A 64,946-nucleotide genomic window follows, 5' to 3' on the forward strand; every position below is an offset into this window, starting at 1 on the left:
ATAAATGGGCCTTCCTTTGAGAGAGTTTTGTTTACGCTTTAAAGGACTGTGGATAGGAGGATGAAGGCCTTTTGGTGATTTTAAAGGCAATAACAGGGACAAGAATGACTGACTTTTGTTTTCTTTATATTAGACAAGTTGAATGCTATAAATAGGCCTTCCTTTGAGAGAGTTTTGTTTACACTATCAAAGGACTGTGAATGGGAAGTTAAAGCCCTTCTCTGGTGATTTTGATGGCAATAAGAGTAAAGAGGACTGACTGACTTTTTGGGATAGGTTATATTAGACAAGTTGAATGCTAGAATGCTATAAATAGGCCTTCCTTAGAGAGAGTTTTTGTTTACGCTATCAAAGGACTGTGAATGGGAAGTTAAAGCCCTTCTCTGGTGATTTTGATGGCAATAAGAGTAGAGGACTGACTGACTTTTTGGGATAGGTTATATTAGACAAGGTGAATGCTATAAATGGGCCTTCCTTGGAGTGAGTTTTTGTTTAGGGTTTCCAAGTACTGTGGATGGGAAGATGAAAGCCTTTTCTGGGGATTTTTAAAGCAATAAGAGGGACAAGACTAACTGTTTTTGGGTTTTGTTATACTGGACGAGGTGAATGCTATAAATGGGCCTTCCTTGGAGTGAGTTTTGTTTAGGGTTTCCAAGTACTGAGGATGGGAAGATGAAGGCTTTTTCTGGTAATTTTTAAAGAAATAAGAGGGACGAGACTAACTGTTTTTGGATTTGGTTATATAGGACAAGATTATATAAGACATTTTTTTTTACGTTGTCAAAGTACTGTGGATGGGGAGATGAAGGCTTTTTCTGGTTATTTTGAAGGGACTAAGAGGGACAAGACTGCCTTTCTGACAAACTAAATTTGGTTTTGTTGCATGAACCAGGATTTCAGGGCCATAAAAGGACCATATTTTGAGAACTGCCATGCCCAGACTGCTACGCTTCTAAGGGCGCTGTAGAAGTGGACGGACGCCGTGGAGAAAAAAGAAGAGAAGAGGAGAGAGATAAAGAGACCTGTGACTGCCTGACTAACCGGCTGCCGTGGCTTAGTTATATGGACGGGGTGAAGCCTATGAATGGGACGGGTTTTGAGGGCGCCTACCCACGCCGTTACGCTTCCATAAGGTATTAGAGGGAAAGATGGAAGCCTGGTTTGATGATTTTATGATTATTGGCGTGGATGGGAGATGTGGCGGGGAGGGAGGGAGGAAGGGAGAAGGCGGCGGGTTGAGAGGACACAGCTCGACGAATCGGTCAGTGGCGGTGAATATAAGTAGACCAAGACCAAAATAAGACCCTAGACATACATCGAGACCAGACTTAAGATCAGACTGCCCAATGGTTCCCTTATAAGCGTTTTGTCTATATACTGCATGGTGGAATACTCAGTGTGTGTGTGTGTGTGTGTGTGTGTGTGTGTGTGTGTGTGTGTGTGTGTGTGTGTGTGTGTGTGTGTGTTATTTTTCTTTCCTATTCACTCTTCTTTTCTATTCTCTAGCCTTTCTCTCTCTTCTATTCTTCCTTCTACTCTTCTTTCTATTCTTCCATTCTCCAGCCTTTCCCTGTCTTTCTTTCTGTCTGTCATCTTTTCCTCCCCACTCCAAAATTAATGCCGGGGTCGCATCCAATCAAGGGAGGGCGGCTGAGAGGGAGGGACAGAGGCTGCTTAATGGGCTTACACGGGGATGAATGAGAGGGAGGATGAGGGGGAGGCGAAGGGTAAGGACGAGGAGGGGGAGGCGGGTCAGGATGGGTTGCAAGGGTGGGCGGGGGAGCGGCGTGTGAGGGAAGTAGGATTAGCTTAATGCAGAAGGCGTGACTCCGCGGCATCCTTGGTAGGGAGAAGTGGATGGGATGAAAGGAAGGATGGAATGAAGAGAAGGATGAAGGATTTTTTTGGGGGGGTGTAAAGGCCCCTATTACAAGTTCCCCCTTCATAGGTCCTCCCCTCGAGACCAGTTTCAACGATATCAGTGTGGTTGGAATGAAGGAAAGGATGTTTTTTCAAGGTATATGGGCCCATATTACAAGGTCTCCCTTCCTAGGTTCTTCCTCTGAGACCAATTTCAACGATGTCAGTGTGCCAGAAACAGTTCCCTACAAGCTTTCTCTGAACCATTTAACTAATCTATAACTATATCATACTGTTGTGCTGGAAGCTTCCCCCGGCGACCATAGGCCTCTAGAAGGCTCCCGGAGAAACGAGCAAAGGGGCGGGGAGGAAGGCGAGCCGTCCGCGCCCCACGGGGCGCGGCCAGGCGCCAGGCGGGAAGTGTTGCCAACTCGCATATATTTTTGCTACATGTTCTTGTATGATCTGAAATATACTGTAATATTCTAGACTGTACTGTTCTGGATATATATAGGAGAAGAGGGCGAGAGAGAGTCAGTCCCAGTGATAGTAAGCTAGTGGTAAGTGAAGAGTCAGAGTGAAGTGTACTACTAAGGAAGAATATTAAACTACAGAAGTTGTGCAAAGTGTTTACATATCTCCCTCCCACGGAGTCTCCTGACGGCGACACGGTACCCAAGTAACACGTCCGGCATAACACTGGTGTCAGGAGTGTAGGCATTTGTTTTTCGCCATGGAGACTCGTTCCCAAGCTGCCCAGAGGGACGACATGTTGACTGAACTTTTGGAAGCCTTCAGACTACAGGGGGAGAAACAAGAAAGAGCACAGCAACAACAAGAAAGAGCACTCCAAGAACTCAAGGAACAACAAGAAAGAGCACACCAAGAACTCAAAGAACAACAAGAAAGAGCACAGCAACAACAAGAAAGAGCACAGCAACAACAAGAAGGAACACTCCAAGAACTCAAAGAACAACAAGAAAGAACACTCCAAGAACTCAAAGAACAACAAGAAAGAGCACAGCAACAACAAGAAGGAACACTCCAAGAACTCAAAGAACAGCTAGAAGATCGCTTCACAGGATTACAGCTACAGCTAAAAGCAGTACAAGATGGAAGTGAATCAGTGCGAAGAGAAATGACTGATGTGACCACGAACTTGGGACAACGCCTGATAGAAGTGGAGGAAGAACACACAAATCTTCAACAAGAGATGGAGGTGGTACGGGAGACGACACACAAAGAAATACTAGAAGTAAGTGACAGAGTGAAGGCCCTTGAAGACTGCTTGGCTGGAAACGGACAGCCAGTGCCTGCAGGGGCTAGTTGTACCCAAGATGCTCCTTCTACGCAAGTCCGGGGTAGTTTGAGCCCTGTTTCGCCTGAGTTTACCCCCGCAAGAAGTTCCGCCAGCCCCATGGGTCTGCTGGGTTCGCCTGTTAGAAAGAAGCCTCAGGAGTTTGATGGAAAGGTCTCCTGGGAGGCTTACCGCGCTCAGTTTGAGCTGTTGGCAGCTCGGAACGGATGGGATGACCAAGAGTGCGCGGTACAGCTGGCCACTAGCCTCAAAGGGGCGGCGCTGGAGGTCCTTGCTCAGCTCGACAATGCGACAAAGGGCAGCTACAGCGGGCTGGCACAGGCGCTGGAGCAACGATATGGGACCAAGCACCAGAACGAGCTCTTCAGGGTTAGGTTCAGAACCCGCAACAGGAGGCGCGGCGAGTCTCTTCAGGAACTCGCTCAGGACCTTGAGAGCATGGCGCACAAGGCATACCCAGGTGCCACCCCTGACCTGCTGACGGTTTTGCTGCGTGATCAATTCATCGATGCCCTGGACAGCCCTCAGCTGAAGATACAAGTGAACCAAGCTAAGCCAACATCAATGCAGGAAGCTCTGGCACGTGCCATGGAGTTTGAGTCCTTTGTTAGGTCTAGCTTGTCAAGCTTCAGGGACGACTCGACTTCTGGCTTTAGGGCACGAAAGGGCGCTGTCAGCGACACAGACAGGTTCCAAGGAAAGTGCTGGTACTGCGAGAAGGTTGGGCACAAGGAGAACGAATGCTATAAGAGGAAGAAGGAATATGAAGGTGCCGCTAAGAAGAAGCCCAGGGAAGGACCCAAGTGCTGGACCTGTGGAGAAAAGGGGCACTGGAAGAATGAGTGTCGGAAAAATGTGCCCCCAACGAGGGACCACCACTCGGGAAACTAAGAAGGACTGGTTCACGGGGGCAACGACCAGTCTGTCCTGTACATGCCCCGAAGATATCAGTGTGCAGGAGAACCACCATGACAAGCTGCCAAGTGGAGGGCAAGGTTGACGGAGTGTTGTGGCCTGTGGTCGTCGACACAGGCTCGGAACGCACATTGGTGCGGCCTGACGTGGTGAGTCATCGTCGGCTTCCTAAGACGCCGCATCGACTGTGCGGAGTCACAGGACACTACGCAGAGCTCAGAGGCCCAGTGGACGTGAAGTTTGAGCTCGGAGGAAAGGAAGAGCTCATCTCTGTGTACGTGGCCGACATGGATGACCCCTGCATCCTAGGTATGGATTATCTTGTCTCCCACAGGTGCGAGCTGGACTTCCGCGCTAAGCAGCTGACTGTAAGAGGAAGGAGGGTGCCACTGACGACTGTGAACAAGGAAGACCTGCCAGTGACGGTCAAGCGCACCACCATTATTCCTCCGAGGTCGGAGATGCTGTTACCCTGTCAAATTACGGGTGCCCCCCCGGCTAGCCTGTGTGTGGTAGAGTGGAAGTCGATGCCCGGTAGAAAACGGGGTGATTGTAGGCAGTACTTTGGTAGACCCTGCTGCAGCGGAAGTGCCTGTCGTCGTGGCCAATGTCTCCTTCAGCCCAAAGAAAATAAAACAAGGGACCATGGTGGGGTTGTGCCAAGAGATCGACCAGAAACCAAGAACCTGTGTCTGCAGGAGAACCCTGACGAAGCCCCAGGAGGAGCTGCCTGACTACCTGTGCGACCTGTTTGACAGGAGCTCCAAGTGTCTAGAGGAACCCCAAGTGGAACAGCTCAGGAGCTTCTCGTGAGAAATGCAGATGTGTTTTCCACAGGAGACCTGGACTTGGGGTGTACGGACCTGGTAGAGCACCACATCGACACAGGTAGCCACCGCCCAGTGAAGCAAGCTCCTCGAAGGATGGCACCAGCCCGTCGCAAGGAGATGGATGAGGTAATGGATGATCTCCGGCAACAAGGGTTAATCGAGCGGTCCAGCAGCCCGTGGGCGTCTGCTGTAGTGCTCGTCAGGAAAGGACGGTTCCCTCAGGTGCTGCGTGGACTACCGAGCCCTCAACGATCTCACCATCAAGGATTCATACCCACTCCCACGGATCGACGACACGCTCGACGCCTTGGTGGGCTCCAAGTGGTTTTCAACACTGGATATGAAGTCTGGGTATCACCAAGTCAAAATGGCGGAACAGGACAAAGAGAAAACAGCCTTCTCCTACGGTCAAGGCCTGTGGCAGTTTAAGGTCATGCCCTTTGGCCTGTGCAACGCGCCGGCCACGTTTGAGCGGCTGATGGAGAGGGTGCTGGAGGGACTTCACTGGAAGACGGCACTCATCTACCTCGACGACGTGATTGTCTTTGGCCAGACCTTCGAGCAGGAGATGGAAAGGCTATCAGAGGTTTTCGCCCGGTTTAGAGCTGCACACCTGAAGCTCAGCCCGAAGAAATGCTGTCTGTTCCAAAAGGAGGTCCAATACTTGGGACACATCGTGAGCGAGGCTGGAGTACGCACTGATCCTGAGAAGGTGGCTGCGGTAAGGGACTGGCCGACACCCACCAACGTGAAGGAGCTGCGGAGCTTCCTCGGTTGTGCTCATACTACCGCAGGTTTGTGAAAGGCTTCGCTACGATTGCTGCACCACTGCACCTCCTGACGAAGAAGGGGCGCAAGTTTGAGTGGACAGCGGAAACTCAGGTTGCCTTTGAGAAGCTCAAGGAGGCCCTCATCAGCTCGCCCGTACTCACCTACCCAGACCCCTCTAAGCCTTTTATACTGGATTGTGATGCCAGTGATGAGGGGATTGGTGGAGTGCTGTCCCAGGCATGTGCCGACATGGAACGGGTTGTGGCCTACTTCAGCAAGAAGCTCACCCCAGCCGAGAAAAACTATTGCGTGACCCGGAAAGAACTCCTGGCAGTAGTCAAGAGCCTTGACTTTTTCCATGCTTACCTGTACGGTGCAACTTTCACCATCCGCACGGATCACGCTGCATTGCGGTGGCTGAAGTCACTGAAAAACCCTGAGGGCCAGCTTGCTCGCTGGATAGGTAAACTAGAGCAGCATCACTACACTATTGTGCACCGATCTGGACTAACACACGGTAACGCGGACAGCTTGAGCCGGCGCCCATGCCTACCGGAGTGTCAACATTGCCTCCAGAGGGAAAGCGTCCAGAATATGTGCCGCCGCACTACAGTGGAACAGACAGCGGAGGTGCCATGGGAAGACTTGGGAAAACTGCAGCGGGAGGACCGAGATCTGAGACCAATTATGGAGTGGCTGAGTCAGTCGTCAACGCGACCTGGGTGGGAAGTAATCTCGAGAGAAAGCCCTACCACCAAGAATTACTGGACTCAGTGGGACACTCTTCGGATAGACGACGGGGTGTTGCAGCGACGCTGGGTCTCTCATGATGGTCTTGACCACTACTGGTCCACGGTGTTACCTGTGAAGTCCCGGGAAGGCGTCTTGAAAGAAATGCACGACAACATCACCAGCGGACACCTTGGGGTAAAGAAGACACTGAGTCGCCTGCGCCAAAGGTTCTACTGGGTTGGCATGAGGAAGGACGTGGAAGAATGGTGTCACGCGTGTGAGGTGTGCTGTGCAAAGAAGGGCCCCAAGAAGCGTCACCGTGCCCCACTGCAACTATACCAGGTTGGAGCCCCCATGGAACGGGTGGCAGTGGATATAGCAGGACCCTTGCCTCTGACGACGAACGGAAATAGGTACATCTGTGTCACAATGGATTACTTCACCAAGTGGCCGGAAGCCTACGCCATCCCTGACCAGGAAGCCACTACCATCGCCAAGGTTTTGGTGGAGTTCTTCTGTCGCTTCGGTGTGCCTAACGAGCTCCATTCCGACCAGGGAAGGAATTTTGAGTCAACAGTCCTTGCTGAGTGCTGCAAGCTTCTGGGTATCAAGAAGACCCGGACCACCCCTCTGCACCCACAGTCAGATGGAATGGTGGAGAGGTTTAATTGGACGTTAGGCCAGGAGTTGGCCAAGCAGTGCAACAATGATCAGTCTTCATGGGATCAGAAGCTGCCTGCGCTTCTCATGGCCTACAGGTCTGCCGCCCACGAGACTACGGGTATTCACCGGCAAAGCTGATGTTTGGACGTGAGCTGCGATTGCCGGTGGACCTACTGACAGGAAGGCCTCCTGGGGAAAGCCTTCCAAGGGACGCCTCCAGTTTTGCCCGTCAACTAGAGGAACGGCTGGAAGAGGTGCACCATCAAGTCCGAGGTGCCTTGAAGTTCTCCGGGGAGGCCATGAAGCGCGGTTACAATATGAGGGCAAGCCACGTTGACTTCAAGGAAGGAGACCGAGTCTGGCTTTACAACCCGCAGAGGAAGAAAGGACAGTCTCCGAAGTTACAGAGCCCCTGGGAAGGCCCTTACACTGTGCTAGAACGCCTCTCCGACGTAACTTACCGAATCCGGAGAACGGAAAAGACCAAGCCGAAAGTTGTCCACGTCAACCGCCTATGGAGGTACCACGGTCCGGGAAACTACACCTGGAACAACTACAGACACCCACCAGCCGACGAAAACGCAAGGGACGTCCAGGACCGAGAGGAGGTCGACGACGACGTAGGCCTCCTGGCCCTTTCAGCCGAGGGAGATAACCTCCCGGCTTCGGCAGATGTTCCAGGGACACCCCAAGAAGCGGACGACGACGAGGCGCACCAAGAGACAGACGCGCAGGAGGCAACGAACAGAAGACAGAGACAACGCAGGCGTCCACAGCGATACGACGATTATTATGTTTTTGATTAATTCTCTTATGTTTGTACATAGTTAAGTGTGTGATCGGGACGATCACAATTATGAGGGGGGGATAGTGTTGTGCTGGAAGCTTCCCCCGGCGACCATAGGCCTCTAGAAGGCTCCCGGAGAAACGAGCAAAGGGGCGGGGAGGAAGGCGAGCCGTCCGCGCCCCACGGGGCGCGGCCAGGCGCCAGGCGGGAAGTGTTGCCAACTCGCATATATTTTTGCTACATGTTCTTGTATGATCTGAAATATACTGTAATATTCTAGACTGTACTGTTCTGGATATATATAGGAGAAGAGGGCGAGAGAGAGTCAGTCCCAGTGATAGTAAGCTAGTGGTAAGTGAAGAGTCAGAGTGAAGTGTACTACTAAGGAAGAATATTAAACTACAGAAGTTGTGCAAAGTGTTTACATATCTCCCTCCCACGGAGTCTCCTGACGGCGACACGGTACCCAAGTAACACGTCCGGCATAACAATACATTTACTTTCTTGACGACAATCTGAGCATCTTGGCGTACGTTTCCCTCGCCACACGCACACGCACACCCACCCACACGCATTCTATGTATTACAATGAGCATGATCCTCTGCCTACGGATAAGCATCTAGGAAAAGGAGCTACAAATGATGATCAAGATAATTCGACACCTTATTTCGTCTCGGGCCTGAGCGTTCCTTTCGTAATCCCGAGTTGGCGGCGTACTGCTGCCAGGCCAGAGCCGGCGTGTGAAATATGGTCTAAGCGGACGTGAAATTAAAAATAAAACCTAACTTGGATTTATAAAAAGACGACGTGCACGGGGAACGAGGCGGATGCAAGGCTGCCTCATGCCACAAAGAAGGAAAATTTGGAAAGAAAAGACTTCCATGAATACAAGATGAGCACAACAGACAGGTTGCTCGGCCACGTTTTCAGGGGAACACAAAATCAGAGGAGCTGTTATAACACAGTGAAAAATCTCGAAATATGTGGCGCGCATTTCGAGAACACAGATACTGAAAAGACCACGAGGCATACTGCGTCTTACCGGCGACCGGGTGCTGAACCGTGTGATTACTCTAGCGCAAATACCCCAAGATAAAAATAATTGCACCCCAGGTATGTGGAGTTCAAAGAGAGCGGTAAACCATTTGCGAGCTGCTGTTCAGTTACGAGTAGATAATACCCGACATCTCTTTGTAAAGGAGAGGCTGAAATACGCCGATAGAGACATCACAGCATTTGGTATATAAACAATAAAATCCTACAACATGCAGCTACTATAAATGTATACCATAAATTAAGCTACATTTTGCTAAGAAGATAATTAATATGTTTGATGTACCTATTAATGCGTATAAGTGTCTAATAAAGACCTTGTAGTGAAAGAGGTTTGGTATAATGATATGGTCGGAACTGATGTCAAGGGAATGGCCCAGGAGGAGAGGGATCGTAATATGGGCTCAGGTCTCTTCGAGCAAAAACCTGCGCCCGTACAATTATTAATGCTCACCCTACAATTTGCCTTTCGCTTTAGCCATGAGCCCAACCACAGTCATCACATAGTTGTCATTAGTCATTTTCCCTCGTATCGCCTTTTTTCGAGTCTTCAGTCATCTTCCTTTAAAACTCCGACCACTAACGCGGACTGTACTCCTTAAGATTAACAAATGTAAAATAGTTTGTTCATGAAAAAAAATATCTATTGTGAAGGAACGCGGATCCAAAGGCCTTTTTATTTATTTTTGATTTTTAGGCACCCTTGTGAAGGCGGGATGTTGTTGGGGCAGTCGGCGCAGCGTTTTCTCAAGCAATGTGTTCATCAAAAATCCCCTCTATCATAATGAGCAAATTTCCCTGTCTTCCAGTCCCTTACCATTCACACTACTTTCCCATTGAAAAGCTATACAGTGAAAATCTGATGTTTTTTTTTTTAACGACCTCCATTCTGAAGGAACTGTGTTGTGCAAGACAGCTTCTGTCTTGCATAAAACAGGCCATTAGCCCCGACCTCGCTAGTGGCTGTGCTCACCAACCAACTTCACATATATTAATGTTATCATTTGTACGACCTCACCGTAGTGTCGCAGAAACGTAGTGTTTTGATTTTCTTCTCCCCTCCTTCTGTTCTTACATGCCTTCCTCAGGTTATGGTTAAAAAAAACATTCCATAAAGGAAATTATAAGTTCGGGGAAGTCTCGAGTCTCGCGGGTAGTTCCTTGATAAGTTAAAGCTGTACAGGGGCCTTGTCCGCCCTCGTATGGAGTATGCATCTCATGTGTGGGGGGGCTCCACTCACACAGCTCTTCTGGACAGAGTGGAGGCTAAGGCTCTTCGTCTCATCAGCTCTCCTCCTCATACTGATAGTCTTCTACCTCTTAAATTCCGCCGCAATGTTGCCTCTCTTTCTATCTTCTATCGATATTTCCACGCTGACTGCTCTTCTGAACTTGCTAACTGCATGCCTCCCCCCCTCCCGCGGCCCCGCTGCACCCGACTTTCTACTCATGCTCATCCCTATACTGTCCAAACCCCTTATGCAAGAGTTAACCAGCATCTTCACTCTTTCATCCCTCACGCTGGTAAACTCTGGAACAATCTTCCTTCATCTGTATTTCCTCCTGCCTACGACTTGAACTCTTTCAAGAGGAGGGTATCAGGACACGTCTCCTCCCGCATTTGATCTTCCTTTCGGCCACCTCTTTTGTATCTTTTTAGGAGCAGCGAGCAGCGGGCTTTTTTTATTATTGTTTTCTTTTTTTGTGTGTGCCCTTGAGCTGCCTATTTGTTGTAAAAAAAAAAAAATGATAATCAACATGATCCTCCGCCTTGGAGAAAGCCCGCAGCGTTCCTTTCGTAATCCCGAGTTGGCGGCACATTGCTGCCGAGCCAGAGCCGGCGTGTGAAATATGGCCTAAACGGACGTGAAATTAAAAAGAAAACCTTACTTGGACTAATAAACGGATAACAAAGCACAACGAAGGGAAGTGTAAAAGATCACTTCCATGCATACGAGATATGAAGAACTGGCGGCTCGGGCGCATTTTGGATCACTTAAGTTACCCATCCTTCAATGCCTTACTCCCCCCTAACTTAGCACCTTGAAAAGCTATATAGTGAATACACGATTTACTATTTCTTAACGACCTCCATTCTCAAGGAACTGTGTTGTGAAAGGCACCTTCTGTCTCTCACAAAACAGGCCATTAGCCCCGGCCTCGCCAGTGGCTGTGCTCACCAACCAACTTCAGATTTTTTTTTTCGTTTCTACGACTTAAACGTGGTGTCCTATTTGAGTAGTGCATGTTTTGATGTTTTGCTTCGCCTCCTCCTCCTCCTCCTCCTTCTCCTCCTCCTCCTTCTCCACGCATTTTTAATAAATATTCAAATTTTCATTATAAAAAAAAGCCATTTCCGAGTGGTTCCGACCCACCTTGATAATATGACTCTGAACGATAACTAACATAGCATTATAGTCTAGGCGGACGTGAAATTAAGGCGATAACATTACATGGATTCATAGAACGAGCGACTGATATAATATGATGTCAAGCTCTAAACGGACTTAAAATAAAAACCTCCGGCTCACATTCACTCTACCTTATTTTTCCCTCTTCCATTCTTTTCGTTTTTTCCGTCCCCTTTCTCCATTCTACTATTTCATTCCCTTCTCACCTCTTCCCTTCCACCCTCCCTCTGCTGCTTATACTCCCTCTTTTCCCTCTCCCTTATATCTTCCCTACTTTGATATATAGAACCGACCTATGAAATACGAGCGTGATGTAAGCGGACGTAACATTCAGAAAACCTAACTTGGATCAACCACGATATATAACCTAACAACGTACAAGTCAAAATTAACCCCCCCCCCCCCCCCATGCATAAAGAGCAGAACTAGCCGCTCGGACACAGAGAGAGAGAGAGAGAGAGAGAGAGAGAGAGAGAGAGAGAGAGAGAGAGAGAGAGAGAGAGAGAGAGGAAGCATGTTAATAGCCATATAGTAGAGCTTTATTATAAAAACCATTACTATTGCCATTACTATTACTGCTATTGTATTTTCTAGGAGGGAATATGACATGTGAGCAATTGTGTTTACTTTTATAGACATGCAGCTGGATTATATAAGTGATAGTAGTAGTAGTAGTAGAAGTAGGAGTGGGAGAAGAGTAATATAGTAGTAGTGGTAGTGGTAATAGTAGTAACAGTAGTAGTAGTAGTAGTAGTAGTAGTAGTAGTAGTAGTAGTAGTAGTAGTAGTAGTAGTAGTAGTAGAAGTAGGAGTGGGAGAAGAGTAATATAGTAGTAGTGGTAGTGGTAGTAGTAGTAGTAGTAGTAGTAGTAGTAGTAGTAGTAGTAGTAGTAGTAGTAGTAGTAGTAGTAGTAGTAGTAGTAGTAGTAGTAGTAGTAGTAGTAGTAGTAGTAGTAGTAGTAGTAGTAATAGCAGAATCATCAAAATCACTTCCATCATCATCATCAAGTAACAATAATCGTGTGAGCGTGAGTGTGTGTGTGTGTGTGTGTGTGTGTGTGTGTGTGTGTGTGTGTGTGTGTGTGTGTGTGTGTGTGTGTGTGTCTCTGTGTGAGTGCATAATCCGCGATGCACACCTGCTTTTGTTGATTTATATATAATGTGTGTGTGTGTGTGTGTGTGTGTGTGTGTGTGTGTGTGTGTGTGTGTGTGTGTGTGTGTGTGTGTACAGAAAAATAACTTCATATATAAAATGTTTCTCTTCTATGCTGATTAACTCTCCTCCTCCTCCTCCTCCTCCTCTCGCCACAGCCTCCCGCCAGGTGATGTGACAGGTGAGTGGCGGCCGTCAAACACACACACACACACACACACACACACACAAGTCGCGCATAACAGAACACAGCATTTCGGCGAATATATATTTTATTTTACTTTATCTTATTTATTTGTGTATCTGCGTGTTTGAGAGAGAGAGAGAGAGAGAGAGAGAGAGAGAGAGAGAGAGAGAGTGGAAAGAGTGGAAAGCCAACATTATAAAAGGAGGAATTAAGTGGTAAAACAAGCTATTGGCAAAGGTGACGGAGGAGGAGGAGGAGGAGGAGGAAGGCACTGTTACCACCACCCTCACTAGCTGTCATTTTCCCGCTGTGCTTCTCTCTCTCTCTCTCTCTCTCTCTCTCTCTCTCTCTCTCTCGATGGTCAGGCATTTTAGGGGCTGCGAAGGCTGAGGTGACACGCCGTAAAATTTAAGGTCCCGTGGCTACTCCGGCTGCTGATGCTGATGATGATGATTATAAGATGCCCCGCCCTTTTATCTCCCCTGTTATCCCTTCCTCTCTTCACACTGCTCTCCTTTATTTATCTTTCTTTTCTCCCCAATCTTTCTTTCCTTCTTCCCTTCCTCTTTCTCATCTCTTTCTCTCTCCCTCCTTTCCCTTCTGTCTGCCCTGCTCTCCCTCTCCATTCTTATTTTCTTACTTCCCTTCCTCTTTTTCCCATCTCTCTCTCTCTCCCTACTTTCCTTTCTGTCTGCCCTGCTTCTCACTCTCCATTCTTTTTTTCTTCTTTCCCTTCCTCTTTTTCCCATCTCTCTCCCTCTTTTCTGTCTGCCCTTCTTCTTACTCTCTATTCTTCTTTTCTTCCTTCCCTTCCTCTTTTTCACATCTCTCTCCCTCCTTTTCTTTCTGTCTGCACTGCTTACTCTCTATTCTTCTTTTCTTTATTGTTTTCCTTTCCCTCTTCCCTTCTTCCTTTTCTTTGTTCCTTCCTTACTTTTCATCTTCTAGTTGTCCTTCCTTCCAGTCTTCTCTCCCTCCACACAGCCCTCCTTTCCTTCATCTCTTCCTCCCTTCCTTACTTCTCATTCTTCCTCTCATGTTTTCCCCAACGATCTTTGATTTTAGCTTATCGGAGGACCAGTTGGTTCGCTACCCAGACTTCTGTTCTGAAGACATCGGTTCGATTCCCGGCACTCAGTGATGTACATTTCGAAATATTTTATTGCGATCATTTTGTAATAAATAATGATAATATTATAATTATCTTTATTATGAGAGATATTGTTGTTATTGTTACTCCTTCACATTGCAATAGTCACCATTACTATCAGGCATGGCAGCGGCGGGGCTCATGGGAAGGCTTGGGCCGCGCATTGCGGCAAAATTACCATAACTGGGGCCTTCATGAAAATGCCCAAATATTTAAGCGTCATGTTTTTTTGTAAATTCACCACAGTTTTGGTCATTTCTCAAAATGACCGGGCATATTGCAAAATAAATAGCTCCTCAAAATGACTGTAACATAAACATTAATGGCATAAAATCATATTTTTCAGGATTTTAATGTTTTTTCTGGCATTTGTGATTAGATAATATGCTCACTGCGTGTGTGTGTGTGTGTGTGTGTGTGTGTGTGTGTGTGTGTGTGTGTGTGTGTGTGTGTGTGAAAAATAGAGAAAGAGATCAAGCACTCAAGCCTCACCTAATGGCCACACAGCGCGTGTGTTTCCTGTGAAGGCTCACGTAGGCACGTTCTATACTCTTCTCAGGCTGCCGTAGTTAAGTATTTTACTATTAATGATTACGTCAGAATTAGACATTAGTATTCCTCTTCCTTGCACAATGCATACAAGATGAACATTTGTAACTCATGATGGCGTCCCATATTTTAGTCCCGCGTATGGGTATTTCCTTCTTTTTTCTTGCATATTTACTGTTTATTACTGATTTTATGCCTCAGCCAACGTTTTCCCGCACTCCACCGCAGTGGCAGCCACACGGAAGCTTGAGGCGACAACGTGTCGTGATTTGTGTCAAGGCAGCGTTCTGTGTGACATCAGGTTTATATTGATTTTATCAGTCTGTGAGAAATTAGCAGAGTAGCGTAATCGGTAGCGCGCTGGTGCCTCCAGAGGCCGTGGATCGAAGCCACGCTCTGCTTCTTTTACGAATGTTCTTATTTTCGAGAAACTGTAACAACGCAGTGAGAAATATCGAAATGTACACCACTGGGCGGCGGAAATCGAAAAAAAAAGCCAAACGATCTTTGATTTTAGCTTATCGGAGGACCAGTTGGTTCGCTACCCAGACTTCTGTTCTGAAGACATCGGTTCGATTCCCGGCACTCAGTGATGTACATTTCGAAATATTTTTATTGCGATCATTTTGTAATAAATAATGATAATATTATAATTATCTTTATTGTTATGAGAGATATTGTTGTTATTGTTACTCCTTCACATTGCAATAGTCACCATTACTATCAGGCATGGCAGCGGCGGGGCTCATGGGGAAGGCTTGGGCCGCGCATTGCGGCAAAATTACCATAACTGGGGCCTTCATGAAAATGCCCAAATATTTAAGCGTCATGTTTTTTTGTAAATTCACCACAGTTTTGGTCATTTCTCAAAATGACCGGGCATATTGCAAAATAAATAGCTCCTCAAAATGACTAACATAAACATTAAAGGCATAAAAATCATATTTTTTCAGGATTTTTAATGTTTTTTTCTGGCATTTGTGATTAGAGAATATGCTCACTGCGTGTGTGTGTGTGTGTGTGTGCGTGTGTGTGTGTGTGTGTGTGTGTGTGTGTGTACAAGAGTGTAAGAGAGCAAGCACGCAAGGGGCTCCTAATGGCCACTCAGCGCGTGTGTTTCCCGTGAAGGCTCACGTAGGCACGTTCTCTACTCTTCTCAGGCTGCCGTAGTGAAGTAATTTACTATGAATGATTACGTCAGAATTAGACATTAGTATTCCTCTTCCTTGCACAATGCATACAAGATGAACATTTGTAACTCATGATGGCGTCCCATATTTTAGTCCCGCGTATGGGTATTTCCTTCTTTTTTCTTGCATATTTACTGTTTATTACTGATTTTATGCCTCAGCCAACGTTTTCCCGCACTCCACCGCAGTGGCAGCCACACGGAAGCTTGAGGCGACAACGTGTCGTGATTTGTGTCAAGGCAGCGTTCTGTGTGACATCAGGTTTATATTGATTTTATCAGTCTTTTAGAAATTAGCAGAGTAGCGTAATCGGTAGCGCGCTGGTGCCCTCCAGAGGCCGTGGATCGAAGCCACGCTCTGCTTCTTTTACGAATGTTCTTATTTTCGAGAAACTGTAACAACGCAGTGAGAAATATCGAAATGTACACCACTGGGCGGCGGAAATCGAAAAAAAAAGCCAAACGAGCTTTGATTTTAGCTTATCGGAGGACCAGTTGGTTCGCTACCCAGACTTCTGTTCTGAAGACATCGGTTCGATTCCCGGCACTCAGTGATGTACATTTCGAAATATTTTTATTGCGATCATTTTGTAATAAATAATGATAATATTATAATTATCTTTATTGTTATGAGAGATATTGTTGTTATTGTTACTCCTTCACATTGCAATAGTCACCATTACTATCAGGCATGGCAGCGGCGGGGCTCATGGGGAAGGCTTGGGCGCATTGCGGCAAAATTACCATAACTGGGGCCTTCATGAAAATGCCCAAATATTTAAGCGTCATGTTTTTTTGTAAATTCACCACAGTTTTGGTCATTTCTCAAAATGACCGGGCATTTTGCAAAATAAATAGCTCCTCAAAATGACTGTAACATAAACATTAATGGCATAAAAATCATATTTTTTCAGGATTTTTTATGTTTTTTTCTGGCATTTGTGATTAGAGAATATGCTCACTGCGTGTGTGTGTGTGTGTGCGTGTGTGTGTGTGTGTGTGTGTGTGTGTGTGTGTGTGTGTGTGTGTGTACAAGAGAGCAAGCACGCAAGGGGCTCCTAATGGCCACTCAGCGCGTGTGTTTCCCGTGAAGGCTCACGTAGGCACGTTCTCTACTCTTCTCAGGCTGCCGTAGTGAAGTAATTTACTATGAATGATTACGTCGGAATTAGACATTAGTATTCCTCTTCCTTGCATAATGCATACAAGATGAACATTTGTAACTCATGATGGCGTCCCATATTTTCGTCCCGCGAATGGGTATTTCCTTCTTTTTTCTTGCATATATACTGTTTATTACTGATTTTATGCCTCAGCCAACGTTTTCCCGCACTCCACCGCAGTGGCAGCCACACGGAAGCTTGAGGCGACAACGTGTCGTGATTTGTGTCAAGGCAGCGTTCTGTGTGACATCAGGTTTATATTGATTTTATCAGTCTTTTAGAAATTAGCAGAGTAGCGTAATCGGTAGCGCGCTGGTGCCCTCCAGAGGCCGTGGATCGAAGCCACGCTCTGCTTCTTTTACGAATGTTCTTATTTTGGAGAAACTGTAACAACGCAGTGAGCAATATCGAAATGTACACCACTGAGCGGCGGAAATCGAAAAAAAAGGCCCAACGATCTTTGATTTTAGCTTATCGGAGGACCAGTTGGTTCGCTACCCAGACTTCTGTTCTGAAGACATCGGTTCGATTCCCGGCACTCAGTGATGTACATTTCGAAATATTTTTATTGCGATCATTTTGTAATAAATAATGATAATATTATAATTATCTTTATTGTTATGAGAGATATTGTTGTTATTGTTACTCCTTCACATTGCAATAGTCACCATTACTATCAGGCATGGCAGCGGCGGGGCTCATGGGGAAGGCTTGGGCCGCGCATTGCGGCAAAATTACCATAACTGGGGCCTTCATGAAAATGCCCAAATATTTAAGCGTCATGTTTTTTTGTAAATTCACCACAGTTTTGGTCATTTCCCAAAATGACCGGGCATTTTGCAAAATAAATAGCTCCTCAAAATAACTGTAACATAAACATTAATGGCATAAAAATCATATTTTTTCAGGATTTTTCATGTTTTTTTCTGGCATTTGTGATTAGAGAATATGCTCACTGCGTGTGTGTGTGTGTGTGTGCGTGTGTGTGTGTGCGTGTGTGTGTGTGTGTACAAGAGTGTAAGAGAGCAAGCACGCAAGGGGCTCCTAATGGCCACTCAGCGCGTGTGTTTCCCGTGAAGGCTCACGTAGGCACGTTCTCTACTCTTCTCAGGCTGCCGTAGTGAAGTAATTTACTATGAATGATTACGTCAGAATTAGACATTAGTATTCCTCTTCCTTGCACAATGCATACAAGATGAACATTTGTAACTCATGATGGCGTCCCATATTTTAGTCCCGCGTATGGGTATTTCCTTCTTTTTTCTTGCATATTTACTGTTTATTACTGATTTTATGCCTCAGCCAACGTTTTCCCGCACTCCACCGCAGTGGCAGCCACACGGAAGCTTGAGGCGACAACGTGTCGTGATTTGTGTCAAGGCAGCGTTCTGTGTGACATCAGGTTTATATTGATTTTATCAGTCTTTTAGAAATTAGCAGAGTAGCGTAATCGGTAGCGCGCTGGTGCCCTCCAGAGGCCGTGGATCGAAGCCACGCTCTGCTTCTTTTACGAATGTTCTTATTTTGGAGAAACTGTAACAACGCAGTGAGCAATATCGAAATGTACACCACCGAGCGGCGGAAATCGAAAAAAAAGGCCCAACGATCTTTGATTTTAGCTTATCGGAGGACCAGTTGGTTCGCTACCCAGACTTCTGTTCTGAAGACATCGGTTCGATTCCCGGCACTCAGTGATGTACATTTCGAAATATTTTTATTGCGATCATTTTGTAATAAATAATGATATTATAATTATCTTTATTGTTATGAGAGATATTGTTGTTATTGTTACTCCTTCACATTGCAATAGTCACCATTACTATCAGGCATGGCAGCGGCGGGGCTCATGGGGAAGGCTTGGGCCGCGCATTGCGGCAAAATTACCATAACTGGGGCCTTCATGAAAATGCCCAAATATTTAAGCGTCATGTTTTTTTGTAAATTCACCACAGTTTTGGTCATTTCTCAAAATGACCGGGCATTTTGCAAAATAAATAGCTCCTCAAAATGACTGTAACATAAACATAAATGGCATAGAAATTATATTTTTCAGGATTTTTTAATGTTTTTTTCTGGCTTTTGTGATTAGAGAATATGCCCACTGCGTGTGTGTTTGTGCGTGTCTGTGTGTGTGTGCGTGTGTGTGTGTGTGTGTGTGTGTGTGTGTGTGTGTGTGTGTGTGTGTGTGTGTGTGTGTGTGTGTGTGTGTGTGTGTGTGTGTGTGTGTGTGTGTGTGTGTGTGTGTGTGTGTGTGTGTGTGTGTGTGTGTGTGTGTGTGTGTGTCTCTCTCTCTCTCTCTCTCTCTCTCTCTCTCTCTCTCTCTCTCTCTCTCTCTCTCTCTCTCTCTCTCTCTCTCGTATTGACAGAAAAACGATAAATTTTCAAAAGCTGTTTGGGTACAAACTCGTGACGAGAGAGAGAGAGAGAGAGAGAGAGAGAGCGGTCATCCCTTCTGTTGTTATGTTCATCCTTCTCTCTCTCTCTCTCTCTCTCTCTCTCTCTCTCTCTCTCTCTCTCTCTCTCTCTCTCTCTCTGTGTAACCTTGAAACACTTCCTTAAATTCCTTTACATAAGCCTCCTCCTTCTCCTCCTCTAAATGTCCTTGTGCAAAGTCATGCACATTGGCGCCAGAAAGAGTAACCATGCATACATCATGAATGGGAAACCTCTGCAGGCGATGCAGGCATAATTATATCAAAGCCAACAGCCCAGCACTATGCTCGGGTTCATAGCGAGGAAGTTCGAGTGTAAAACCCCAGACGTGATGCTGACCTTGTATAATTCCATTTTAGGATCGCACCTCGAGTATGCAGTACAGTTCTGTCTCCTAATTACAGAGAGGACATTGTTTTACTGGAAAGGATTCAACGACGCGCCACGAAGATGATTCCAACCTTAAGGGTTCAACCGTATGAGGAAGTATTTAAGCGACTCAATCTCTTTACATTGGAGAAAAGACGCCTACGAGGGAATAAGATTCAAGTCTTCAAGTACCTAAGAAAAGTCAATAACGTCGATTACTCCAAATTCTTTGAACTGCAAACCATCTCAAGAACTACAAGTAACGGTTTACCCATTCAGTCGAGTCGATGTAACACAGACATTTGAAGGAGTTTCTTTTCAAACCGAGTCATCCGCCACTGGAACAATCTTCCCTCAGAAGTGTAAATGCGAAAGTCATCAACTTCAAAAATCGAGTCGACCGTCATTTCGTTGCGTCAGGAGTAAAAAGAATATCGAGGTGCTTCCATCTGCTCCCGAGGTCCAGAGTGGCTGCCGAGCAGATTGATTCACAAAAGCGGGCAACCTCATAATGAGCCAATACATATATGGCCAATAGTTTTCTGTTGCCGGCATTTCCATGTTTCCTCCTCCTTCCCTTCTCTTAAAAGTACATGATGTCATAGGGGAATCCTCTATTTTTTCCTCCTCCTCCTCCTACTCTTTTTTTTCCATATTCCTCCTCCTCCTCTTCCTCTTCTTCGCTTCATTTTCGTCGTTCTTCCCTCCTCTCCCTTCTCCTCCTATTTTTTCTTTCCTCTTCTTCCTCTTCCTCTTATTTTCCTTCCTAACTTTCCTTCTCTTCCTCCTCTTCCTTCTTCTCCATCTATTCTTCTTTCTCTACATATTTATGTATTTTCCCTCTTTCTCCTCTTCTTCCTCTTCCTCTTTCTCTCATTTTCCTTCTTAACTCTCCCCTATTCTTCTTCCTCTTCCATCTCCAATTTCCTTCTCCTTCTATTCTTCTTTCTCTCCTCAAATATTTAACTTCCCTCTCTCTTCTTCCTCTTCCATATATTTTCCTTCCTAACTTTCCCCCTTCCCCTCTTCTTCTTCCTCCTACATACATTTCCTTCTCCTCTTCATTCTTCCTCCTCCTCCTCGTCTTCCTCTTCCTCTCCTACCCTTTCAATGCATCCAGTTAAAACACTCCTCCTCTTCCTCCTCCTCATCATCTATCTTCCTCTTTCTGAAGGTAAGATTAACACCGACAGTAACACAATCAACTTGTTATGTAGTAGTAGTAGTAGTAGTAGTAGTAGTAGTAGTAGTAGTAGTAGTAGTAGTGGTAGTGGTAGTAGTAGTAGTAGTAGTAGTAGTAGTAGTAGTAGTGGTGGTGGTGGTGGTGGTGCTGGTGGTGGTAGTAGTAGTAGTAGTAGTAGTAGTAGTAGTAGTAGTAGTGGTGGTGGTGGTAGTAGTAGTAGTAGTAGTAGTAGTAGTAGTGGTGGTGGTGGTGGTAGTAGTAGTAGTAGTAGTAGTAGTAGTAGTAGTAGTGGTGGTGGTAGTAGTAGTAGTAGTAGTAGTAGTAGTAGTAGTAGTAGTAGTAGTAGTAGTAGTAGTAGTAGTAGTAGTAGTAGTAGTAGTAGTAGTAGTAGTAGTAGTAGTAGTAGTAGTAGTGGTGGTGGTGGACAATTCATAAGTAATTTTATAGCAAACTAACGTACATGGAGGTATTAATTAAGGGAAGGAAGGAAGGAAGGAGGGAAGGAAGGAAGGAAGGTAGGAGAGAACGAAAGAAGAGAGAAAGAAAGAGGAAGGAAGAGGAGAAATATGATACAAATAACAAGATATCATATAGAGAATGAATGAAAGAGGGAAGGAGGGAAGAAGGGATGGGGAAGAATGGAGGAGGAGGAGGAGGAGGAGGAGTAACCGCCTAGAGGGGGAAGAGGAGGTACATCCCCAACACACTCCCTCTTCTTCCTTCCTCCTCTCTCTATCTCTGAAAGAAAACAAGGAAGTAAAGGAAGAAAGAATGAAATAGAAGAAAATATAATATATAGAATGAAAAGAAGGAGAATGAAAAGAGAAGGTAATGAGAGAGAGAGAGAGAGAGAGAGAGAGAGAGAGAGAGAGAGAGAGAGAGAGAGAGAGAGAGAGAGTCAGCTGTCCCCCCCTTCTCCCCTTCTCAGTCAGCTGAAAAGGACACACCATCATCATCTAATTATAATAATAATAATAATAATAATAATAATAATAATAATAATAATAATAATAGAAAAAAGTAAAAGAAAAGGACAAGAATAGCAAGAAGAAAAAAGTAGGTCGAAAAGTAAAAAGAGGGAGAGGAAGAGAAAAAAAGAGGAAGAAATAGAAAAAGAATAAAAAGAGGAAGTAGAGGAATTGAGAAAAATAATAATAATAATAATAATAATAACACTCACCTAACCCATGATGTAGATGTAGTTCTTTTTTTTCTTCTTCCTGTTCTTGCAACATATACCTATATAATTAAATTCGTGACAAAATATTAACGATATAACCGCACGCGCACACACATGCACAGACACTTTCACTATCACCATTATCTATTATTATTATTTTCATCATCATCATTATTATTGTTATAATTATTATTTTCTAAGATGTTTCTAACTTATTTGCACATTATTTTACCTCATTTTTCCTTATTTTAATTTTCTAAGCATTTCGAAACAAATTTTCACATTTTGCCTTAATATAATTTATTATAATTTTCTAAGGATTTCCTAACATACTTTCACATTATTTTACCTTTTTACTTTTTTCTAATTTTCTAGGCATTTTCTTACTTTCACATTATTTTTAACTAATGTTTCCTTAATTTAATTTATTATAATTTTCTAAGGATTTCCTAACACTTTCACATTATTTTACCTTATTTTATTTTTTTCGAATTTTCTAGGCATTTTCTTACTTTCACATTATTTTTAACTAATGTTTCCTTATTATTAATATCCAAGCTTTTTCTCATTATTTGAGTATCACTTTATATTTTGGACCTTATTTTTCCTTTCCATTATTTCTAAGCATTTTCTAACCAATTTTCACATGACTTTACCTTACTATTATTTTCTAGGCTATTTCTCACTAATTTTCACACGAATCTTACTTCATTATTTTCTAAGCATTTCCACACGCTCTTCCCCTTGTCTTTTCCTTGCTATCATTTTCTATTTTTTTTTCGTTAATTTTCCTTTTCAACACACGACTTCCCCGCTGTCTTGCCCTCCACCCTCCGCTTTTCTCTTTTTTCAACCTTATTTTAGCATTCCCACGCGTTAAGATTGGCACTGTATGATCTATGCCACCTCCTCTTTCTTTGCATGGCACTGCGGCACTTTGAGGAAACGCAATTTACTTTAAAAATGAGAAAAAATATATATATGGTGCTGAAGAGGGGTGTCAGACATGACACCCCGCCATTTTCACTTTTCCCTTATTTTTTATCTTATTTCAGCCTTCCAGGGGGTTAGAAATGGCACAGTATAACCACTGGCACCACTTCTTCCTTTCTATGGCACCACAACATTCCGGGAACACGTAATTCGCCTAAAAATGTACAAATACAAGGTTGAAATTTACCCACGGTGGCACTTTCCCTCCCCTCCACTTCTCACCCAATTTTCCGCATGATATAAGCTTTTCCAGGGATGGGATTGACACTGTGTAATCTCTGGCACCTCTTCTTTCTTCCCTGGCACTGTGGTTCGCTGGCACCGCGTAATTTGTCGGAAAACGATAAAAAGGATTTAATATCACGGGTCACAGGAGCACCATCAGGGACGCCGCGCGGGAACTGATGGGGACTGAGCCGCCGATGGTTTTGTACGCCGAGTCCACGGGATTACTATAAATAAAGTTATAATTATTTTTTAATTATTATTGATGTTATTACTATGATTCATGGAGGGAAAATAAGGAAAAAGATGTTATTAGGCCTTAAGAAATAGGTGATGTGCGAATACGTATTTGACAAGGCTTTCATGGGCGTTGTGGGCGTTACCAGGGGTAGTTTTATGACCTTGGTGGTAGTTTGACCTTTCCACTTTACTGTGAACTTTAAAAAATGGTCAATAGATACCGATTGACCTCTTTTCTGGCCTTTGAGAATAGTTAATGTGAGGGGCGGAGGCGTCTGAGGAAACATATCTGACAAGGCTTTCGTGGGCGTTGTGGGCGTTTCCAGGGGTAGTTAATGAGTCTGGTTGTAGTCTTACCCTTCTTCTTCACCCTGAAACTAAGTAAACAGTCATGAGAACCCGTTAATCTACTTTTTGGCCTTTGAAAATAGTTATTTTGCGAGGCGGAGGCGTCTTGCAAGAGTGCATCACCCATTCATATATTACTCAACCTATTTATTCTATGGCCACGGGAAGACCAATTACTTGCTCTCTTAGGCACACAGCTTCCCTATGTCTACGAAAACAACTCTATCACGCCCAAAACGAATAAAACGCAGCAGAAAATCCACAAAACCACCCACAAGGGAAATAGATGAAGCGGTCACCAGCCACCTCACAGCGTACTCCGTGACCTCTGGCTAACCTTTCGGAGCTCAAGAACGCCCTATTGACAAGGCATTCATGGGCGTTGTGGGCGTGTCCTGGGGTAACTTAATGACCCTGGTGGAAGACTAACCTTTCTTCGTTACCATGAGCCTAAGAAAACAGTCCATAGAGTGCGATTAGACTCATTTTTAGCCTTTGGAAATAGTGGATATGTTCGCCCCCGCGGCCCGCCGTCTTTCTGTCATGTCGAGCTCGGCCCCCACATAAGCACATTTGACAAGCTTTTCTTGAGCGTTGTGGGCGTTTCCATGGGTAGTTTGATGACCCTGGTGGTGATTTAACCTTTCTTCCTTACCCTGAATGTGCAAAAACACTCATGCAAACCCGATTGACCTCCTATTTGAGCTTTAGAAATAGTCGACCTGGTCACCTCCACCGTCCCTGTGTCTTCTCGTCTGTACCCAAGGACCTGCCGGGCGGCCATATACGCCCATTTGACAAGGCTTTCGTGGGCATTGTAGGCGTTTCCAGGCGTAGTTTGATAACCCTGGTAATAGTTTAACCTTTCTTCTTTACCATGAACCTGAGAACACAGTCATGAGAACGCGATTAGGCTCATTTTTAGCATTTAGAAATAGTCGACGTGGTCACCCGCGACGTCTTTGTGGCTCTTCCTGAACCCGTTGGCACCCACGTATGCACATTTGGCAAGGCTTTCGTGGGCGTTGTGGGCGTTTCCAGGGGTAGTTTGGTGACCCTGGTGGTAGTTTAACCTTTTTTGTTTACCCTGAATGTGCAAAAATACTAACGAGAACCCGATTGACCTCCTATTTAACCTTTAGAAATACTCGACGTGGTCACCCCGCCGGCCGTGTCTCTCCTCGCATGGACCCAGTGACCTCCCATTTGACAAGGCTTTCGTGGGCGTTGTGGGCGTTTCCAAGAGTAGCTTAACAACCCTGGTGGTAGATTAACCTTTCTTCTTTACTCTGAACCAAAGAAAACAGTCAATAGAACCTGAATAAGCTCCTATTAGACCTTTAGAAATAGTAGACGTGGTTACCCTCATAGCGATGACATAATACCCTTATACAGCGCATGCTTGCCAAAAGGGGGCAGCACATAGCGGGGCATGTTTATACTTTTTCAGAGGATCCTTATACTTTTGACATAAGCTAATAGAGTGACTATGAGGGCATAGAAATGGCACCCTATAGTTGCCAGGAGTCGCCACTGTAACCATTCCCAACCCCTCATAGCCCCTCGGCAACCACACACATAGCCCCCAAAATCCCATAACCCCCCAAACCCACATACGCACATTGTTATGGTTATGTTTTTACTAACGAGACCAGAGCAATTTTCATGCTAGGAGCAGGGGTGTCATGCGGTGAAATCTAAACCTATTATAACCCTATTATAACCCACTTTAACCCCCCCACAACCCCACGTAACCCCTCCCAACCCCCACCACCACATATAGGCCCAACCCCTACCAACAACACAACACACCCCTCTCTCAAGTGTCTTAAACAGCGATGGTCCGCCCCTGGCTTCCCCTACTCCCACCCCTCCCTCCTACCCTTCTCCTTGACACACTGTAAGGTTGAATGACACTGTGAGGTTGACAGACGCTAAGGTTGACAGACCCTGTGAGGCTCACACTGTGAGGTTGACAGACAATATGAGGTTGAGACACTGTGAGGTTGACAGACACTAAGGTTGACAGACCCTGTGAGGTTGACACAGTGAGGTTGACAGACAATATGAGGTTGAGACACTGTGAGGTTGACAGACGCTAAGGTTGACAGACCCTGTGAGGTTCACACAGTGAGGTTGACAGACAATATGAGGTTGACAGACGCTAAGGTTGACAGACCCTGTGAGGTTCACACAGTGAGGTTGACAGACACTGTGAGGTTGACAGACGCTACGGTTGACAGACCCTGTGAGGTTGACAGACACTGTGAGGTTCACACAGTGAGGTTGACAGACACTGTGAGGTTGAGACACTGTGAGGTTGACAGACACTGTGAGGGTTCAGACACTGTGAGGTTGAGACACTGTGAGGTTGAGACACTGTGAGGTTGAATGACACTGTGAGGGTTCAGACACTGTGAGGTTGAATGACACTGTGAGGGTTCAGACACTGTGAGGGTTCAGACACTGTGAGGTTGAAATACACTGTGAGGGTCCAGACACTGTGAGGTTGAATGATACTGTGAGGGTTCAGACACTGTGAGGTTGAATGACACTGTGAGGGTCCAGACACTGTGAGGTTGAATGACACTGTGAGGGTTCAGACACTGTGAGGTTGAATGATACTGTGAGGGTTCAGACACTGTGAGGTTGAATGACACTGTGAGGGTTCAGACACTGTGAGGTTGAATGACACTGTGAGGGTTCAGACACTGTGAGGTTGAATGACACTGTGAGGGTTCAGACACTGTGAGGTTGAATGACACTGTGAGGTTGAATGACACTGTGAGGTTGAATGACACTGTGAGGGTTCAGACACTGTGAGGTTGAATGACACTGTGAGGGTTCAGACACTGTGAGGTTGAATGACACTGTGAGGGTTCAGACACTGTGAGGTTGAATGACACTGTGAGGGTTCAGACACTGTGAGGTTGAATGACACTGTGAGGGTTCAGACACTGTGAGGTTGAATGACACTGTGAGGGTTCAGACACTGTGAGGTTGAATGACACTCTGAGGTTGAATGACACTGTGAGGTTGAATAACACTGTGAGGTTCAATGACACTGTGAGGTTGAATGACACTGTGAGGGTTCAGACACTGTGAGGTTGAATGACACTGTGAGGTTGAATAACACTGTGAGGTTCAATGACACTGTGAGGTTGAATGACACTGTGAGGGTTCAGACACTGTGAGGTTGAATGACACTGTGAGGGTTCAGACACTGTGAGGGTTCAGACACTGTGAGGTTGAATGACACTGTGAGGGTTCAGACACTGTGAGGTTGAATGACACTGTGAGGGTTCAGACACTGTGAGGTTGAATGACACTGTGAGGGTTCAGACACTGTGAGGTTGAATGACACTATGAGGTTGAATGACACTGTGAGGTTGAATGACACTGTGAGGTTGAATAACACTGTGAGGTTGAATGACACTGTGAGGTTGAATGACACTGTGAGGTTGAATGACACTGTGAGGGTTCAGACACTGTGAGTTTGAATGACACTGTGAGGGTTCAGACACTGTGAGGTTGAATGACACTGTGAGGGTTCAGACACTGTGAGGTTGAATGACACTGTGAGGGTTCAGACACTGTGAGTTTGAATGACACTGTGAGGGTTCAGACACTGTGAGTTTGAATGACACTGTGAGGTTGAGACACTGTGAGGTTGAATGACACTGTGAGGGTTCAGACACTGTGAGGTTGAATGACACTGTGAGGGTTCAGACACTGTGAGGTTGAATGACACTGTGAGGGTTCAGACACTGTGAGGTTGAATGACACTGTGAGGGTTCAGACACTGTGAGGTTGAATGACACTGTGAGGGTTCAGACACTGTGAGGTTGAATGACACTGTGAGGGTTCAGACACTGTGAGGGTTCAGACACTGTGAGGTTGAATGACACTGTGAGGGTTCAGACACTGTGAGGTTGAATGACACTGTGAGGGTTCAGACACTGTGAGGTTGAATGACACTGTGAGGTTGACACTGTGAGGTTGAATGACACTGTGAGGGTTCAGACACTGTGAGGTTGAATGACACTGTGAGGGTTCAGACACTGTGAGGGTTCAGACACTGTGAGGTTGAATGACACTGTGAGGGTTCAGACACTGTGAGGTTGAATGACACTGTGAGGGTTCAGACACTGTGAGGTTGAATGACACTGTGAGGGTTCAGACACTGTGAGGTTGAATGACACTGTGAGGTTGAATAACACTGTGAGGTTCAATGACACTGTGAGGTTGAATGACACTGTGAGGGTTCAGACACTGTGAGGTTGAATGACACTGTGAGGGTTCAGACACTGTGAGGTTGAATGACACTGTGAGGTTGACAGACACTGTGAGTTGAATGACACTGTGAGGTTGAATGACACTGTGAGGTTGAATGACACTGTGAGGTTGACAGACACTGTGAGGTTGAATGACACTGTGAGGGTCCAGACACTGTGAGGTTGAATGACACTGTGAGGTTCAGACACTGTGAGGTTGACACTGTGAGGTTGAATGACACTGTGAGGGTCCAGACACTGTGAGGTTGAATGACACTGTGAGGGTTCAGACACTGTGAGGTTGAATGATACTGTGAGGGTTCAGACACTGTGAGGTTGACAGACACTGTGAGGTTCACACAGTGAGGTTGACAGACACTGTGAGGTTGAGACACTGTGAGGTTGACAGACACTGTGAGGGTTCAGACACTGTGAGGTTAAATGACACGGTTTGGCTGAGACACTGTGAGGTTGACAGACACTGTGAGGTTGACAGACACTGTGAGGTTGACAGACACTGTGAGGTTAAATGACACGGTTTGGCTGAGACACTGTGAGGTTGACAGACACTGTGAGGTTAAATGACACGGTTTGGCTGAGACACTGTGAGGTTGACAGACACTGTGAGGTTGACAGACACTGTGAGGTTGACACTGTGAGGTTGAAACACTGTGAGGTTGACTGACACTGTGAGTTTGACAGACACTGTGAGGTTGACAGACACTGTGAGGTTGACAGACACTGTGAGGTTGACAGACACTGAAACTGTAAGATTGAATGGCACTGTGATGTTGACAGACACTGTGAGGTTGAACACACTGTGAGGTTGACATACACTGTGAGGTTGACACACTGTGAGGTTGACAGACACTGTGAGGTTGACACACTGTGAGGTTGACAGACACTGTGAGGTTGACACACTGTGAAGTTGACAGACACTGTGAGGTTGACACACTGTGAAGTTGACAGACACTGTGAGGTTGACACACTGTGAAGTTGACAGACACTGTGAGGTTGACATACACTGTGAGGTTGACACACTGTGAGGTTGACAGACACTGTGAGGTTGACACACTGTGAGGTTGACAGACACTGTGAGGTTGACACACTGTGAAGTTGACAGACACTGTGAGGTTGACATACACAGTGAGGTTGACAGACACTGTGAGGTTGACACACTGTGAAGTTGACAGACACTGTGAGGTTGACACACTGTGAAGTTGACAGACACTGTGAGGTTGACATACACAGTGAGGTTGACAGACACTGTGAGGTTGACACACTGTGAAGTTGACAGACACTGTGAGGTTGACAGACACTGTGAGGTTGACACACTGTGAAGTTGACAGACACTGTGAGGTTGACACACTGTGAAGTTGACAGACACTGTGAGGTTGACACACTGTGAAGTTGACAGACACTGTGAGGTTGACACACTGTGAAGTTGACAGACACTGTGAGGTTGACACACTGTGAAGTTGACAGACACTGTGAGGTTGACACACTGTGAAGTTGACAGACACTGTGAGGCTGCCACAGCACCTTACAGATGTAATACCCTTCATAACACACCCACCACAGCACCTTACAGATGTAATACCCTTCATAACACACCCACCACAGCACCTTACAGATGTAATACCCTTCATAACACACCCACCACAGCACCTTACAGATGTAATACCCTTCATAACACACCCACCACAGCACCTTACAGATGTAATACCCTTCATAACACACCCACCACAGCACCTTACAGATGTAATACCCTTCATAACACACCCACCACAGCACCTTACAGATGTAATACCCTTCATAACACACCCACCACAGCACCTTACAGATGTAATACCCTTCATAACACACCCACCACAGCACCTTACAGATGTAATACCCTTCATAACACACCCACCACAGCACCTTACATAATTAATATCCTTCAGGAGACCCACCACAGCACCTTACAGATGTATATTTATTTTGGTGGTTCCAGCAGGGCCACCAGATGGCAGGTACAGTTCAGTGAAGAACCCAATTGCTTCTTTGGCTCTGCCAGCGCAAACTAGCATGCCAAAGGAAAGTAGAACGGTTGACTTGCATGGCGTGAACTCCTGAGGAATGAAGAAGGCACACGGGAAGGGAAAAGGAGAAAAAGACATGAAGAAAGGAAGAGATGAATGTGAAGTGATGTGATGACTGACATGACAGGAGGAGACTGGATGCTGCTGCTGCTGGCTACTTCAATACATCTCAAAACTCTCTATATCATACACTCCCCAATACTTATGAAGCACACACGCACTGGCATGCATACAACACCTCTCTTCAATACATCTCAACGCGTCCTGCTGGGAGATCTCTGAACCATTACATTCATTTATACTCAGTAGTGGTGTATTCCAGGGAACATTTCAGGCATTGCATCTTATTCTTGTAAGTTTTGGCGGCTGTTCAGGCCATGGCAACGTTGCTGTACGGTTTTAAGTGTCTCCCTGTCTCCCTGCGTCCTGCTCCGATGACCCAGCCCATTAGTTGTACAAACGAATTTTATTTATAACAATCTAAGGAAGTAATTATTTTTGGAGATTTCAACTTGCCTCTAATTGCCTGGCATCAAGGAAGGCCCCCGTCAGTACACTGGCCGCCACTCCACCAGCCATTCATGCACTGCTTCATGTCTCCTCTGCACCAGTGGGCGTCTGACCCAACTTTTGTCACATCTGGCAACATATTAGACTTAATTCTGACTTCGGATGGTTGGAGATGTGGATGTACCGGGTAATTTTCCCAACTGTGGTCACTCCCCATTGATTTTTCAGTAGGTACTGTTTCCAAGCGGGTACGGAGCAAAGGTACCTCCAGTCCTGTGACTGAGTATGCCTGGCACAGGGTGAACACAGGACAACAGACTCTCACCTGCATGATACTGACTGGCACTTTGAGTTTTCCAGTATGTCTGTTGATGCCGTGTTCTTGAGGCTTATAGAGCAATTGTGTCCCATCGGGTCTACGTTCCTATCACTGCGGCTCTAATTGTGTCTCCCTGTCCTCTGTCACCACTGTGTCCACTCCGGGGTGTCTTATTCATCGAGGGACTCGTGAATCAACAAACACATCTTCGGCTAATGACGTGAGATTATCCAATATAACGCAATTAAGATTATCCATTATGACGTAATATTATCCATGGAGGTTTTCATTCATGTATCAGCAAACACGTACGTCTCCGGAGGCTGTGACGTAATATTATCCATTATGACGTAATATTATCCATTATGACGTAATATTATCCATTATGATGTAATATTATCCATGTGGGTGTTCATTCATGTATCAGCAATCACGTGCGTCTCCGGAGGCTGTGACGTAATATTATCCATTATGACGTAATATTATCCATTATGACGTAATATTATCCATGTGGATGTTCATTCATGTATCAGCAAACACGTACGTCTCCGGAGGTTGTGACGTAATATTGTCCATTATGACGTAATATTATCCATGTGGGTGTTCATTCATGTATCAGCAAACACGTGCGTCTCCGGAGGCTGTGATGCAAGATTTAAAGTTCGCGCCTAAACAGCTGACGGGCTCGCCGGGCCCAGTGACCTCAACACCCACGTGAGGCATTGTACGGCACTGATATGGCTTGAGCCTTGAGGAGTCCCAGACCGGTAGAGAACACGTCCAGTACACGATCTAGCCTGTTACTTAGCGTACAAAGGCTTAGGGAATCGTGAAGTACTCATATATGAGCACGTAAGCAAAACTTTATTCAACTGAAAAATGGCAACACCTCCTACCATATATACAGCCTTACACAAGCTGATACAGGCGTTATCATTGCACAGTGTGACAAACAGAAGATTAGTGTACATATCTTAACACTAAAACAACACTGGCATGGCCGCTGCAGCCTAAAATTATGAAGGAATGTATCCGGTAAAGGCGTGGAGAATGGCAACACCTCCCGCCATATTTGCGGCCTTATTCGCTGACACTGGTGTACGTTATTACTGCACAGTACGATAAACAGAAGATTACTGAACATATCTCAGTACTAAAACAACCCTACACGACATAATAAGGACCGGTACAGCCTTAACATATGGAGAAATGTATCCAGTAGTGAGGAATGGCAACACCCTACAGTTTCCATACTTCCAAATTAAGCTCGAAGAGGCAATAACTGTATGATAAACAGAACACACAGTATGATAAACAGAACGTTGATTAACATATCACCAAAACAAATATTAGCAACACCAGCATGGCCGGTAAAGCCTCAGAACGTGGAGAAATAATATGACAGCTACTCGATCGACCGTCAGCTGGCGGCCCCAATGACCCGTAACTCGCACCACGTAACACAGTGATAGACAGCTTCAGGGGCTCATAAACTAGTACAAAACTCGTCCATTACAATACCTAGGCTTTCATTTAGCAGAGAAAGACACCGGGAATACTTAAATCTGATAGCGACTGCCATCAGCTGGCGACCTCAATGACCCCAAAACTATACGTCACATAACTCAATGATAGACGGCTTCAGGGGCTCCCACACTGGTACAAAACACGTCTGTTGCAATACCTAAGCTTTGTTTAGCATAGAAAGACATATTGAAGCGTCAAATGCTCATATACACACATAAGGACAAATGGTCAACTTGTGGGAGACGGCAACACCTCCTACCATGTATACAGGCTTATACCGTGCTTAGTTATCACGCAGCGTGGCTAACAGTGTACTAGTGAAGATATTTGACCACTGCAATACTGAAGAACAACAACACAATGATCGGTATTGCCTAAAAGCAGGATTAAATATATCGGCTTATGGCACCTCACGCGGCAAAAAGGAAATTATTCAACAAGACTTTGGGCCCACGGCAACACCTCCCATCACATATACAGGCTTGTACGGGGCTTTGCTATTCCTCAGTGTGCTTAACAACAGACTGAACAAGATAACTAACCACTTTGATATGCAGGAACAACACTGCAATAACCGCTATGGCCTAAAAATAGGGTTAAATATATCCTCACATGGCACCCTCACGCCGCAACACACGATTCGTACCCAAAATATGCAAGTCGACTCGGCCAAACGGCAACACTTTTCAACACAGGTAACGCTCTCACAGGCCTACGAGGGCGTATATACCTGCACAGTGCGGTGAATATTACATAACTAAGCCTATTGTACCAGGAAGATAAACATAAACCACACTAGAGTCCCCGCCATGGCCTGAAAAAGGGAGAAATATACCCTTGGACGGCACCCTCCACATTTTTTCAATCAACCAGGCAGAATGAATGGCACCTGGCCGCATCGGGCGTAAAGCCACTCCCGGTGAGGCCTATACTGGATTCTAGGGGTGCTGTAGGCCTATAAATCAACCTCAATATAACTCCTGTCGCCTCAATACGCGATAATGGAAACTTAAACATTCCAAAAATTACATCGGGGTTGCGTTTTGGGGTTGACCTTTTGACCTTGAGACCCGGAGGAAAAGGAGGAGTTACGTTATCAAGGGAGGGAAAATTAACAAAGGAGTGTTTCTACGGCTATATTGAGTCTATATCTATGTATCTATTTACCTATCTGTATGTCTATCTGTCTAACTATCACTGTGCAATAACCTCTTTCTATCTATTGTCTAATTCTTGTGTATTTGCCCGTCTGTCTGTCTGTCTATCTGTTTATCTATCTACTTATCTATATCCGTTTATCTGTTTGTCTATTTATCTATATATCTGCCTATCTATCTATCTATCTATCTATCCCTGTGCAATAACCTCAGTATCTATTGGTTTATTATCTGTTATCATGCAATAACCTCTGTAAATCTATCTGTCTGTCTAGCTATTTATCTATCCGCTTCATTCTGCCCTCTCCACCTCCTCCTCCTCCTCCTCGTTTCATCTTTTCTTTTTATCTCCATCTCTCCCTCTATCTTCTCTTATTGTTTCCTCCTCCTCCTCCTCGTTTCATCTTTTCTTTTTATCTCCATCTCTCCCTCTATCTTCTCTTATTGTTTCCTCCTCCTCCTCCTCGTTTCATCTTTTCTTTTTATCTCCATCTCCCTCTATCTTCTCTTTTCAGTTTCCTCCTCACTCTTCTTTTCCGCTTCCTCTATTTTCCTCTTTTCTTCCTCCTCCAATCCTCCTCTTCCTCCTCCTTCTCCTAGCTCATACATGTCTTTTGTTCAATATATACTTTCTCCTTCTATCTGGGTATATGCTAATTGTACCACTACTACTACTACTACTGAAATGCCTGAATTTTTCTCTTTACTATACTCCCACACGACCACTGCGTGTAACGAAACACACGAGAAATGAATCCAGACAAGGGAAGTTTTGCCGGCGCCGGGGATCGAACCCGCGACCAGCGTAACGGGAGAGCCGCTCCTTTACCAGTCGGCTAAGTGGGTTATGGGAGGCTCGGCCATCAGGCAAGTCGTGTCACTACACTACTACTACTACTACTACTACTACTAATGATAATAATAATATTAATAATAATAATGGATATGAAACATTGCTTGACTGTTTTGCACGTTCTATTTTGCTTTATTTAATTGGACAGCAGATAAAGACATGGTAAATACAACCAGGTAAACACACACACACACACACACACACACACAGATTGAAGGAGATGGACTTGACGACACTGGAACAAAGAAGGGAGAGAGGAGATCTGATCACGCTGTATAAGTTGGTAAATAAGTTTGATGAGGTGGATAGAGATGATCTCTTCTCAACTGTGAGGACACAGGGGCTGAGAGGACATGGAAAGAAACTTAATAAAGGAACCTGTTTGTGACTTGAAAAAGTAGGTTATAGTTTTCCACACAGAAGTGTTAACACATGGAACAGCTTGCAGGAAGAGGTGGTGGAGGCGAGCAGTGTCCACCTAATGAAGGAAAGGCTGGATGAATGTATTTATGGAGACGGGACTATTAGAGCTTAGCTCGGGCCACCTAGACTACAAATAGCTAAATACACACACACACACACACACACACACACTTGTGAAAGCAGTGTAGCGGTACAGCGGTACAGTACCTATGATTTTTTTATATATATAGCCACGGACGCTAAATATATAGCTGCACCTTCCACCACCACACAACACCCAGCCGCACGTGCCCCAATAATGAGATTCCCTTGTAGTTATGACAGAAATCGTTATTCTGTTTTGGTAATGGTGGAGAGGGAGGAAGGGAGACCCGAGCCCCAGACCAAGGCCGAGTAGTGCCTGGCGGGGCGTGTTGACGTGTGTGTGTGTGTGTGTGTGTGTTGGTGAGCAGCGTTCATTGCAAGGTGTGTTCCTCCATATTTACCGCATAAAATGAAGACAAAGATTCTTGTGTTGCCCTGTAATGTGTTGTTCTATGGCTGTGTTGTTGTCAGTGCTAAGAGGCTGGGGGAGGGAGAGGCTTAGTGAGGCAGACTATGGTGATGCCAAGGTTATTTACTTTGTTGAATCTCGTCGACTACGGACACAGCTGAGGTGGACCTCCGCTGCTTCCCACTGGCTCCTCTCCTCTTGCTGAAGGTTTGTAGAAAAGATATATGAAGAGACAGTGATGTTTCATAAAGTAGATTATGAGATACTGGCACGGACCTAAAACGAATCTTTACCAAGACGATTTCCGTTGCCACTGGGATAACCTGGCGCTGGTGGCTGGTCAGGTACTGTTGACAGCCACTTGTCCAGGTGGTACTTGAAGGTGTCGGGTGCTACTGCAGTCAGGTTCCTTATGCTGGGAGGCACTGCATTGAATAGGCGTGCTCCAGTGTGGGTGAAGCTGTTGTGCACGATGGTTTTCACTCTTGAGGACTCTCTTGCCTCGCATTCATCTTCTGCCTCTCCGACTCAGGTTGCCTCTGGGGATGATTTGAGAATGTCTATTCGGGAGGAAATAGTAGAGATGGACGAGAGAAGAAAAAGGAAAGAATCAGTCATATTCAGGGGTGTAAAGGTCGAGTCTAATGAAGATGCAAGGACTAGCATTGCAAACATCACTCGCTATCTTCTGAATACCACTCCATCTATGTCTGATTTATTTTGTATTGATAGAATCAAGGGTCTTTACAGAGTTAAAATTGCCGATGATGACTCGCGTAGGAAGCTAGTGATGGAAGCAAAAAATCTTAGAAACAACCACGAGTTCAATGGCATTTATGTTAATAGGGATTTAACATTCAAACAAAGAAAAGAACTGTATGAGAGGCGACAAAGGAACAGGCTAGCTGGTGCCTCAGCTCAGCCTGTAGCCCAGCCTGCCAGTTCTGATTCTCTTGGCTCAACTGCCCCCCTACTACCCAACTAAATGTTAGTTTGTGTAATGTAAATAGTCTTATCAATAAGGTTGCATTTGTTAAGCACTTCTTATTTTCAAATAATGCACATGTATTAGGGGTTACTGAGACTTGGTTAATTAGTACTATTCCAGATGCTGCAGTTTCAATTACTAATTATAACGTATTCAGAAATGACGTTTCTGGTTCAGTTCATAAACATGGAGTTGGCATTTATGTACATAATTCTTACAGATGTCTCAACATGAACATCAAAATACCTAACGTCTGCTCAGTCTTTCTTCCAGATTACAAAATATTTATTGTAGTTGTTTATAGACCTCCCTCTTACTCTCTTCAAGACAATAATAAACTCATAGATTTTCTAACAGATTTTTGTACTAACAGGGAAGTAATAGTGATTGGTGATTTTAACCTTCCTTCTATCTCTTGGTTACTAGGCAGTGTAAATAATGTAACTGCTAATACTGATAAACTTTTTCTAGACTGTTTCACCTCATTAGGCCTCACTCAGTGGATTGATGAGCCAACAAACATCAGGGCAGGCAATACTTTAGATCTATTTCTCACTACTGAAACTGATCGAGTAGTCTCCTCTAATGTATTTCCCCCATTTCCCAACTGTGATCACTGTGTTATACTTTGTGGCTATATTTTCCAGTACAAACCTGTGAAGTCAAATGTCAGCGCTGCATCCCCTTTCTGGCCTAAAGCCAATTTTAAGCAAATTAATCAATTCTTGTCCACTGTAGACTGGGACTTTGAATTCCAGAATATGAACTCTAATGATTCATACAATAAATTTTGTCCTATATAAACTATCTTGGAAGAACATGTGCTCCACAAAAAACTCTTCGCTCCTCATCAAGTGCCCTTACAAACCATGGGAATACAAACCTCCTAGAGCTCTTATAAACATCCGAAAGAATAGTTGGAACCATTACAAACAGATGAGAGCAGTACATGCTAGAAACTCTGTACTTGCTTTTGAAGCTTTGCAAACATTTCTGGATGTAAATTACCAGTACAGGAACTATTCCACTCAGAAACAGATTTCTTATGAGGAGGACATCCTTAATAATTACTCAGTTAAGCCCAAATTATTTCACTCGTACATACGCCGGAAAAAAGTAGGCTGTCCTTCCGTTGGTCCTCTCGGTGATGCAGAAAACTTAGTATCCGACCCTAAAGAGATGGCTCAGCTCTTAGGTGGTGCTTTTTCCTCAGTGTTTACCATACCCTCTGGTCTTCCACAGTCACCACACCAAGTACATGATGGCTCCTTTCACCAGATACACTTCACAGTTCATGATGTTGCTAGGGAACTCGGTGCTATTAACCCTTCCACTGCAATGGGACCTGACTCTGTTCATCCAGTATTACTAAAACATTGCTCCACTAATTTAGCATATCCTCTGTTTAAAATATTCGTTTCATCTATAAATTCGGGGGAGATTCCTGAAATTTGGAAAAAATCTTCAGTAGTACCTATTTTCAAGAAAGGTAAACGAAGTGATCCTCTTAACTATCGCCCAGTAAGCCTCACTTCTGTTAGCTGTAAAATTTTAGAGAGAATAATTGTTGCTGCACTGCATAATTATTTGGAAGCCAATTCAATACTGAATGTCAACCAGTTTGGTTTTCGCTCTGGCAAGTCTGTGGAGGATCAGCCCTTACTTACGTATGATGCAGTCTCTGAGTGGATGGACACGGGCAATATGATTGATCTTATTCTCTTTGATTTTTCAAAAGCCTTCAACACTGTTAATCACCAGATTCTATTTACTAAACTTAATTCAGTGGGCATTAATGGTGTTATTCTATCTTGGATCAAGACATTTCTATCCCATAGGACTATGGAAGTTGTAGTGGGCGGACAGATCAGTTCTTCATTTCCAGTAATTAGCGGTGTGCCACAGGGTTCTGTGTTAGGTCCTACTCTTTTCCTTATTTACATAAATCACATCTCCACTACTTTAGTATCAAACATAAAATTATTTGCTGATGATCTAAAACTTTATCTTCTGATAAAGCCTCAGAGCCTTAATACAGTGTTGGAGGGCATTAGTATTGTCCAAAGAGATATTGATTCTTTAATTAAAGTTGCAGAATCTTGGGACTTAAAGATTAATGCTGACAAAACTAAACTCATGAGCTTTGGCACCGACCTCCGTCAGTCTTATGATTTGGGCCTGTATTCATTTTATACTGTTAAAGGCAATCCCCTAAGTTTCAGTTTTGCTGCAGTAGATCTTGGCATAACCATTGATCCATCATTAAGATTCCATCACCATATCCAATCTGTAGTGTCAAAGGCTGCTGGTTTGTCATATTCCTTTCTTAAGTCAACCTTGTGTCGCTCACCTTCCTTTATGGTTAAACTATTCATTACACATGTACGTCCACTTCTTGAATTTGCATCCCCAGTATGGAACACAGGTTATGTTACTGACTTATCTCTTCTAGAATCAGTTCAGTGTCGATGGACTAAGCTTATCACAGGTTGTGAGACTATGTCTTATGATCAGCGACTTAAAACTTTAGATCTTTACTCTGTGAAAGGAAGACTATTGCGGGCAGATATTATTAAATGTTGGAAGATCTTCAATGGTATGTCAGCTATATCACCTACAGATCTATTCACCATGGCACCAACAAGGGATATTACTAGAGGGCACAAGTTCAAAATTTTTGTTCCTCACAGCACTTGCGAAGCCAGACATAGATTTTTCTCAGTTCGTGTGGTGAGGCTGTGGAACTCACTCCCCCCAGAGGTAGCAGAGTCAACCAACCTAAACTCTTTCAAGAAGGGACTTGCTGAGTTCCTGGGAGACACTTTATTTCATTACTGAGCTCAATCTACTTATTACCATTCTAAACAGGCTTTTAGCACACTTTCCAGTCTTATCTTTCTTTGTCTTGGATTTCTGTTGTTCTCTAATACACAAGAATGGCGTGCTAGCCACTGTGGGGTTCCCTCCAAGGGAGCCCAACCAGGTAAGAACCAGGTAAGTCTCCACGGCTGTGTGATACTGTTCGGGCAGGCAGGGAGGGGGCGGCCTGGTTCTCAGCGTTACCTTGGAGACTGGCTATTACCTTCTTTCTTCTTCTCCTTTCCTCCTCCTCTCCTTCGTGCCTGTGTCAATGGCTTATTCTGTCTTTATCACGTGTTAGTCTCCACGGGTGTGTGATACTGTCATTGTTGGCAGGCCGGGGAGGGAGGGAGGCTTGTTCTCAGCACTGCCTTGGGGACTGTTTACCTTTTACCTTCTTCTTTCTTCTCCTTCTCCTATCTGGCAAGGCTTTCCTAGGAGTTGTGGGCATATCCAGGCTTGACCCTGGTGGTGGTGTGACCCTTCTGCACCGTAAACCTGAAGAAACACTCATTAGAGCACGCCTGACCCCCCTTTGACCTTTAGAAACAGCTGATGTGAGAACCAAAAGTGTCTTATGATACCGACCTCACCTTCAATCCAAGGTCTCACAAATAGACAAAAGAGGCTCAATTCTAATTTCTTACACAAGGCCACAGATGGGTGGGGGTGTTTGTCTAGTATTACACCCGGTGCCCCCAAGGCCCAGTCTGGTTGGCAGTGTCAGACGTTTCAAACCCTAAACTCTTCCAAAGGGCCAACAAGGAGATAAATCAGATTCTAATGAGTGTTATTGTAGGTTCATGGAACAGAGGAAGGGTCACACCACCACCAGGGTCATGAAGCTACCCTTGAAAACTCCCACAACTCCTATGAAAGCCTTGTCAAATGTGTGCACTTGGACGATGAAGTGCTTAAGAACATGACCACTGTCTTTAGGGTGTTTCACGGGGGTGGTGCAAGGGCTACAGATGGGGTGTTTGTCTAGTATTACACCCGGTGCCCCCATGGCCAGGCCTAACAGTACTTGCTATGATTTTGTTATGGGTCACTCAAAATAGGTGAATACTCTGAGCCTTGCCGTGCCTTCTCAACACTGGCCTGTGACGTCTGGTGTGTGTAATTCCCTGCCAGATTAATATTTAGGAAGTTATTGGGACTGTGTAGATTACCTTTGGTCACACCACTGCCAGTGATAACAGTGGTGAAGCATATTTCATATTTATCCTAAACAAATAACCTTAACAAATCTAACCTGATCAAACCCAACTATGGATAATGTTGAAGTGAGGGCAGCCACCTCTAGCAAAGTTAATACAACATGGATTCTTTTGTCATCCCTGAATGCAGTACAATAACAAATGACCTCCGGAAAATAGTAAGGGGGTGACGCCCCCCACTAGGTAGGTTATGTAAGGTTGAATTAGGTTAGGTTGGTTTGAACTAGTTGGGCAAGCGGTGTCGGCTGACGGAAATACCCAGCGTGGGATTTAATGATTTTATTTAGTGATTTCTGGAGAAAAAAAACAATGAAGAGAATTGTATTTTGTTCAGAAACAAGCAGTCGGTGTCTCAACATTATTAGGCTGCCCTCTCCTCAATAGTCCCCCTGACTGTTTCCGTCCTAACTTGCTTCACCCCCTGCCCAAAATGCAGTGTGTCAGGCTGTGTTCATTAACTTCTAACATAACTATTGAATTTTCTTTAATTTTCCAAAAGTTATTATTTGCTGCCCTGGTCTTGGTCCTGGTTCGGGAGGTAGTTGTCCCTTTCGGATCCAACTACAGCCTTCATAACGGCCTACTCCCTCGGGGCCAACACCCTGAAAATCCAAAAATAAAATGTAACCGTCTGAAAGAGCCCGTAGAGGCACAGATGGGGACATCTACAGGAGTCCACCCTATCCGGTGCACTCTGCAAAGGCTCTCTCTAGGAATTCCTTAGCCCCTTCTATTGTTCTTCTGGTCATTGTCTGCAGTGTACTCAGACCTAGCAAGAATTCTATCACCCTTTCTACATCCCCCTCTAGCATCCTATTCCATACTTCTGTTCCTAATTCCTGTGTTATTATTTCTACCAAACTCTGCCTAACCCTATCATACCTAGGACACTCTAGTAGCATATGTTCCACTGTCTCGTCAACCCCCCCTTCACACATACGGCATACCTTGCTTCCCCCATTTGCCCACCTGTATGTCCTATTATTCACCTCTAAGGATTTAGTCCTGGCCTTGAAGAGCAACACACACCCCGGCTACCATCATAGAAGGCCTCACACTTGGGTTTGGCCTTCAACTTGTATCATTCTAGAGAACTCTTTGGCTCCAGTCTATCTTGCCCCTCTCCTGAACTCTGTCATTCACTGTACGCTTCACTTCCTTCACCTCCCCCCCTAGCGTCATCTCCGAGAGTGTGAAGCCCTCCAGCCCACATCTCTTGTCCCAGCGTATGCTAGACTTGCTCCACTTCGTCCCCTGTCCCGCCCACTCATATACCTTGCGCGCCCATCTATTCTCACTCATCTTTCTTAGCCTGACTTTGTACCCTAAAACTGCTTTACCTATTCTTTCCTCAAAGGTGCTCCAGCCTACTTCCCCTCGCACTGCATCTACCGCTGCATACCTGTTGGCACCCAGAGCCAGCCTGCCTACTCTGTTCTGTACTATTTTACCTCCAGCTTATCTAGCTCCTTGACTGTCCACCTCATGCATTCTAGGCCACACATGAGGCCTGGTACTGCCATGCCCTTCCATATCCCCCTAACTACCTCATACCTGTTAGCTCTACATCTAACCACACTTCCTAGCCTTCCTACCCACTGATTTGCCTTAGAAATTCTATTCTGTTTGGTCCTATCTGTTCCATTCTCGTCAACTATGATCCCTAGGTACTTGTATGAACTTGTACGGCCTATGTTCATCTCTCCTAGAGTCCAGGTCCTTCCCTCGTCCGTAGCCTCAGCATTTACTACTACTACCTGACTCTTCTCACTACTAAACTTCATATCCTCACATACTGTGCTACTACATCCAACATATGTTGTAATTCCTCACTATCCTCACTCATGAGCACAATGTCATCTGCATACATGAGACATCCTTGCCGTTCACTCCCCACCCTTATCCCATACCCCGATGCCCTCAACCACTCTGCCAGCTCCTCTGTGTACAGCCCAAACAGTAGCGGGGGCAGCACACACCCTTGCCTAACCCCTCTATGACTGTTGACCCACCCTGTCTCTATATCCCCTAGGTTGTATACTGCCCGTGTGTTCTCATACATACTCTATTATCCCTACTACCCTCTCACTCACTCCTATTCTAGTCAACAATCGACTTAACAAACCCCTATTTACCCTATCATATGCTTTTTCTATGTCAAGGAAAGCAAGGTATGCCTTCCCCCCCGTTCCTTTCATTCTTTCAATCACTGTGTTAACTACAAACATGTTGTCCTCCCCCTTCTGTCCTTACCAAAACCATTCTGTTCCTCCCCCATTACCCTGTTTCTTTCACAGCATTTACTCATCCTATCACTAAGTAGACCACTGAAAATCTTTCCTATTGTGTCTGTGACAGCTGTGGGCCTGTAGTTTTTTAACTCTTTCCTACTCTTGTGCCCCCTTTGTGTAGCAGTCACCCTACCTTCGTTCCATTTGCCCGGTACTTTTCCCTCTAACCAAATCTTTCTAAACAGCCTATACAGCCCCTCTATTACACCTGGCCCTCCTTCTTTATAGAATTCATTAGGAATCCCATCCCTCCCTGTTGCTTTCCTAGCCTTGAGTGTCTTTACATATTCCCTGATCTCTTCCCTACTGAAGCAATCCCCCATAGCCTCAAATATTTTCCTGCTAGATTCCAAGTGCACCTCCCCTAACTCTACAGGCTCACTCACCCCGCTATCTCCTCCCAGAAGTTTTTGATTTCCCTTTTTATTTCTTCTTCCCTTTCACTACTCTGTTTCCCACTTCTATTTCTTCTAAATTGGGCTGTTACCTATTTTCCTCCCCCCTCAGGAAGGCATACCAGTCTCTTCCCCCCTCCTCTCCCTTCTCCCTGAGTTCCTCTACTGTCTCCCTCTCAGTCTCTGCCCTCGCCTTCCTAATGAGTCGCTTTACCTCCCTTTGCTATACCGCTGCCTCGTGTTTTCATATTCTACTCTACCTGCATCACCGTTTATTTCCTTCCTCAATCTCCTGGTTCTCTTATTCAGCTCCTTTCTCTCTTTCCTTGCCTTTTCAACGTCTTCGTTCCACCACCTCTTTCCCTGTTTCCTACCTCTTCCTATCTCTAGTATTCCTAACCTCCTCTTGGCTGTCTCATTTACTGTCCTCCACATCCTGTCATTCGTTTCATCCACACTACCATCCGCTCCCCATTCTACACCTGTTAGGTCTCTTCTGAAGGCCTCCCAGTCACCCCCTCTCATGTTCCAGCGGCAATCTTTATTCCTGTTTCCCCCTCCTCCCTCTGGCCCTGGCTAACACAATTTAAAACCATCATATTGTGGTCACTTACTATATTTGTGAGCCTCTCCTCGTCTATCCACATATCCCTAACCATCCTCCTAGCCTTCTCGTTTACAAGGATATAATCTATAGCTGACTCCCTTCCCCTTTCTGCCCAGGCTACCCTTCCCTCCGCTATGGTTAAATTTAATATTTCTGAGTCATGCTCCTCCACAAACTCTAATAACAAAGTCCCTTTTCTGTTTATCTCCTCTCCTAGGATACCAATATGCCCATTCATGTCTCCCATGGCAATTACTTGCTCCTGTCTATTTTCTGCTATTACCCTCCCTACCCTCTCATACTTCCTTTCCTTCTCTACCCTTGCACCCGTCCCTTCCACTGTCATGTAGCACACTACTATGATTAGGTGCTCCAACCTACCCTTGTCCCTGTACCCTGTTCTCACTGCTAGAATATCCTCGCTGGTACCCACATCTAGTTCCTCAAAAGTTAAGCCCGAGTCCCGTTTGGTAAATAAACCTACTCCCCCACCTTTCCTTGGGTTTTTACTCCTTCCCTCGGCTATAAAATTGTAGTCCCCTGACCTGACTTCTAGTCTTTCCCTCAGCTGGGTCTTGGTAGCCCCCACCACATGGAAGTCCCACTCCCTCAATTCCTTAGCCATGTCTTCTAACTTCCCTACTCCCCGTCCCCTAACATTTAGGCATCCCAGACGCCTCCCATGCTCCCTTGCCTCCCTCCCCTTCTGTCCCTGTCCTACACCGCTATGGTTTTTGTTCCCCCTAGGAACTACACTCAGAGATCTAAAGGCAACAGTGTCAGTATTAAATTCTCTCAAAATAATTGCCATAAATGAAATATTATTCAAAATTGTGGTAATATTCCATGAGTTGAGCCGTCTCACTGCAAGGGACACCTCTGTGCAGTGTGAAGCAGCTGCCTCGTGCACACTCAACACACGGCCGCGCTTCTCTCTGTTGGAAGTCACTTGTTCGTTATATATTAATACTGTGAAATGTGGTCTGAGGGGCATGTGTCGAGCACAGGCCAGGCTATGTTAGGTTAGTTGTAGCTGGATTCGGTCAGGTTAGATTGCTTGATTGTCCATGATAAATAAATAAATATTGTCTGGGAGCATATATTGAGGTATTTATTTCCTCTTATTGAATTTTGGCAACAGAGCACAGGCCAGGCTATGCTAGGATTCGGTCAGAACAATAATCTGAGTGCATGTCTGTTAAAATCAAGTCTATCACTGAGTTTTCATGGGTCGGCTGCGTCACTAGGTTTCGTATATGGAGAGCATCACACACTCTGTTCTTATCAAGACCATTAAAATCACCAGCAATAACCACCTTGCAATCAGTGTGCGTTGAACGGATTAAATCAACACTAGACACCACATGGTTAATCAGTCCGTCATGGACAGGGGAATCTGGTGGGTAGTGTAATACACACAATAATATTTGTCCTATTCTCCTAACACTTTTCAAAGGCACCCATAAACACTCTAACTGTGGAGGAACAGCGATTGGTGCTTGTACAGCATTCATGGGTTGTCTTGCGTACACACACACGCCGCCACCACGGCTGCCTCGGTGTTTGTGAAACAAATCATAGTTACTAAGTTCGTACATGAATGATGGTTTATTGATTGAAAACCAGGCCTCACTTATTGTGATAACATCGGGATCCTTTTGCTCAGCGACCAGACATAACTCTTCAAATTTATTGGTAATACTTGTGGGATTGGTAAGAAGCATCGAGGGGGGTTGAGAGGGTATGGGGTTGGGTTGTCTAGGGATGGGGGTGAGAAAGTGGTGTGATATGGAAGGGGGGCTGGGGGAGGGGTCACGGGGCTGGGTTATGTGTGTGTGTGTGTGTGTGTGTTAACACAAGAGAGCAGCAGGGCGAGTAATGGGATCAGTGTCCCCTCCCACCTCCCCGTCATTACTTTGCACTAATTTTCTCCATCGTCTAAAGTTTACTGCAAGCAAGTAACAGAAAGGAAACGAGGTGCCTTGGCGTTGATGGAGCCTTGGTGGTGTGTTGGCACCGTAGCCTGTGACAAGAATATTAGTAGGTCGAACAGCTTACCACGTTCAGGAGGCAGCGTCCCTCCCTGCAGGCAAGGGTCACGCGAGGAAGGGATTTGTGGGTGAGAGAAAGACTTCCTCAACTACTGCCAATATTTTTCTGCAACACTAAGTATTCTTACCCTCAAATAGAAGCGTTTTCAGCCTCACGTGCCTGTAGTAGCGATGTCCAGAATCCCGGACAAACTTTGGGGGTAGAAATCTACATATAGGAATGGTACAAAGTTTATTTAAAAAATGTTCACTTAAACTAGATGTTATTCTTAACTCTTTGAACTATGAAATAACTAAGCATGCTGTGGGTCTTGCCCTCCTCCTCCTGTTGTTTCTTTCCTCTTCCTCCCTGTCTTGTTGCAAAATGGTGTTGATAGAAATGTCATCCGTGACCTCACAAGCTCCATCCCCTCCTCCAGCGTCACATCACCACCTCCAGACACACAGACTTTACTTTTCTAAATATATCTTGCTAAATTATAGGTGTGTCTTATACTCCGGTGCATCTTATGTGGCGGGACACACGGTACCTTAGAAATTAGGAAATGTACTTTCCAAGGAAAAAATGGACAAAGCGCATCAGATCTAAGTGGTGAGTGTGTCTGGCTACATCAGTGGTCTGCACATTAGCCAAAAGGAAAGAACAGATAAAAATGTTGAGGGGAGTCTGTAGATTAAGCCGCACAGTGTTGTGTGGGGAAAGTGTACTCATACTTGTGCCGGCCAATGGGGCGTTGTGTGTGGGGTAAACCTTACCAATTTATTTCCCGCATTGTTTCCTGCCATTGCATGGGTGGATGGTGGATGGGAGGTGTCCTGGCCCATCTTAGGGTGACTCAGCAAGGTTTTCCAGGCCTATCAGCGTGTGTCTGTCCCAGCCAGCAGAGCAGAGCTGTGAGGGAGGGCAGGGCCTGGCCTTAGGTTTGTAGGGAAGCATTACCTTAATGTTGCCACATCCAGGGAAGGTGCAGCAGGCTGTGGAGGTAATGAAGGAGCCTGCACCACATGTGACAACATTGCCATACACACACACACACACACACACACACACACACACACAGGGTAGTTGGCTGGGGGAGGGGGTGGTATGAGGGTGTACGGGTGTAGGGGAGTCTTCAGGGCTGGGGAAGGCCTATTATCAGGTTCTGGCATCGGTGAATAATAATAATAATAATAATAATAATAATAATAATAATAATAATAATAATAATAATAATAATAATAATAATAATAATAATAATAATAATAATAATAATAATAATAATAATAACTGTGTTGGGTAATGTGCCGTGGCTTACAGATACATTCAGACTGTAGTGGCTGTACCTTGCAGGGAATTAGTATCTTATTGTCTTATTTAATTATTGTCTCCTCGTCTATATTTGTTCAGTTTTTCCTTAAGCTTCCTCACACTCTTTGCCGCCTCCTTCCTGTGACTTCCTGACTCTGTGCCTTCACCTACCCTTTCCAGTAATAGGTCTGTGTCATCTTCACCTACCCTTTCCAGTAATAGGTCTGTGTCATCTTCACCTACCCTTTCCAGTAATAGGTCTGTGTCATCTTCACCTACCCTTTCCAGTAATAGGTCTGTGTCATCTTCACCTACCCTTTCCAGTAATAGGTCTGTGTCATCTTCACCTGCCCTTTCCAGTAATAGGTCTGTGTCATCTTCACCTGCCCTTTCCAGTAATAGGTCTGTGTCATCTTCACCTGCCCTTTCCAGTAATAGGTCTGTGTCATCTTCACCTACCCTTTCCAGTAATAGGTCTGTGTCATCTTCACCTACCCTTTCCAGTAATAGGTCTGTGTCATCTTCACCTACCCTTTCCAGTAATAGGTCTGTGTCATCTTCACCTGCCCTTTCCAGTAATAGGTCTGTGTCATCTTCACCTACCCTTTCCAGTAATGGGTCTGTGTCATCTTCACCTACCCTTTCCAGTAATAGGTCTGTGTCATCTTCACCTACCCTTTCCAGTAATAGGTCTGTGTCACCTGATTCCTCCAAGTCATTCATTGGTTCATATCCTGCAAGCAGACCTTCTCCCTCCTCTTGTACAGAACTGACTGTATTGATATTTGATGTGAGTGTGAGGAAGTGACCCTGTGTGTTGTTGCAGGCATTACCTGGGGGGCATGCTGCTTGACCTCCCTTGCAGGGTCGCCTTGCTGCCCTGGAACCTCCCGGCACACTTCTCACACTTCCCAGAACAGCATCTCATCACTGCCTTTCAAGGTGGGTATATGTGCAGCCCGACAGCCTGCTTTTTCCCAGGTAGACAGATCATCGTCATCATCATCATCATCACCATCATCATCATCATCATCATCATCTTCACCATCATCTACATCATCATCATCATCACCATCATCATTATCATCATCATAACCATCATCGTCAGCATCAAGAGTATCATGATGCCTCTCCAATTGAAACTGAGCCTCTCTTTTTGGCCTCCTGTACTGCCTTCCTTCAGCTGGAGCAGTGCTTGATAGTCTTCTGTCTCATTTTTGTGGCTTCCACTGCCGTAAAAAAATCACCATCATCATCATTCTCAGAGAAAATAGAGTCCTTTCCAAGTCTCTGAGTGTGTCCAGCCAGCCTCACTCTGCCTGCAGGCACTGTTCAGGCTTCAGCAGCCCCTCTGGTCAGGCCCAGGGTCTGTAGGCCATTCTGCACTGTGTCATCATGTCTGCCTTAGTTACCCTCCACCTCAACTGCAGTGTATCTTCGTCTAATGTAGGTTTTTGTATCTGTGCCTCCAACTTGTTAGAGAAAGTTTGTGTTGCAGGGACTAGAGGAAACTTTTTCTTTGGCCCCTTCCCTAAATCCCCTCTTTTTCTCCCCTTTACTCGTGAGTGCCCTTACGTAGCCACATAGAAATTAGAAAATACACCCTGCTGCCGTTCACTAAGCTAGAAAAATATAATGTGAGCACAGTGGAATTTGAGAAAACAACACTTTATTGACCTCAAGAGAGAAGTGTGCACACACCAAGCCTGAGGGGAGGGAGAGACTGGCTAAAAACCTTCCAAGTTGAGGGAACTCACAACACATCTCATTAACTTACTAGTGTTCTGCATTGCCTCCTCTTCTTGCCGCTGCAGGATGTTTCTCTTAACTCGTCCACTGCGATTGTCACGGATTTTACCTTCACTGTTAGCCTGGTAACACACACTCCCAGGTCTTTCTCTGGCTCTGTGGTGGATAGTGGAGTGTTTCCCATGTGGTATTGGTATGCTGGATATCCCCTCCCAAGGTGCAGGACTTTACATTTTTCTTCATTGAATTGTAGCAGCCACTTTTTGCTCCATTTCTGTATCTTGGTGAGGTCTTCTGGTAGGAAATCCCCAGTCAAGGGGTTAATGTGCAAAGTGGCAGGTGCCTGTCTGCCTTGGCTTCCTTGGTCTGTGTCCATGCAAGTGTAGACTGAGACTGCTTCTTCCAGCTGCCTCACCACCTCATTGGGAAGCGTTGTTGGCTGTGATTAACACCTTCTGGCACTCCACATGACTCAGAATGGGATGCAGGAAGCATAGTCTTGGCCTCCACCTCCTCCTCCTCCTCCTCCTCCTCCTCCTCTTGTTTTCTTTCCTCTTCCTCCCGGTCTTGGTTCATAATGGGGTTAACAGAAATGTCATCCTCACAAGCTCCTCCCTCCTCCAGCGTCACACCACCACCTCCAGGCAGGGTTCGGGCAGCAGCAGCAGCCTCTATGCAGTGTGTGCCACAAAATGGGCCTGGGAGTAGCAGGGAGGGGCGGCAGGGTGGGGAAGGGGCGGCCTGAGGCGAGGAGGAGCGGGGTGCTGATTAGTTAGTGGCTGAGAGCGAGAGACATAAAGCGTTACAGTAATTTTTCTGTGGTTGAGTTAGAGTTCCCTACCGTGGAATCATGCCCGGGTTAGACGAATTTCCCGTTACAATAAACTGCGTAAGATGAAAAGTTTTGTTTAGTCGGCGCAACATCTGTGGTCATATGCCGGAGAGAGACAGGAGGGGGAAGGAATTATAGGAGAAGGGAACAGATCCCAGGAGACGGGACACAACCCCAGATTAATACCTGGTACCCATTCACTGCTGGGTGGACAGGGGCGTAGGGTATCGGAAAAGCTGCCCAAATTTTTCCACTCCGCCCGGGAATCGAACCCGGGCTCTCAATTGTGAGCCGAGTGTGCTAACCACTGCACCACGAAGCCCCCTCTGCGTAAGATGAGGATAAACTGTACGGCCTCTCTCACCCTCACCCTGACACCCTTCACTCCTCTCCATCCATACAGCCAAAGCACCTCAGTAACCAAGGGTATGTAGGTCTTTCTGTACTGTATCATCCTGTGTCTTCTTTGGTCTGCCTCCACCAACACTACCCATCACCTGCTGCCTCCCTCACCCTTCACTCCTCCTCTCCATCCATACAGCCAAAGCACCTCAGTGTACCCAGGATCTGTAGGTCTTTCTGTACTGTATCATCCTGTGTCTTCTTTGGTCTGCCTCCATTAACACTACCCATAATCTACTGTGTCGCTCACCCTCACCCATTCTCTCCTCCTGTCCAGACCACCTCAGTCTTCCCCTCCTCAGTACAACACTTCACACAGCCAAGACTCATCCCACCTCTCAGACCATTCACCGTGATTTAGTACATATGCAGTGTCACCGTGATTTCTTGGACTAATTCTCCCACCAACAGGGGAGTAAGATAGAAGCTGTGTCTGATATTGGTTGAAATCTTGCCTCTCCTGCCAGGGCAAAATAAAGTACACACAAAATATCTGGGAAACTGAACCTGAGAATTGTGATGCAGTGATTGGAAGACAGGCACAACAGTCTGGTATTAGGAAATGTAAGGATGAGAGACGAGTGGGAATTTAAGGGAATAGGAAGAGATCTAATGTGAGGAAGGAAGTGTCAAGTGAAAGACTGGTACAAGCAGAGGTACAGAAGAAAGGTGAGGGAAGTATTTGGCAGAGCAAGAGTAGGAGTGAAACACAGTGCTGGAGTGAGTGAGGATGTGAGAGTCTTAACCCCTTGGCTGCAGATTTCCTGCCAGAACACCTCACCAAGCTACAGGACGGGAGCAAAAAGTGGCGGCTACAATGCAGTGAAGAAAAATGTAAAGTCCTGCACCTTGGGAGGGGAAATCCAGCACACCAATACCACATGGGAAATGCTCCACTATCCACCACAGAGGCAGAGAAAGACCTGGGACTGTATGTTACCAGGATAACAGTGAAGGGATATCCAGTACACCAATACCACATGGGAAATGCTCCACTATCCACCACAGAGGCAGAGAAAGACCTGGTACTGTATGTTACCAGGATAACAGTGAAGGGATATCCAGTACACCAATACCACATGGGAAATGCTCCACTATCCACCACAGAGGCAGAGAAAGACCTGGGACTGTATGTTACCAGGATAACAGTGAAGGATATCCAGCACACCAATACCACATGGGAAATGTCCACTATCCACCACAGAGGCAGAGAAAGACCTGGTACTGTATGTTACCAGGATAACAGTGAAGGATATCCATCACACCAATACCACATGGAAATGCTCCACTATCCACCACAGAGGCAGAGAAAGACCTGGGACTGTATGTTACCAGGATAACAGTGAAGGGATATCCAGCACACCAATACCACATGGGAAATGCTCCACTATCCACCACAGAGGCAGAGAAAGACCTGGGACTGTATGTTACCAGGATAACAGTGAAGGGATATCCAGCACACCAATACCACATGGGAAACACTCCACTATCCACCACAGAGGCAGAGAAAGACCTGGGACTGTATGTTACCAGGATAACAGTGAAGGGATATCCAGCACACCAATACCACATGGGAAATGCTCCACTATCCACCACAGAGGCAAAGAAAGACCTGGTACTGTATGTTACCAGGATAACAGTGAAGGGAAACCCAGCACACCAATACCACATGGGAAATGCTCCACTATCCACCACAGAGGCAGAGAAAGACCTGGTACTGTATGTTACCAGGATAACAGTGAAGGGATATCCAGTACACCAATACCACATGGGAAACACTCCACTATCCACCACAGAGGCAGAGAAAGACCTGGGACTGTATGTTACCAGGATAACAGTGAAGGGATATCCAGCACACCAATACCACATGGGAAATGCTCCACTATCCACCACAGAGGCAGAGAAAGACCTGGTACTGTATGTTACCAGGATAACAGTGAAGGGATATCCAGTACACCAATACCACATGGGAAACACTCCACTATCCACCACAGAGGCAGAGAAAGACCTGGGACTGTATGTTACCAGGATAACAGTGAAGGATATCCAGCACACCAATACCACATGGGAAATGCTCCACTATCCACCACAGAGGCAGAGAAAGACCTGGTACTGTATGTTACCAGGATAACAGTGAAGGGATATCCAGTACACCAATACCACATGGGAAATGCTCCACTATCCACCACAGAGGCAGAGAAAGACCTGGGACTGTATGTTACCAGGATAACAGTGAAGGGATATCCAGTACACCAGTACCACATGGGAAATGCTCCACTATCCACCACAGAGGCAGAGAAAGACCTGGTACTGTATGTTACCAGGATAACAGTGAAGGGATATCCAGTACACCAGTACCACATGGGAAATGCTCCACTATCCGCCACAGAGGCAGAAAAGACCTGGTACTGTATGTTACCAGGATAACAGTGAAGGATAGCCATCACACCAATACCACATGGGAAATGCTCCACTATCCCCCACAGAGGCAGAGAAAGACCTGGGACGGTATGTTACCAGGATAACAGTGAAGGATATCCAGCACACCAATACCACATGGGAAATGCTCCACTATCCACCACAGAGGCAGAGAAAGACCTGGGACTGTATGTTACCAGGATAACAGTGAAGGGATATCCAGCACACCAATACCACATGGGAAACACTCCACTATCCACCACAGAGGCAGAGAAAGACCTGGGACTGTATGTTACCAGGATAACAGTGAAGGGATATCCAGCACACCAATACCACATGGGAAATGCTCCACTATCCACCACAGAGGCAGAGAAAGACCTGGTACTGTATGTTACCAGGATAACAGTGAAGGGAAACCCAGCACACCAATACCACATGGGAAATGCTCCACTACCCACCACAGAGGCAGAGAAAGACCTGGTACTGTATGTTACCAGGATAACAGTGAAGGGATATCCAGTACACCAATACCACATGGGAAATGCTCCACTATCCACCACAGAGGCAGAGAAAGACCTGGGACTGTATGTTACCAGGATAACAGTGAAGGGATATCCAGTACACCAATACCACATGGGAAATGCTCCACTATCCACCACAGAGGCAGAGAAAGACCTGGGACTGTATGTTACCAGGATAACAGTGAAGGGAAATCCAGCACACCAATACCACATGGGAAACACTCCACTATCCACCACAGAGGCAGAGAAAGACCTGGGACTGTATGTTACCAGGATAACAGTGAAGGGATATCCAGTACACCAATACCACATGGGAAATGCTCCACTATCCACCACAGAGGCAGAGAAAGACCTGGGACTGTATGTTACCAGGATAACAGTGAAGGGATATCCAGTATACCAATACCACATGGGAAACACTCCACTATCCACCACAGAGGCAGAGAAAGACCTGGGACTGTATGTTACCAGGATAACAGTGAAGGGATATCCAGCACACCAATACCACATGGGAAACACTCCACTATCCACCACAGAGGCAGAGAAAGACCTGGTACTGTATGTTACCAGGATAACAGTGAAGGATATCCAGCACACCAATACCACATGGGAAACACTCCACTATCCACCACAGAGGCAGAGAAAGACCTGGTACTGTATGTTACCAGGATAACAGTGAAGGGATATCCAGTACACCAATACCACATGGGAAACACTCCACTATCCACCACAGAGGCAGAGAAAGACCTGGTACTGTATGTTACCAGGATAACAGTGAAGGGATATCCAGTACACCAATACCACATGGGAAACACTCCACTATCCACCACAGAGGCAGAGAAAGACCTGGTACTGTATGTTACCAGGATAACAGTGAAGGGATATCCAGCACACCAATACCACATGGGAAACACTCCACTATCCACCACAGAGGTAGAGAAAGACCTGGTACTGTATGTTACCAGGATAACAGTGAAGGGATATCCAGTACACCAATACCACATGGGAAACACTCCACTATCCACCACAGAGGTAGAGAAAGACCTGGTACTGTATGTTACCAGGATAACAGTGAAGGGATATCCAGCACACCAATACCACATGGGAAACACTCCACTATCCACCACAGAGGCAGAGAAAGACCTGGTACTGTATGTTACCAGGATAACAGTGAAGGCAATTACAGCAGACGGGTTGAGAAGAGTTCAGTGTCAAGGGCAGCCTGGGACGTAGTGGGACACAAGGTGTGTGGAAGAGGAAGGGAGGGAAGCATGCTGGACAGACGATACAAAATAGACAGTTAAGGAACAGTAGGGAAAGTAGACAGAGTATATGAATAGTTTGGTAGAGTGACATCAACAAACTGTTTAGAGAACAAAAAGCTTTCTGAAAGAAGTAGAGATAAATTGGGGACTTCAGCGGAGAAGTCACACAACTTTAGGCCTATGAATCACCTGGTTTAATGCTGCTTTTTCTGAAACTTGCTTCACCGCACAATGCAGCAAGAATTCAGGTGCCAGATACTGCTAAAAACAGTACTACCGCTTTGATTGGTTTGGTCACAACTTTTACACCAAACGCCTCACATGGCCAAGCTTGTGAGCAGGGTGAGGTGCCGGAACACTGGAGGAGGGCCGTCATTGTGCCACTGAACAAACGGGAAGGAAGAAGGGATGATTGTGGCAGTCACGGGGAATAAGGTGACTCAGTGTGCCAGGGAAGGTGGAGGGAAGGGCTTTAAACGGAAGGGTGAAAAGAATGATAAAAAGTGTCGGCGATGAACAAGGGGGTGATAGGGAAGGGAGGGAGGTGTAAACATATGTTTTGACTGTCAGGATGCCTTGATTTTGTCCAGCTCTTCTGAGTCTGCCAAACAAGTAGTGCTGTAGTTATTTCTCCTTAAGACAGGCTGTTGAGCCCCTCTTCATGTCACTACAAAAGTCAACACAAACATGTACAAACATCCTGAGGCTGTCCACACTCCACAAAGTTGTTCAAGTTATCCGAGCCCAACAAATGCCGGTAATGGTGAGACTGTTCTTATTGCAGAGGTTGTTGAGTCACTCTTCACGTCCTCCCTGAAGGAAGCCGGCGGCCTGAAGCACCGCGGGCAGGTCACCACCACCAGCCTGCAGGCCAGGGACCACAAACACCTCTGGATGGGACTCTGGAATGGCAGGCTTCACTAAGGTCTCCTCACTCTTATATATACTCAATTTTGCATCAGTACACACGTCATCGTCATTGTCAGATATTGGTCGGTATTATCAAACGCTTTCGTCCATCACATCAACTGTTTCCAAAGGCCAAACAGGAGATAAATTGGGTTCTCATGAGTGCTCTTTTAGGTTCATGGTACAGAAGAAGGGTCAAACTACCACCAGGGTCATAAAACTGTCCTTGGAAATGCCCAAAATGCCTATGAAAGCCTTGCCAAGTATGTGTGCTTGGGTGCCAAAATGTTGAGTTATACAGCCCATTATTTCTCTGCTATAGGATGAAGGTCTTTCACAACTCTTTTTGGCAGCTCCTCTATACTTTATTTTATTGGAGCAGAGATTAGTGTTTTTTTCCCCCTGGAGTTGCTTCCTTTAATGAAAACAAAGTCCATTTGTCTCTGTGTCTGATGTTAATACACTTCATCCTGCCCCACAAAGCTTCTAATTTCACGTCCTGCTTCTCTGTCTGCCCTGACTTACACGCTGGCTGGGTGCTTTGGTTCCTCAGCTGTTGTGAGGTGCATGAGATGAAGTGCACAAGTCCAAGCCTCACCTTTCATAGGCACCAGGACACCTTTAACCTTTGTCTGTTCCCTGGTCCAGGACACTCAAGGCCTGTCTCCCCATGTTGTGCCTGGCATTCTTCTCCATTCAGCTTGGCACATTTCTTAACTTCTCTCTGGATCTTGTGTGAGGTGCAGAGTTTATGAAGCACATTTTAGGGCTGGGAATATGCACAGACTGCACCCTTCTCCTCAGGGAGAGGGGCAGGTTTATAGCCATAATAATACAATGTTTACCAAAATTGTTCCACTCCATTTCTCTCCTGATTTCTTATTAATTCTGTAGGCCTGGTTTGCAGTAATTAGGTAAAGTTTGGGGCACATGTTACAAGTGTGCCTGGCTGCGGTGCTCATCTCCATCCCTCTGGCCCCTGAGCCAGCAGCGGGTAAGGACCCTTCAGCCCCAGGACATGGCCACTACAGTATCTGGGTCACCACAGCTGCCTTGCCCAGGCTCCCTTTTATAGACCAACCCAAAAGGCAGGATGAACAGCTGGGTGGGTCGTCACTATAACCCAGACCGGTGTGTTCATAGCTAGCCGTCAACCTCTCCACCAAGGGAGCACACTGGTTGCTGTGTGTGTCTACTCTTTCAAAGGTTGCATTCCTCATTATTATTTTTAGCCAGTACCAATTTCTTCCTTCTATGTCTTAAAGTATAGCTCACCTTTCCCACTTGATGCTCCTGGAGTAATGATGTGTAAATAAAAGACAGAAATGACCATAGCTGGGCACGATAACAGAAACCTTATTCCTGATAACCGATAACGAAAAACCTTAACGGCGATAACCGATATTCGTTAACTAGAGACACAAATATAGGCAATAACCGATAACCGATAACCGATATAAATCCACAATTCCGATATGCGAAGACGATACTATATTGATATCTCAGATGGAACAACATTGATGAATTCAAATTTTCATTATCTGTATTTTAGGAAACTTACAAAACCTTAAAACCACACGTTGACACGTACATATGGACGGTAATACTAGAAATGCCTGAACCGGTGTTGTGTTATTTGGCGTCCCCACCGTCAAAAATTGTTTACAAACACTGGTCTCTCGTGAACGGTATATGCTCAGACCAGCAAGCGTAGACCTGTACAGTCTCACAAAGCTTTTAAACCATAATTAAGAGTTGCTGGAAGGCTGAATCAGACATATAGTACCACTACCACCATCCTCGCTGTTTCTAGAACGACACTGTAAGAGTTGTATTTATATGTGCAAAGTGTACGTCGTTCTAGAAACAACGAGGATGGTGGTACTGTATGTTTGATTCAGCTTTCCAGCAACTCTTAATGTGTTAAAAAAGCATTGTGAGACTGTACAGGTCTACACTTAATGGTCTGAGCATGCGCAGTTCACGAGAGACCAGTGTTTGTACACAAAAGTGCCAGCTTTTGACGATGGAACACCAAATAACACAACACCGGGTGCCTTCAGTATCATGGCATGGTCACAAACGAATATGGAATATCAAATTTGAGGTAGTGAATAATCATTTTTGGGGCAAAGTTAAATGATCTTTCTCTATGATATATTTATTTTTGAGTAGCATAAAAAAAATAACCTAGTGTTTTAATTTTCATGATCTAAGTATGAAACCTCATCACCGAAGATATTTCATACCCCGAAGTTTTTTCATACAACACCGGGCCACGCATGCGCAGTAGGGAGGAGACAATGTTTTTTTCTGAGAGGCGGAAAAAAAGTAGCGATTATCGCTAGTTTGGTTACAAAAGTAACGAAGATACCGATATATATTTAAATAAGTAGCGGATGGTCGATAATCCGATTTTGTTATCAGCGATAAAGTATCGCGATAATGCCCAGCTATGGAAATGACACCAGTGTAATTGTTTAATAGTGCAAACATAAATATGTACTACTAAACACTTCTCTAAGGGGTGTGTGTTTGTACACAGCAAACACTGCCTGGGTCACTGTAACAACAGCCTGCCCCTGTCCCTGCAGAGGAAGGTGTTCCGTCAGTGTAACAGGAGAAAGCTGAAAGTAAATGTCAACAAAAGTAAAGTGATGGTTTGTGAGTGTAGAAGTGAGGTTGTAGATTTTGTATGCCCATATAGAGTGGGAATTGAATGTGAAAAAGAATGCAAAATAATTTTGAATGGTGAAGAAATGGAGGAGGTCAATGAGCTTAAGTACCTTGGATCAGTTATGTGTAAGCATGGTGGTATGGAGGGAGAGACAAGAGAAAGGGCATTGCAAGGAAGAAGGGTGGTAGGGTCTTTGGGACGAATCATGAATGGCAGAAGTGTGAGCATGGAGGTAAAGAGGGATTTGAGAAATACAATAATAGTACCAACCCTCACATATGCAAGTAAAACATGGGCCTGGAATGAAAGTCAGAGGTCTAGAGTCCAGGCAGTGGAAATGAGTTATTTGAGGAGTGCTTGTGGTGTGAGTAGAATGGATGGAATGAGTAATGAAAGTGTGTACGAGCATTTTGGAATGTGTCACAGGGGTGAAGGGAAGAAGTGTGGAGTGGTGGAAGAAGTGAAGCGACAGACTTTAAAGTGGTTTGGCCACATGGAGCGAATGGAGGAGAGTAAGATAACCAGAAGGGTGTATGTGAGTGAGATAGAGGGAGGGAATGCTAGAGGACGACCTCCAGTGAAATGGAGGGATAGGGTGCAAGAGTACGTTAGGGAGAGGGGGGAAAGATCTTTGAGAAACTTTGAGCAGGCACGGAGGGAGTGTCTGGATAGAGAAAGTTGGAAGCTCTTCTGCCTTGGCCATCCTCTGGTGGGAGCTCCTAGGAGCAGGCGTCGATGAAATGATGATGATGATGATGGGTCTAGAACAATGTTTTCAAAGTCACAATCAACAAACTAGCTCTGTCTTGCCCCTAACCTTAAAAATCAACAAAAAATGAGAACACACCAGGTTTGCCAAGACCCCCAAAGCTCCCCCAGTAACAAATAAGATCACTAGGTTTTGCCGAAGTCAACACTAAACCTTCTTCCTCCTCTTCCTCCTCCTCTCAGACCAACCGCACGTGCAAGACATGCCAGGCTCTGATGTCCAGTGTGGAGGAGATCGGAATTCCTATCATGAGGGAGACACACACCGCACCACACCCTCACCGGACGCCAGCAAGCTATTGCCATCCTGTAGTCGCCACACCTCCAGGTTGGTCGTGGCTTGGGGGGGAACCGTACATCTTCTCCTCAGTTCTGTGTCTTAATTTTAGGTTTGTTTGTACATCAAGCTTGATATTTGCCATCCTGAAGTCCCCCTCACTGTCGTGACTCTACTCTTGCTCATTCCTATGCTATCCAGATCCCTTATGCAAGGGTTAACCACCATGTTCATTCTTTCATCCCTATTCTATCCAAATCCCTTATGCAAGAGTCAAACAGCATCTTCATTATTTCATCCCTTTCGCTGGTAAACTCTGGAACAGCCTCCCTTCGTCTGTATTTCCACTCCTGCTCATCCCTATACTGTCCAAACCCTTTATGCAAGAGTTAACCAGCAACTTCATTCTTTCATCCCTTCTGCTGGTAAACTCTTTCCTTCCTTCCTCTTGTTCTTTTTCTTTCTTTCTCTTTCCTCCCTTCCTTTCCCTGCCTTCTGTTCCTTCTATCTCTCTGTCTATCTTGCCCTTGAACTCCCTCCTTTGCCCCCAATAAACATAAAACAAAACAAAAATTAATTTGTGGTGGCAATGGCAGCGTCTTCAACATTAACACGTCCCTTCCTTACTTACCCCCAGGGAGCCACCATCAAGCAGGACGACCACTCCGGAGCCATCATCATCACCCGCATCATGCATGGCTGACTGCTCCGGCCTCATCCATGCTGCCGACGAGGTGCAGGGGTCAACACCTTCAATGTGGAGGGCAAGACACTGGCGGATGTCCACACGATGCTGGTGAGGGAGGGAGGGAGAGGGAAGGGAAGGAAAGAGAGAGAGAGAGAGAGAGAGAGAGAGAGAGAGAGAGAGAGAGAGAGAGAGAGAGAGAACTGTTGGTCAAATTTTATTCTCTCTTTTGCCTTGCTTTTCCTGTATACTTGCTCTGGATGAAATAAAGCTATCATTACTATTATTATTATCATTATTTATTTTTCCGAGCCCACAAGTAACCAGCCCACCTCCTGTCCCCTTCCAGGTGCCGGCGGAGGGCACCATGACCTTCAGGCTGCTCCCGGCCAGCAGCTCGGTGCACCTCAGGGAGAGCAAGGTGAGGGTGCACGCCTACTTCCACTATGACCCCAAGGAGGACAACAAGCACATTCCCTGCAAGGAAGCCGGGCTGCCCTTCAACAAGCTGGACATCCTGCACATTGTGACCCAGGATGACCCCTACTGGTAAGCCCTGGTGACCTCATAATGAAGCTTTGTGGCTCTCAAGCGATCCAGTGTCCCGCTTGACCTGCCCCACTCATGGGGAGCTATGCGGCTCAGGCCAACTGAGTGCTGGTGTGTGACATTGCCCCTGCAGCAGCCCTGCTAGACCAGAGGACTTGACCGCTGCAGTGGTGCATTCCGTCCACTGGTGAGTCACACAGCTCCCCGTGGGTGTGGGGGTGAAACACACTGACACTGGATCAGCTGGGCGCACCAAACACAGCGTTCCACACAGCAGCCCCATCACAGTGTTCCCTCAGCAGCTCTTATAGGCGACCCTTTACTGAAAACAACAATCACAGTCAAAAGAAACATTTGTAAATGGTGCTGCAAAGGTGTCACTGGCCACTCACATAACTACATCGTCTGCCTTATGTACAAACACTGCCCCCCGTCTGCACAACAACAGGCCAGCCCGAGGCAGGGCTGCTGCAGCACCAGAGGGGGCTGCCGTGTGTCTCGCTGGGTGTGGTGGTGGGGGTGGCAGTGGTCACGGTGGCAGAGGTCTGGGCTTTCAGTGAGCAAACACACTCCCAACATCTGTATTCTATAGATTTACATAGATTTACATAGAAAATCAGACCACACAGACCCCATGGTCCAGACTTGGTGGTCTGTCCTTAAACCTAAGTGATTTTACATTAATCAGAAGACTCCAAAACGTTGCACTTCTACTCTAGTTGATATTAAGTTGAAGGAAGTGACGGTCGAGCTTATTTTTGAAGGAGTCAATCGTGTTACACTGGAACACTGATGGTGGAAGCTTATTCCATTCTCGCACTACAACGTTGGTGAAGAAAAATTTGGTGCAGTCTGAATTTACTTGTCTACATCTGAGTTTTACGCCATTGTTCCTCGTGCGCAAAGTGTCATCGATCATAAACAATGTTGATCTGTCTACATTCGTGAAACCATTAAGTATTTTAAAACATTCGATCAATTTTCCTCGGAGGTGACGTTTCTCAAGAGAGAACATGTTAAGGGTAGAAAGCCTTTCTTCGTAGGATTTGTTGCGCAAGGAAGGGATAATTTTCGTTGCCCGACGCTGAACACCTTCTAATTTAGCAATATCCTTTGCATGGTGGGGAGACCAAAACTATACCGCATATTCCAAGTGGGGTCTGACTAAACTGTTGTAGAGCGGGAGTATTACATCTTTATTCTGAAATAAAAAGTTTCTTTTAATGAAGCCCAACATTCTGTTCGCTTTATTTGCTGCATCGATGCATTGCTGTGAGAATTTGAGGTTTGACGCTATTTTGACCCCCAAGTCCTTGACGCATTGAACGCTTTTGAGTTTAACGCCGCGCATTTCGTAATCAAACTTCTTATTCCTCGTTCCAACTTGAAGGACCTGGCACTTGTCTACGTTAAAGGGCATCTCCCATCTATCCGACCAAGCTGAAATTTTGTGCAAATCCTCTTGGAGGCTTTGCCTGTCTTCGTCAGTGAGAACCGAGTTACCAATCTTTGTGTCGTCTGCAAATTTACTAATGCGGTTATTGAGTCCAACATCCACGTCGTTGATGTAAATAATGAAGAGCACTGGGCCAAGAACCGAGCCCTGAGGGACGCCACTAGTGACAGGCGCCCACTCTGAGTTAAATCCGTCAATCACTACTCTTTGTTGTCTGTTGCTCAACCAATTCGCGATCCATTGGTTTACCTGACTGTCAATACCTATTTGCTTTAATTTGTAAAGTAATTTATGATGCGGGACTTTATCAAACGCTTTCTGGAAATCAAGATAGACTACGTCCAGTGATTTGGTTACGTCATAAACAGTGAAGAGGTCGTTATAAAGGTTAATAGATTTGATAGGCAGGATCTTTTGTTGCGGAAGCCATGTTGTGAGTCCCCAATTAATGAGTGGCTTTCAAGGTAACTCACAATTTTGTCTCTAATTATGCCCTCAAGTAGCTTACCTACAACCGAAGTTAGACTAATGGGCCTGTAATTACCTGGTACTTTTTGTCTCCTTTCTTAAAAATCGGTGTCACGTTAGCCTTTTTCCAATCTGAAGGGACAATGCCTTGTCGCAAGGACATATTGAATACGGTTGTGAGGGAGGAGAGTATTTCGCACTTTGTTTCTTTCAGCAGAGTTGGATATACTTTATCAGGTCCAGGACTTTTATTTGTTTTAAGTGATTTGAGGGCTTTAAGGACTTCATCGGGTTTTATATCAAAGTTAGACAATGCATGCTCGGGATTTACATTAGTACTGGTGTTGGTGGTGGTGGTGGGAGGACTGTTATTATTAAACACCGAGGAAAAGTAATTATTTAATAGGTTTGCAACGTGTTGGCTGTCAGTCACTAGTGCACCGTCGCTGTTTGTTAAAGGTCCAATTCCACTTCTGATCGCCTTTCTGTTGTTTATGTAACTGAAGAAGGATTTCGGATTTTTTTTACAGTTGGCTGCAATATTTTCTTCATATCTACGCTTTGCCTGATGCACTAATCTCTTTACTCGTCGCCTGGCATCATTGTAAAGTCTAATGTTTTCGGGCGTGCTTTGGTCTTTCTTTAACCTGTAAGACAATTTTCTCTCCTTGACTGAGTGTTTAATTTTGCTATTAAACCAAGGTGGACTTTTATTAGTGTTAATTCGCTTCTCGCACAAGGGGACAAATGTGTCCTGCTGAGTGAGTAGGTAAGTGATTTTTAAAGTTTAGCCAGGCGTCCTCTGCATTGCCGTCATCTGATAGTTGCATATCTATTAGTTTTCGTCGGATTTCTACGAAGTTGGCTCTTTTGAAATTGGGCACCTTAACTTTATTTTCAGTCACCGATGTTTGAGCTCTAATGTCAACGCGCACTAGTTTATGATCGCAGGAACCGAGGTGTTCTCCTACCGTGACATTACTGACTAGGTTATCTTGGGTCGCTATAACAAGGTCAAGTATGTTATTTTGTCGAGTTGGTTCAGAAACCATTTGGCTTAGATAATTTTCCTCTAGAAATTCGATCATTCTATGGGACTCACCTTCTGTACCCGACAGTGTCGCCCAGTCGATATGGGGGAGGTTAAAGTCTCCTAGTATCAGTGAGTCGCTGTTATTAAGTGACTGCCTTAAGACGCTGTACATTTCAAGATCGCCATCAAGTGATTGCCCCCGCGGCCTGTAAGTGACAGATATATTTAAATTGACTTTTGCAATGTTTACTCGCACGCACAAATGTTCAACGTTACTGTTTCTTGGTGTTTTGTCAGTAGGTTGCAAGTAGCTTTTGACAAAAAGGGCGACGCCACCCCCTCTACGGTTTACACGATCATTGTTGAAGAATCTGTAGCCATCTATGTTGTATTCGGAACTTAAATCAATATTAGTGGTGTCGATAAATGTTTCGGTTATAGCAATTACGTCAAAGTTTTCTGTCAGAGCAAGACATCGCAGTTCATCAAATTTGTTTCTTAGGCTACGCGCATTGAAACTAAGGACTCTTAGGTTATCTTGAAGCTTGGTAATAGAGGTACTGGAGGGTTCAATGTTACGAGTCTGTTGTGGTGTATGGTGTCTATTTACACGGGCGGGATGGAAGGACGTGGCTGAGAGTCGTTTTTTGTTGTTCGGGCGTTACGTACGGCGTTGTTGAGGAGCCTTCCGAATCTGGCTGCCCCGATGGGGGACAGGTGTATGCCGTCCCTTTGGAAAAGTTTACTCTGGCCGTAGAAATGGTTCCAGGCGTTAAAGAACTCGACGTCAAGTTCTCCGCAGAGAGTCTGTAGGCGGTTGTTGAGGCTGAAGGCCTTACTGTAGAGTCAGAGCTTTTTCGTTGCTTTCCTTATTGGTGGTTATGTTCATCTATAAATGTAGGTTGGGTTGTTTAAAGCACATGAGACAGAGCACAAAAAGGCATTTTCCAATGAGTTCTTGTCTGTTTTTATTTTTTATTCAAAATTTTCACCCAAACTTTGGTCCAACCATTTCAAATAGTCTGTTTGGACGGCGGATTTCTTGGGTCCTTTCCTCCCCTCTGCTCTGCCGCTCACTCCCAACACCTGTTTTTCCCTCTCATGTGTTAGCTACAGGTAACATAGGAGAGGGAAAAACAGGTGTTGAAACTGTGGCAGAGCAGAGGAAAGAAGACCCAGGAATCTACTGCCCAAACAGACCATTGAAATGGTTGAACATTCAGCCTCTTAATATCACTAGAGCCAGGGCCCCACTGTAGACCCTGAGTCCCCTCCATGGAGTATGAACACTAGGAGACAATAAAGTAAGGGGAGGGCAGGGACAGAACAATGCCTGATGAGCTAACAAGAGGTGTGTGTTGCTTCTTGCCTTCAACTCACCAATGTCAGCAGGAGAAACAGTCTACACTACAAGTAGCCTCAGCCCCTACCATCATGGCTGACATGCCCAATAAGCCCCACAGCCTCCCTCACCCTCCAGGCCAACATCAGCATCAGCTCCAATTTCTAACACTTGCTGGGTAGCCGTTGTTGGCGAGAAGCTGGGAAACTCTCTTCAGCTCGGTGTTCGCGGCTGCCCATGTTGAGGTGTGTGTGAGGGCCCTCTTGACAAAGGCGCTGATTATGCTGCGCCTATATCTTTCGGAGCATTCGCTAGCACCGTTGAGACAGAACCCGAGGTTAGTGGCTTTCACGCACACTTCTGTTGAAAAATATGTGTCCTCACGGTGCACCATGGTGTCCAGAAATGGGAGCTTCTTATTTTGTTCTATTTCATGTGTGAAGTTTAAGCAGGAGTCGTTCTTGAATTCGGTGATTAACTCCTTTATGTGGCTCATGGTGTCAATGCTGATGAAGATGTCATCGACGTACCTCGCGTAGATTTGTGGTTTGAGT

The 64,946-nt window shown here is 45.4% G+C and overlaps 3 long non-coding RNA genes across 3 annotated transcripts; 1 reads left to right on the forward strand and 2 right to left on the reverse strand.

The window, feature by feature from the left end:
- The first annotated feature begins 35,100 nt into the window (after window positions 1–35,100).
- On the forward strand, window positions 35,101–60,432 carry LOC126993988 (uncharacterized). The gene is made up of 6 exons (XR_007748613.1): window positions 35,101–35,546; window positions 47,868–47,983; window positions 55,013–55,153; window positions 58,766–58,910; window positions 59,497–59,655; window positions 59,894–60,432. It is a non-coding gene; the product is annotated as an uncharacterized LOC126993988 (long non-coding RNA).
- LOC126993989 (uncharacterized) lies at window positions 50,702–52,018 on the reverse strand. The gene is made up of 4 exons (XR_007748614.1): window positions 51,736–52,018; window positions 51,340–51,537; window positions 51,047–51,145; window positions 50,702–50,947 (listed from the first exon to the last, which is right to left on the reverse strand). It is a non-coding gene; the product is annotated as an uncharacterized LOC126993989 (long non-coding RNA).
- On the reverse strand, window positions 52,894–53,994 carry LOC126993990 (uncharacterized). Its single transcript, XR_007748615.1, has 3 exons — window positions 53,909–53,994; window positions 53,217–53,513; window positions 52,894–53,117 (listed from the first exon to the last, which is right to left on the reverse strand). It is a non-coding gene; the product is annotated as an uncharacterized LOC126993990 (long non-coding RNA).
- Window positions 60,433–64,946: the final 4,514 nt, after the last annotated feature.

The sequence above is a fragment of the Eriocheir sinensis genome, unplaced genomic scaffold (assembly GCF_024679095.1).
Source record: "Eriocheir sinensis breed Jianghai 21 unplaced genomic scaffold, ASM2467909v1 Scaffold701, whole genome shotgun sequence".
Classification (NCBI taxonomy): domain Eukaryota; kingdom Metazoa; phylum Arthropoda; class Malacostraca; order Decapoda; family Varunidae; genus Eriocheir; species Eriocheir sinensis.